A 54,758-nucleotide genomic window follows, 5' to 3' on the forward strand; every position below is an offset into this window, starting at 1 on the left:
TTTATCACGATGCGGTCATACACTACATGTTTTACGATATCATAGTTATCAATATGATGAAACTCGTACATGTGTATCTATATTTTTTTGTTTTGTTTATCCCCAAAGTAATATAGAATTTAAAATGAATATCTCAACACTACCAAAGTTTAGTATGGATGGATTCAAAGTCTCGACGTTGTATTCTTTTTTCATCTACGTGGTTAAATTTGTGAGGTCTTAGGTATACAATGAAAATCAACTTGTACTGTATCACAGAACACATCTGATGATACGATATATGTATCATAAGTCCTTGTGATCAATACATTTGATGTATTACTGTATTGTTACAGCTTTATTTCTTGACATTTATCTTTCAATGATAAAATTAAGCAAGAGAACATAAACGAATGGTCAACAGATACCTTGTACATGAATAACATATAGTGATGAAACAACGTTTATTTTAGTCGTTTCATCACCATCTCTTAGCTAACACTGTTAGTTATCCAGGTTCAATCAAGGGTGTACGGAGATTTACCTCGGGTAATATTCCATTCACCCTGAGGCAGAAGGAATTTACACCCGGTTTGCTATCCAATCAAACCTCATGTTTCAAGCTAGACAGGAAATAAATTTTAAGATCCCATTAAATGCAAGGCAATGTACTGCAAATTTCTTAGAAGGCTGATATTTCACAGTTTAACAGTTTCATATAAAAGTAAAGTTACCTCAAATAATCCTCCTGACAACTCTTTTAGGTCATGCAGATTGAGGTTTTATTTGTGTGTATCTTCATCTGAATCTCAAACATTTTCATTAGATAATAAATATATTAATGTCTGGATATGTGAAGAATGAAAAGAATCCTATTGATTTTGAGGTTAAATTGTCAGAGGTCAAGGTCATAAATTCATTAATTCTGTCTGTGTAACACTTTTTTCCCAAACTATATCTCAAAAAAACTCTGATGTTTTACAATGAAGTTTTTTTTATCACAAATCCCCGTGGTCTTATAAAAAACTCATATCGTTTCTGAGGTCAAAGGTCAAAGGCCAATATCAGAAATATATATTGCATATATAGTTTTCAGATAATAATTTTAGTCTATCAGTAAGCTTTTGCAATGAAACTTTTGGTCAGGAATTCCTTTAACCTTAAATTGAGTCATACGGACTTTAAGGCCAAAAGCTGAAAGGTATAGTTTGACCTTTTTTTCTTTTGCCATCTGCAATTTTTCCTAGTTCTTACGACCTCTTCTTTTTTCCTTAATCGGGGGAAAAAAGTTCTCTGAATTAGCTTGTTAAGTATGAGAGTGGCTGTACTAGTGTGATTACCTGAAGTATTCCGTGTCTTCCTGTAGAAATAAACACTGCGTTACAGGATGGTTAATACATGTATCAGCATGTGTGGACGTAGACTTTTGCAACTGTGATTGCCTGTGGAGTTTTGTACCTATCCTGCTAATACATGCACTTACACACCGCAATAAAGGAAATAAAGACAAATAGCGAACAAAAAATTATATTCCTTTTCCCCTGTGTTGGCATTCATTGTAAGTTATAAAATTAAAATCTTTTAATCACAGTACTTTCTGCCTAAAATGAATATACATTTACAATATATATTTTATTAGCTTTTGTTCCTGAGTTGTATTCAATTATTAATAAGTCATGCTTTATGGTCCTCTGCACTTATTGAATTATTGAGACACTCATCTGTAAAAGAAAATAAATGAGGTGTATATATGTTTGCAATCTTGTACACTGAAAAGTTACAACTTTAATTTGATATAAATGAGATTTCAAAGATGTAAAGTAACCTAGTTATCAGTAGAATATAAGTCTAAGTTACTAAATATCAGTAAGATGTCTAAATTAGGAAATGTAGAGGAAATGTAGAGAAGCTCGTCATTCGATTTGGGTCAAACGGTGCGTTCAAGTGAACTTAAATGGAATTGAATTATCACCGCAATAAAGGAAATAAAGACAACTAGCGAACAAAAAATTATACAGTGGCGCCTCGTTTATCCGGACGCCTCTGTCCCCAACGAAATCGTCCGGATAAATGAATCGTCCGGATAATTGAATCATATCTCAAAAAGCACTCTCTAAGCATGTACATTGTATATATGCACATTCTTGTTTCAAATGTGACAGCAAAGAAAAAAACTTTTAAATTATATTTTGGTTTATTGTTTTAAAAGCAGTAATTGATAAGAAAAAAATATATTAAAATGTAATTTACACAATAAAAAAAATGGATGGCAATTTTATGCTGAGACCTCCTATTTTAATTCGCCTTCTCTTTGGCCTGTGACTTCATGGGCTGAGCAAATTTTGATCTACAGTTGTTTTATTTAGCCATATATTATAATTATTGAAGCTCATATGATATGACAGAACTGTTCAGCATCATCATTAAAAATGTTCAAATATAAACTAACCCCGTATATTCCCCGTATATTCATTACACAGGGTTACTATAAAATTAACTGCAAGCTTACTCAAACAAAGTATTAAAAACACTCGTAAACACAAGCCATCTTCATGATTATCAATATTTTTTTTTTCTACAGACGCTAAGTTTGAATTTCGATCATTAAAAATACCTTGATAAACGTAATCAACTTCTGTACGTAACGCCAGTTTTATATATCTTTTCTAAAGCAATGGACGATTGTAAACGGTAGTACATTAAATAGAGATATTTCTTCACTTATGTACGTATGTTTACGGTTTTAGAAATGGAAAACAGTATTTTAAACTAACGCAATCAACATGATAAAGAGCATTACGAAGTCGCTCGGTATTTAATTATTTGTTCATTTTATTTACAACTCTCCAAAATTCTCATGAATTTACCGATGTACATACGGCTAGCAATATGATTTTGAATAGATTATTATTTAATTAATGCACAAGTGTAAGCTAAATATTAAAGATAAACGTGTGATTGAATTAGGGTAAACACACGCTAATAATAGACGCTATAATTGTTTGTAGGTCACAGGTAACCGTCTTCAAACTGACTGCATGGCCAATGTTTTTACAACAATTAACACGAATGCAAGCGAAGTGTGAAGAAGTCGTTTCTTGAAAAATTACCGTCCGGATAAACGAGTCATTTTTCAATGAACTATTACGTTTTTGTAGTAGAAATTGACCGTCCGGATACGGAACGCGAATTTCCGGATTAATGAGACAAAATAACGTGGAAAAAATCGGTTCCCAAAAAATATCGTCCGGATGGTGAAGCGTCCGGATAAATGGCGTCCGGATAAAAGCGGCGCCACTGTATTCCTTTTTCCCCTGTGTTGGCATTCATTGTAAGTTTTAGAATTGAAATCTTCTAAAATTGAAAATCTTTTAAAACTTTTAAAATTGAATTGAAAAAATACTGTAATTAAAAGATTTCAATTTTAAAACTTACAATGAAATGGAATTAAAAAGGAATTAAATGGAATTTACAAGCTGACGTATGAGTTAAACAGAATTAACCTGTTCTTGTCGAATTTATGATGAAATATACAGATACATTCCCTGCCATTCCCTATATTCCTCGTTGCATTACAAGAAGTTAAGTTGCATGCATAAGGCTCATTAAAAGAATGTTCTGTTTCACTTTTTTTCAAAACTTCACAAATTTATATATTTGTTTTACCTTCTTTGTTTTCCACAACTACGTCATACACATTTCTGTACTCGATGTTTTCCACGTTTTCCGTGAGACTGCAAGTAACATGCCATCAATAAACATGATTAAAAAAATCTGTATTTTCAGAAAAAAAGTATCTTGCTGAGTATTTGTCATGCAGTTTACCTTTTGATACGCTTTCCACTGGATCTGATTTCTGAAATAAAAGTAGAATGGTCCTTTATTTATGATATTTGCATTTTATGCTGATTTGCTATAGATGACAACATGTTTCAAACTTTACAATACCTGAACTCGTATTTGATAATTAATAAGTAACCAAAGTATTAAAATAAGTGATAAGTAAGCAAACAAGGAAGGGAAAAAGCACTAAATGATCACATAATGTTCCCAAGGTATCTGGATTCGATCATAGTTTCTTCAACGTAAATAATATATCTATATATCATCAGTGCTCTGGAAATAAAAGCAACATTTTATCAGATTTTTTTTTTTTGGGGGGGGGGATTTCAAAATTAATAAAATCAGCAAAATTTGCAAAACTAATTTCTGGATACTGATAATTTCTTAGCTTCAGGTTCATGTACATATTTTTCTTGCTTAATTATCTGTTTTTAAAACATTCGAATTTCTCGTTAATACCTATAAATATATGGTTTGAATATTTAGTTTTTTCATGGTTATAGCCGTTCTTATAATTCAACCTTTATATGCAATATTTCATAACAATCAATTTACTTTTTTGATCTGCACCAATGTCCTGATATTGATGATCATCCATCTTTGTGACGTTCTGCATGACGTAATTTTCATTTCTAGTAACATAAATTGTTGTGAAAATTGAGATCATAGGAAAAATGAAAAACAAATCAAATTAAGAATTATAAATTTATACTTACTCAGATCTTCGGAAACAGCAAATATCTAAATTCAAAAAAAAAAAAAAAAAAGAAATGGATTAGTTACAAGTAAAAAAAAAACAGGATTTCAGAATCTGAGCATATTACATGAATGCGTGCCTTTTTTATCAAATCGCCGCCGAAGGATGATAAAAATTACCAGTCCGGAACAGACGATGAACATAACAGTGGAGACCGAGGCCAATACAGGAATAAGGGTGGATAACTCTGGAATCCATTAATTTAGCATAATTTGTTCATGTGCATTTTTATATACATGTACATGTACATTATTTAATTCTCTGTTGTTGATAATTAACACAAGTTTAATGGATGATGGGTTTAGCAATGATTATTTTGAACTTAAAAACAATACAACCTGTTGAAGAAGATGTGCATACATTCTGCTGTGAATTGGAATTCCCTGTAAGATATTGAAATGTGTATTATTTACTAACGAATAAAATCCACTTTTATTTCAAAGCTTTGTTTTCTTATTACTTAATTATAAACTATTATTTTTACGATATCATTTTTAGCCTTAATTATACATTATCCTTTTATATAGCTTAAATTCCTTTACATCGACAGTATATAAATTCAATATCTCATATATTCTGCGCTTCTTAGGTGTGAATAAAACCGAATACTATGTGTATATAGCTATATTTTGTTCCATTTTAACAAGTGTTGAATTAGGAGGTGAGTTTTATTAGGCCCGACATGGACTTTAAGTTGGGTTTAAAATTGTGAATCGAATGTGATGCACTATTCGGAATCTAGGGACTTTGCAGAAATTAACACAGACGTTTTGTTATTATTAAACAATAAAATAACAAAAATAACAACATAAAAACAATCAACAAAAGATAAATGTTTTTATAAATTAAACTACCAAAATTACAATAAAGATTTAGTAGCAAAACAATAAGTGCCAATTTCTTCAGCTTTAAACTGCTTTATTACAGTCCTCCGTATTAAAATGCCAAATTTACCGAGGTACAAATGTTGGCGGTAAAACGGGAAAACACTGTATATAGCTTCTCTTTATATAAGACATGTGACTTAAATGGATTGTTTGCAATGTGTTTTAAGAAAAATTTAAGGAGGTGACAATCTTATAGATGACGCAGAATAAATTCCCAATCAGCACTGTCAACAAAGGCGTACTTATCAACAGGGGATTCAAATTATTCGTATGCGTAGTTATCAATAGGGAATTTACATTATTGGTTGAAAAAAATCGATACTTTAAATGTCTACTTTTCAAACAAAACAGCCTGTAACATATTCAATCGTAAAATTATTTTCCGTAGATTATAACTTTTGAAAATGAAATGCGGAAAAATAACCTAGACATAAAATTTTATAAATGAAATGATATTTGATATGTATTATTGTCATTATTTTTTCTTAATAGTTAGTATACAAGCAAAAAATGTGCGGATCTATATCAATCCCATTGATTTTTTCGAAGCATAAGCATTAACATGCAAAGTTGCTTTTTGTACACTTATGTGTCTATATCCTTATTATATCACATAGAAGAAACATGCATTAGTAGATTATCATATTTTTATGTAAACCATTGATATGAAAAATTGAGAAGATTCAGTGAAAAAGTTTCACAGAGAGAATTATCATGAATCTTTGGTGAGCAAATTATAAAACTAAATGGACATGTTTACTTCTTATTTTTAATTTAGTTTAGCTTCAAATATTCCTTAACATATCAATTTGCTTTTCATTAATTTATATGATAAGAAAAAATATAATTGTACCAATGGAGGACATATCAAACATTGTCATAAAAACATTAAAGCGATTCGGGTATTGATTTTATTGTAAGGTAAATTTACCTTGAGGAATAACGTGGAAAGTTGTCATAAAAGATCCATAATCATTGGCTACTCTCACAGTATAATAACCAAACTGATCTTCTTCCAGCACTGTCTTCTTCAAATGCACAGAAAATAAAGAAATGTTGATACTGGTGCTTGTTCTTATAAAATCACTGGACAGCGTAACCTCTGGTGATGTACTTGTTTGTCTGAAGCCCCACTGAAAGGATGGTGTAGGGTACGACAGAAAATTCGCCGATATTTCTAGCTTATCATGAAAGGAAGCAGGTATCCGTAGAAAGTATAAACCGTCCAAGGATCTTGGCCCACCTTGAAATGAACTTTCTTGATTAAGAACAAACGATAAGACTTCCATGTATTCAACAGTTTTATCATAGTGTTTTCTGATATTCATATCTTAAAATAAAGTAGAGACTTCATTTCCTCTAACAATTTTTTTTTTAGAATCCAGGTATTGGAAAACAGGCTTTGGGAAAATGCAATGTTCTTGAATTTGCAGAAAACATGCATATTTGACTACCTTCAGCAAAGAATTAAAATATGAGCACAGCCCACGATCCAAAAATTAAAACATGTTTTGTGATCTTCAGAAACAGATTTCTCATTATTTATTTGCATATTTTGGATCAGAGGTTGTGCTCTATACGAAATATTGAAAAAATACCTCAACTTTTGGCCATTTCTAAGGGAACTTAGAGGAATGGGGAAAATGACGCATTTATGACGTCATAATGCATTGACTAGAGAGAAAAATACGTCATGTTCAATAGATACACGGTCACCAAGGGTCCAAGTTATAAATACTGCATTTTCAACCAAAACTGAGCAGTTTCGATTTTTCAGAAATTCTCATGGCCAAAAAAGGCCCCAAGTGGCTCTTGCTCTTTCATTCTTTTCCTAAAGATTATATTTTTTTTTCAGATAATATTTTAATTCATATAATTTACATTTTATATCATAACAAATGCAGCTGTACATTTATCAGAACTAGTAATTAACATACAAGTAACATACATGTGTATCGGATCAGATGCAGCAAACCCAATAACGTTTTCTGCTGTACATATGTAAGCAGCTGTATGAAAACATCTAGCTGATTTTTCTGTGAAGTTCAGCGTGTTCGTAAAAGTACCAATGCTTAGTATCTCACTGGTGTTCTGATTCCGGATCGACATGTTTGTGAAACTAGAGCTATCGACCTCACAAATCACCGAAAGAGGAGCTGTTTCGTTGACTGTTGGACCGCCATGAAGTTTAAAAACCTTAATTTTAGGAAGATCTGTTATAAACGGAAGAATAAAACTTAAATACATTAAGTTCAGAAACAAAAGCAAAATTTTCTGTTAATTACAACTTTCTGAAAGACTTTATAATGATAATTATAATTAGTTTTTGACATGAAAATCATGTGTCATAGCTTACAGAGCACCGTTACCATCCGCGACGACTGAAGTCCAGTAGGCACAACTGAGTTATTTGCCATACATATGATGTTCTTTCCGTTGTTCTCTTTGTTGACTGTAATGTTTAATATTGCATTCACAGTGTAAGTTTGAGTAGAGGGATTGATCGTAGAGGATACGCACGTTGATTTCAAGTATGTCCCCCGGAATATCCACCAGAGTGATGAAGGTGGACGACCCCCCGAGGATGAACACGTGACTCTTATCTGATCGCCCTCCTTTGTATTTGGAATCTTTGGAATCTCCGGGAGACCCGGTCTCACTGAAATAAAATAATTAAAATACGTAGAGATGCATTATTTATACTTCACCTTAAAACTATTCCATAGTCAAGTATCAAGTAGATGTACTCTTTTATTTCCTATTACCTAAATTTTGTGGTTAATTTCCTGCTCACTTGCTGATTTTATTTTTTAAATGGACATCTTCTTGAGGTATTGATAAAATACATGTAGTACCTTAAAAATAAGCACTGTTATGTAGAGGTACAATTTAATTTCAAGTGACATGACACGTCAAATTGTCATATACATTGTAGTTGTCAGTAATGTGTCTGTCTCTATTCACTTCCAGAAGATTTTGTTTAATCTTTGAGATGTTAAATTTAATTTTAGATATCTGGTATACTCTTGTAGTTTTTTAAGCTAGTAACAAAACTCGAGTTTCTTGAGATTTACTCCATTTTTTGGTTATTGCTATTCTTCTTTAAAAAAAGTCAGAAAAAAAGACTTTGTTTGCGGAAGGAAATCCAACTTTAAGAAATAAGATTGAGAATAATTATAAGTCGAATAAGCGTGATTTGATATTTATTTGAAACTTTTTTTACGCTATTTAGCTATTCCGTTACTAAATTTCGACAAAAGCAATGTTTTTCAGATGTTTCTTGAATGTTTGTTGTACATAGTTGCATTGCAGAACAAGTCCGACTTAAAAACTACTCATGTATTCCATATTTTGTTTTTCAAGTTAAAGTTTGAGAAATTATTAGCAATTGATTTATAGTATAAAATTGCATATTTATATCTGCCTTAGCTAATGCAGTAAAGATGTCTCTCTGAGTCCTTGTTGAATATGAATGTTTTGATTGATGAGATATAGTATATAATTCTTTTCACAGTTTGAAAAACCTTTTTGACTGGACCTGGATTCTGCATATTTGAACAAAGAATCAATTAATAGTTCAACTTAACTATCTGGAGGTACATGCAGTTAGTCTATTCTCAAATATCTGCCTTTTGATTGCATCCAACAGAACATGTATTACTTTTATCAAAACTGAAAGAATGCTTGATCTTAATTGTTTATGACTAATGCAGTTTTTTTTTTAAATGGTATTCAAGGTCATGCACTTACGACCAAGGAATATTTGAACATTCCTCCTCATTGGCTGTGATAAAGCTGGATTGAATGAAGTACATGTGTAGTTCTGGAGGTCATCGTCTCTGGTAGGAATAAAGCTGTACATTGTCTCACCAATGCTAGAAGTTAACAATGCAGAACATCTATACCAAGACACATTGGCCTGAGGGTCACCACCTGATGACTGACAAGTCAGAGTTAAAGAGGAGCCTTCTGTACCATTGACTCTTAAGATGCCATCTAAACTATAGGCATCGATGTTTATACTGGAGGAAGGCACTATTATAATAAAGATACTGTAAACTTTTGAGTACTTATAAAAGTGAAATGACATATTCAATATTTCACTATTTAAACAAGAACACTTAAACAGGAAAGACATCTTCAATTTTCAACTTAAAAAAACAAAACAAAAACAACGTTCTGAAACATAGATATTTACAGTATAATTTCAGATTAATCATGTATTGTTTTTTGTCTACATCACACGAGTACTGCCCCACGTCCTCCTCTCTGGTGAGTCCTGTTATCTGGAGGTCGTATCCCCCAGTCTGTGTATTCTTCACCACAGTCAAACGTTCTCCTCTGGACAGAATGGGGTTTTTCATTTCATTTATAAAGTAGGTTTGCAGTGCAGGTGGTCCACTCCAATCCGTTCGTCCACTTACGCCTGGTTTTGATAAAGGGCATATCAATTTTATCGTTCCTCCTTCCTGTCCGTAGGTGACAGCATTATTTGACTGACTGCAGACTTAAAAATAGTTTTGAATAACAATTCAATGATCTAAAAATAAATGCACACTTGTACATTTTAAATTATGTTTCAAGAAATGCCAATGATTTTTAAACGGTGTATAAAATTCTGTTTTTTTAATTATAGTGGAGAGACTGGGGTCTTATAATAGGTCTTATAAGGTCTTGTGTAGGCTAAGGTCTTATAAAATTTTGATATTCCGGAAAAATAACATCTGCAGAGTACACAAATTGTCCAATTAATTTTTTCTTTTAATTTAAATATTTTTTAAATATAAACTTTTGTATTTTTAAATGTTCTTCATAGGTTAAATAAATGTAATTGACAAATAACTAAAGTAGGTCACCATTGTTTATCAATTTTATAAGTTTCGTTTTCAGAGTTTTTATTAGGTCAAGCCTGATCTAGAAAAAGTCTACTTTTGAAAGATGAAGCATAGCTTTTTATTTTAAAGAAAACTAAAAATCAAGTACAGGCTTACTGCGAAAATGAAAATAGCTAACAAACCCACAACTTGATTAATCCTTACAGTTAAATCATTTATTAATCCCCTCCCCTAAAAATATCGTAAATTAAAGAGCCGCCATTGCAATCATCGGAGCTCCACTTCCTTTTCGTTGATTTGATTGATTGATTGATTATATGTTGTTTAACGTCCCATTAGAGAATTTTTCACTCAGATACAGACGTCACCATACAACAGTGAAGGGCTTCAAATTTTGACCTTTACTCCGCACTCAGGGTTATTGAGCAGTGAGGGATCTTTATCGTGCCAACACCTTTCGTGACATGGGACCTCGGTTTTTAAGGTCTCATCCGAAAGATCCGCAACTTTCACTTCAAAGTGCCGAGCGCATGGCGAAAGAACAGTTGCTACCCATTTTTATCGACTTAGTTCAGTTGCGGCCGAGATTCGAGATCACGACCTTCCGATCACGAAGCGAACGCTCTACCGACTGAGCTACCGTGAACGGTTCCTTGGTTTGAATCTCGTTTATAAATTTTAAGGTAACACTTCAAGTTAAATATTTCATTCACCAGAGAATTCAATTTGTTTCATATGTGTACTTAATTATTATAAACTGGGCATAAGGATATATATACTTTTAAGAAAAGTTTAGTGGAACGGCAATTACAATGCCTGTGTTTCTCGTACTAATAATAAAATCTGTTGTCTTTGTTTTTAATGAACATTTGACATTAACTGATATGCTGATGTTTAATTTGTTTGAATTAATTGCTTTTAATCGACTACGGGATTTCTTGAAAAGCTATGGTTGCTTTTAATCTACTACGGAATTTCCTGAAAGGTCTAAATCAAAATGATATCGATGGTTTGGATGAGATTAATATATATACTTTAATGATGGTATACAATGTATAATGACAGTGTCGGTAACGTAACGCGTTTTATAGAAAATCAATACACTACCTTTAAACTTAAGACCATTGTTCCCCAACAGTGTTACTTTCATTTCAACAAATCTCCACGTGATAAAACAAATCAATATATTTTTTTTGTAAAAGATACTTAACTTTTACTCCTCTTTCCATACATGTATAAAACATCATTATACATCAAAATACATCAATCGATTACTAATTTTATACATCTACTTTCACTTTACTTTTATTTATTTCTACATAAATAAAAGTATTGATGTCAGTAATGGAATTTCATAGAATTTACATATTAATTGCGAAGTTAAAACACTTAATGAGAGAGCCCTCAAACAGAAGACATATAACACGCAATTTTTGAAAATACGTGCCACAACGCAACCTAGAGCCTTGAAGAAGAAACAAAAACATAAGAGAAATGTAAGACTTTGATTTGTGTACAGTCTTATCCATTATCCTTTTATATACTTCCGTGTCTATATTTGTAGTGTGTCTGTTGAATAAGTGCAAGAAAAATATTTTACTATTGGTGAAAATTTCAGAAACGTCAAAATGACGTTGAATTGCACAACCTTGGAAATACAACGTAAAGGTTCAATAACATATGCGAGTTAGTTACCGGTTTTTCTCCAACTTGAGTTTTTTAATCATTTTATTTGTCAATAGACACGAAGCTTGCCGAGCAAAAAGTTAAGGAAGGAGAAAAATTGGTAACTAAAGAGCATTCTTCTCCCTTACCTTTACTAAATTCTTTAAAACTTTATGCGCATGTACATTATTACTGCACGAAACTCTTAACACATGTATTATTGAGTAGCGCAATGTGACATCATAAATTCATAATCGGTATCTACTTATGTTTTAGTGAACCAAAACAAAAGGGAGTCACTGTACAGGAAAGATACAGCGATAATGGGAGAACTAAAAAAATCATTGTGTGAGAGCAGTGAAACACATCGATGATTGGAGAATGACCTTTAAGCTTCAGTTTAAAGAAAAACAATGAACCATTTGCACAAACATAGTATGTGTATGCTGTAATATATCAGTGTTTCAATACTTCATAAATCACTTCTTTCATTGCAGAGGAAAGCGAAAACAATATCATTTCACATTAGAATTCATTTTTCATATCGTAACATTTAAGAACTGATAGAACTGAATGCATATTGGAACCTTAGGTCATAAAAGAAAGAAATCCATGCGGTTTTAGTGCCCAATCATTTGTCTAGCAAATTTTTCAAAAAGTGCTAATGAAAGTGGCTAACATAACGAACAGTTGCCGATTTTATCATTCCTGCAAACAATCGAGGACATGTATATTGTTAAATTGATTTGGAAATTTTCCGTAGACAATACCTAATTAAGCCTTCAATTTCTCCAAGAAAATGCTAGATATCCAATTTTTCACATTTTTAGAAACCGTATCATTTTTCGTGACCTTTCTCTTAGAATGTTAAAAATATTAAATTACCTGTGTAACTTAGATTTTCTTGTTATCTCATAATACAATAATTTGTGTTTAAGTGAACTAAAAAAATAAAGTTTACATTTTTTCAACATCCATGTTTTCAGTTGGTAAAAGAATGCCAAAAATGGCCAAATTCAATTGATATTCCGGATTAGAAAATATTTTAAACAATTGAATTTATTAAAAGGGACTTGAAAGTTTACATCGTATATGGCAAGATTGTGGATTACACAACACCCGGATAAGACAAGTTTCACTGAATCTTTAGGGTTGTTAAAAAACTTCGCGGACACGGTGATCTACAAGAAAACTGTTGTGTACTTTGAAGAATGACATATATTTAATTATTATTTTTTACTGATAAGTATACAAAAAATCAGGTCAATTAACAAATATTTTGAAATAATACAATGCTGTTTGCGGTCATAGGATTTACGGAGCAACTACTTTTTGGATGTTAGGTGACGTGACAATGTGATTCCAAATTAACCTGTCAATCTCTTATTAATTCTAAATATCTTTTAGATCTGCATGCGTACTTGTTTGCCTTTTTCCCTTTCAAAAAATATATTAATATAGCAAGCTTTTAAGACGTTACTTAAAAAAATACGTCTTTCGTAGCTTTTGGATATCAGATCCTAAAAGTTTTGTCTACACAGTTTAACATCCATATATGGAAACAATGCAAAATCCATAGAAGCAATGTCAGGGCATAGAGCGGGGTATGGCAGGAGTAGATCCACAAAAATGGTATTCTTAAAACCGGCAGAGCGCTCGATCTGTGATCGGAAAGTCGTGTGTTCGAATCAAGGCCGCGACTGACCTAAGTCGATAAAAAATAGGCAGTCATTGTTCATTCGCCAAGCGCTCGGTACTTTGAAGTGAAAGTTGCGGGTCTTTCGGATGAGACCTTAAAAGCTTAAGCCCCGTGTCACGGCATTGGCACGATAAAGAACCCTCACTGCTCAATGGCCCTGAGTGCCGAGTAAAGTTATAAATTTGAAGCCCTTAACCGATATATGGTGATGTCTCTATGTGAGTGAAAAATTTCGAATGGGGCGTAAAACAACATACAAACAATCAGGGAAAAAAATAAATACTTTTTTATCTCTTAGATAGACTTAGCAGTGTTTATGACCAAAGGCAGAGATGAAACTCTTCAGGTAATCGCACCTTTCCAACCACTTCCACACTTTATCATTCATCATAAAAATTTGAAGATAGGTAGAATTCTAATCATACCTCACTTCATATGAATTCAAGATAATCATGTCTATCACGATAGGGCATTTAGTATTGGTTGAAACAATGAACAACTAGCAGGAAAAAGAAGAGTTCCTGCGAGAGTTCTAATTTGATATATGTCATTACATGTTCAGGATGCGGTGAGCATTATATTGGCCAACCATTCAACCTTCATGATAAACTGAGATATTCATCTGTAAAAAAAAAAAAAAAAATGAGGTGTATGTTTGCAATCTTTTACATTGAAATGTTACTTTGACATCAATTAGATAACATAGATGTAAAATGAAATATTTATCAGTCAAACAAAAGTCTTAGTAACTAAATATCAGTAGCTTGTGTTTATAAAGGGAAAGGCAGAGAAGCTTGTCACTCAATTTGGATCAATTCAGCCTTTATTTGTAGTATTTCATGTCAATCAAGAATAAATTTACTTTTTTGATCTGCACCAATGTCCTGATATTGATGATCATCCATCTTTGTGACGTTTTGCATGACGTAATCTTCATTTCTAGTAAGTAAATATTAATATAAATATATATAAATAAATTGAGTTCATAGTAAAATAAAAAATAAATCACATTAAAAATTATAAATTTATGCTTACTCAGATCTTCGGAAACAGGATATATCTAAATATCAAAAAATGAAATGAAATGGATTAGTTACGTGTGATAAAACATGGTTTCAGAATCAGGGCATTTTGCCAAAATGCTTGCCTTTTTTAATAAATCTCCTTCGAAGGATGATAAAAATTATAAGTCCGGCACAGAAGATGAACATAACAGTGGAGACAGAGGCTAATACGGGAATAAGGGCGGATAACTCTGGAATCATCAATTTGCCATAATTTAAATATGTTCATTTTTATATACATGTATATCAACATTATTCAATTCCATGTTGTTGGTAATTAACACCTAGTGTAATGAGTGATAGTTTTTGCAATGAGTCTTTATTTTGTACTTAAAAAATACAACCTGTTGAAGAAGATTTGCATACACCCAGCTGTGACTCTGGATCCCCTGTAAGATATTGAAATGTGTATTATTAACTAATGAGTAAAGTGTACTTTCATCTCAAAACTTTGTTTTCGATTACTTATTTACAAACTATTATTTTTATGATATCATATTCAGGTATAACTGTGCATTTTCCCTTTATTTGGGAAAATTAGAGGGCCCATTCATTTACATCGACATTATCTAAATTCAATTTCTAATATATCCCCATACACATTAAATACAGCATGGTTCTACAGCAAATAGCTTTTCTTTATATAACAAGTGCCCTCCTGACATATGATGGATAAATGGATTGTTTGAAATATGTTTTAAGAAAAAGTGAAGGAGGTGAGCATACCATGGATTTTTAACTATGCCCGGTGACAGATAAATGTTTTTTCTCAGAATGAAACTTCGCAATTCAGTCAACTGAATCATCACTGCCAGGAATAGAAAGGTGATTAAATGTCAAATCTCTGTCGTTCAGTCATCTATTAGTAGACTTTCAGTCACCTAATTCATGTATCAGTAAAGTGGATTGCATTGTTTCATCCTTTGTTTTGAAAATAGTTAAAAAATGCATAATCAGCAATCCTTTCCACAAAATTTTGATAAACTTCTCACATTCTAAACATAAGATCCTCGGTTTTTCCAGTAATTGAGAACCGTCACGGTAGGTCAGTCTGTAGAGCGCTCGCTCCGTGATCGGAAGGTCGTATGTTCGAATCACGGCCGCGAATGACCTAGGTAGATAAAAAAATAAGAAGCAACTGTTCCTTTGCCAAGCGCTCGGCAGTTGGAATGAAGGTTGCGAGTCTTTCGAATGCGACCTCAAAATCGAGGCCCGTGTCACGGTAGGCGTTAGCACGATAAAGAACCCTCACTGCTCAATTGCCCTGAGTGCCGAGTAAATTAAAGATCTAAATTTGAAGCTGTTCACCGGTATATGCTGACGTCTCTATATGAGTGCAATCAATCTAGTTACTGAGACAAACTGATAGAGGACGCAGAATAAATTCCCGATCGCCACTACATTGTATCAACAAAGGCGTAGATATCAACAGGGAATTTACAATATTGTCAATAAAAAATTACACTTTAAATGTCTACTTATCATTAAAAAAATCAATATGTAAGATATTCAATTGCAAAATAACTTCCCGTAGCATTATAAATTTAGAACGTGAAATGCGGAAAAATAACCTAGACATAATATTTTATAAATGAAATGATATTTGATATGTGTTTTTGTCATTATTTTTCCTTAGTATTTAGTATAAAAATTAAAGCAAAAAGCGTGCGTATCTATATCGATTCCATTGATTTTTCGAAGCAAAAGCATGCAAAGTTGCATTTCGTACACTTATGTGTCTCTATCCTTATTATCACACATAGAAGAAGACATGCATAAGTAGATTTTTCTTTATTTTATGTAAACCATAGATATGAACAATTGACAGTATTCAGTGAAAAACTCAAAAAAAGCTTGATAGAGGGAATTATCATGAATCTTTGGTGAGCAAATTATAAAATTGAAGGTACATGTTCACTACGTATTGTTATTAATTTATTTTTCCAAATTTATTTCATGTTCAGTGTCTCTTGTGCATGTTGTAGTTTTAATTTGGTTTTGTTTTGCTAAATGTTGGTGGATATGCGTGGACAAATAACTTTATACTGTAAAAGGAATCTCGCTACATCAAAACTACAAACATGCCTTAACATATCAATTTGCTTTTCATTAATTTATATGATATTAAAAAAAACAATATAATTGTACAAATGGAGAAGATATCCAGCATTGTGATAAAAAAAACAAATCTTCTTGCTTTTGAAGAGATTCAGGTATCTGATTTATTTTAAGGTTAATTTACCTTGAGGAATAATGTGGAAAGATGTCATAAAAGATCCATAATCATTGGTTGCCCTCACAGTATAATAACCAAACTGATCTTCTTCTAGCGCTGTCTTCTTCAGATGCACAGAAAATGAAGAAATATTGATACTGGTGCTTGTTCTTATAAAATCATCGGACAAAGTAACCTCTGGTGATGTACTTGTTTGTCTGAAGCCCCACTGAAAGGATGGTGTAGGGTACGACAGAAAATTCGCCGATATTTCTAACTTATCATGAAAGGAAGCAGGTATCCGTAGAAAGTATAACCCATCCAAGGATCTTGGCCCACCTTGAATTGAACTTTCATAATTAAGAACAAATGATAAAAGTTTCATGTAATAATTAGTTTCAACAGTATGTTTTCTGATAATTCAGTGGATAAATATCATATTAATTTTATAGAGAAATAAATATCGTATTGTAAATATCTTGAATTTAAATTTTTTATCAATATAGATCATGTGTACTTTTCCCCTGTTTTTCTTATGTTTGTTTTTCCGCTAAAATTCTATTCCTTTCCTGAAGATTACATTCTCTTATCAGATTACATTTTGATTTACATTTTATATTATAACAAATACAGCAGTACATTTATCAGAATTAGTTATTTCAGAATTAGTAATTAACATACAATTAACATATATCTGTATCGGATCAGAAGCAGCAAACCCAATACGGTTTTCTGCTGTACATATATATAGAGCTGTATGAAAACATCTAGCTGATTTTTCTGTGAAGTTCAGCGTGTTCGTAAATGTACCAATGCTGAGTATCTCACTGGTGTTCTGATTCCGGATCGACATGTTAGTGAAACTGGAGCTATCGACTTCGCAAATCACCGACATAGGAGCTGTTTCGTTGACTGTTGGACCGCCGTGAAGTTTAAAAACCTTAATTTTAGGAAGATCTGTATTAAAAGGAAGACTAAAACTAAAGTACATTCAAACCAGAAACAAAAGAAGAAATTTCTCATAATTAAAACTTTCTGAGACTTTATAATAATAATTATAATTAGTTTTTGACATGAAAAGCATGTGTCTTGGCTTACAGAGCACCGTTACCATCCGTGACGACTGAAGTCCAGTAGGCACAACCGAGTTATTTGCCATACATATGATGTTCTTTCCGTTGTCCTCTTTCTTGACTGTAATGTTTAATATTGCTTTCACAGCATAAGTTTGAGTAGAAGGGTCGATCGTAGAGGAAATGTACGTTGATTTTAAGTATGTTCCCCGGAATATCCACCAGAGTGATGCAGGTGGACGACCACCCGTGGATGAACACGTGACCATAATCTGATCGCCTTCCTTTGTATTTGAAATCTTGGGAATCCCCGGGATACCCGGTCTCACTGAAATATAATGTTTAAGGGGGTCTCTACAACGTCACAACGTGGCGTACTTCCGTTCGAAACTCCATTTGGGTCCAAAATGAACCTTCCCATCGCCTAGAGGAGATACCCTGTTCCCAACAAGTATACACCCCGCATGTGTGGTTATACGCGGTGAAATTGAAACTCTTCATAAAGTCACCAAAACGCTTCCATAATAAGTGGAATTATATTTAACTTAAACGTTTGATCAACATTGATTATCAGCTGTTTTGAATGGAAAACGTAAAGATTTGAAACAAAGTAGGAATTTCGTTATACGAATTTCTTTAACCCGCTTTTGGCCATTAACGTGTCATGTCATGAATCCAAAGCACAAGATAATACCTGTGCATACAAGTTAGAATTCACTTTACATGTCTTTGACTAGAAACGTGTGGGACTTAAATTCATTTAAAACAATACAGTACTAACTTCTTTCGATGTCCTAGTTTGGAATGTATTTATTAATTCTTTTTTTTCAATACCTGTGCAAGTTTTAGAAGAATTAGATATATATATATATATATATATATATATATATATATATATATATATATATATATATATATATATATATATATATATATATATATATATATATATATATATATAAACCAATACAATGCCGTGATTCGAACATACAATGTACCAAGATATTTGAGCCCACTCTCTAAACGGATCTTTGACACCTAAATTTTTGTAATGGTTAAAATTTTCTTCAATTTTTTAATTTGTATATATATATATTCAATTCCCTGTTTTCATCAATTTAACACTTTGATATTGTATTTATTTTCAAATTTTGGAGGAAATCCATCCGGTTTTTCTCATGAAAATGCTGTTTTAATTTTCTTTTATCCATTATTGCAGATTCAAATTAAAATTATGTAGATTTCATTTATAACTTTGCTGGTTTTCATTTCAAGATTTTATGACATTAAACTTTGAAAAGAAAATTAAAGAATAAGTCTTTTAAAAATAAAGAATTAAGGGGTTTCTACAAAATAAATTAAATATTTAAAATATTTTCAAAAAATAAAGTTAAATACTTTGGATCTTTATTTTATCGGATATTTAGTCTATTATTATAAACAAATGCATGAAACAAAAATCATTTATACTTCATAGGTGTAGAGATCCTCCTTAAAGTACATAGAAGTGCATTGTTTATACTTCAACTTAAACATATTAAAACTATTACTATAACATATGTTTTGTTATTAGTGTCCTTTTATGTTTTTTTAACGGACATCTTGTTGAAGTATTGATTAAACCTTAAAAATAAGCAATGTCATAGAGATGTACAATTTAATTTCTAGTGACATGACACGTAAAATTGACATATGGTTTCAGTAATGATTCTCTGTAACTATCTGTCTGTGTGTCTGTCCATCCTTTGCTTCTAGGAGATTTTAGTTCAAATTTGGGATTTTAATTTAATTTAGATATTTGACATACTCTTGTAGTTATCTAAGCTGGTAACAAAATTCGGGTTTGAAATTTACCGCATTTTTTAGTTATTGCTATTCTTCTAAAAAAAAGTCAGTAAAAAACTTCGTTTGCGGAAGGAAAAATAAGAGTGAGAATAAGTATCTGTCGATCAAGTGTGATTCATTTTTTTTAAAGCTTTTTGGTTATGTTGCTATGCCATTTGGACAAAACAGTGTTTTCCAGATGTTTCGTGAATTGTGTCTGTTGTACATAGTTGCATCGCAGATCATGTCGGAGAAAAAAAAAATACTCATATGGGTACATAACTCTAATTATTTTTAGAATCGGTAGGAGAAGAAAGTAGTGCAGAAAAAATTACAAGTTCCTTAATTTGCAGACTTGAATAAAAAAAATTGTGATAGTGTACTAAACTGAGCCTCAAACTTGTTGATAAGGAGTATGTTTCCTAACAAAATACCTTGGCAAATGTAATTTATCAAGAAGATCAGCAGAATTATTTTGTGTATTATAACGCATGTGAGAAGTCTTGAAATCCCCTACTTTCACTTTCATTTTCAGAGGTTAACGCAGACAGACGCATTTTGCCGGAAAACGAATCTGACATGCCACCTCGAGATTTTAACCAAGGAAAGACAACTTGATGTGCTTTGATTTGAGGGGTCACTCACTGCTGAACGAAAATTAGGGACATAGCTATGTGAAGAAATGTTAACATTGCCACCTATGGGAAAACAATTAGTGGACTGTACCCATATTGGTAAGTATGAAATAGTTCATTTCTGTTCAATTTTAGTATTTAAAATGAAATCCCGGTAATGTACCGTATACGGATTGTATTTTATTTCACTTCCTGTTAATTGTAAGATGAACATGGATGCTTTTGTTAGAAAATATTCTAGAAAACTGTTTGAAAATAGCTTTGTTTCCATTAATGGAGAGTGTCGGTTGTGGCATGAGACAGGCGGTAAATCTCATGGGCAAATAAGAGTTAAGTTACCAAATGGTGAATGGCACACTTATGCACCTGCTAAATTATCCTTAATCTTGAAACTAAAACAAATCCCTCCCCACTCTTTAGAATGCTCTCATTTATGTCACAATTCCCTGTGTATTAACCCTTCCCACCTCACACTTGAACCCCATGCTACTAACATGCAACGCATTAACTGCTTGGGTGAAGGTTTATGCAGACATCACTCTACTTATCCTGACTGCATGATTCAGCTGCATTTGAATGGTATGTATGTAATAACAAATTTGCAATTAAAAAAATTAAATATCAGTTTTTTTTGTTTTGTTTTGTTTTGTTTTTTGTTTTTTTATTGGGGGGGGGGGGTGCCTCCACTTCCTCCACCATCTCCTCACCTTTCTTTTTTTTTTTATTTTACTTGCACCTTTACACATTTTTTTATGCTGTGCACATTTTATTTCATACAACACTACATATAACTTTATTTCCATTTTAATCACCAGTAACTACAACCCTGTTGATCGGGATCGATGTTCACTAATCTTTTAACCCTTTTCACATGTGTACACAGAGGAGACGCTGGCAGTTTTGGTTCAAGTTGATACTTTATGTAATCACTCTTCAGAGGACCATTCTTTTTGTTTTTAACAAATTGGTTAGCATATCTATGGCGAGCCATGGCTCGTCTTTTTCTTTGGTTTATTGAGTTTTTATGTTGTTTATAGTACTCTGACTTTTCTTTTATTTTTTTCAGTGCACTGAGTGACTGGGACCTTTTACCAAGGGGAGCACCAACAGCAGTCAGTGTTTTACATATAGCCATATCTATACCATTGTTTGTCCTTAATATGGCTGACAAGGCACGGGATTTTGCATTTCGTGAGTAGGTTTTGTTTTTCGGTAAACTTAGAGACATAGTTCGGTTTACCGACTCGCATTTGTTTGTAGTTGAATTGAATTTCATTTCGTTTAATGCACAAATTGACAGCTTCATTTCAAGCAGTGACTCAAGAATTAATTTGTCTTGTGTATTACATTTTAGTGCACCAGATTTTAAACCATATGCGCGGAGTCCGACAGACTTGTACCACCAGCTTGTTGTTTTGCCACCCCCACAGAGAGTTAAGCTCCACCTACATGAATCACCACAACTTCCTGTGTAACACTTCAAAACCTTAACAGCAATTCTCGGTAAGGAGTTTGACATTTTTTTAAGGTCACCATTATACTTTTTGAAGAGAGCTTTCATGATACCACTACATCTTTCTTTAATGTCATTTGCCAGAACTTTTTGTAGCTCTGCTTTTTGAACTTTAGTGTTTACAGGAAACATTTCATCACTAAAATTTGCCTTGACACCATGTCTAAACTGACTTTGACCCCGATGAACTCTATCGGCAAGTCGATTTGTTCTCCACAAGGGAGATAAAAAGTCCTGAATTGCTTTTTCTAGACCTACAGCACTTGTTGCATCACCATCAGTTGTTACATATTTTACAAGAAGATTTTTTTTACATAGTTTTTCCCCTATTTTATAACCTAACTCTCTTTCAGAAAGAGGCTCGACAGGATTTTTATTTGCTGTACAACAGAAATGACCACCTGGGCACTGGACTTGGAAACCCTCACCCTGAAGCCATGCTCCCACCCAGCACAGTTTATTTGACATGTGGTAAGCAATAACTTGATGTTTGTCTGTAACATCTTCACATGCCAAGCCGATTACTTGTGAGGCTCCTTGGCCCATTTTGTGTCGGCTTGTTATGCTTTTGGACTGATATGAGGCATCCATTTGTATATTGATTGGGTGAGATTCATGTAGGCCAATTAATTTATTTCGTTCTTTTAATTGGTTAATTCTTTCATCCATATCACACTCTGCAAGTGCAACAATTTTTTCACCTACTTTATTGCAAGATTTGATCATTGAAGATCTGGATGGGGGTGGGATACCCGTACAAGCGAGGATCATTCGAACCTGGTCATTTCCTATAGGAGTTTGATACAAAGCAGTTTGTATTGCTCGATTAATTGCAGCTGCTTTTCGACCTGGTCCCTCAGAGGGGACTTCATGAAAAAGTTTATACATTTTAGATTGAAATTCACAATTTTTGCAGCTAAATGTCCAAGTCCACCCTAGACCCTGTTTAACTTCAGATATTAATTCAAAGTTGGGGGTGGCACACTGGGTTTGAGAATGGGAAGAATGCAAGTTGTTTATCATATTAACAGTCATGTCCCTGTCCACAATCCTCATTTCTCTACTGTCGGGGGTTGTAATTTGAGGAAAAGGATCAGGGTTGCGAGGATGGGGGCGTAATATTTTAACATTGTTTGGACTTTCATCAGACCCTGCTATGATATATGACTGGTCATCATAAGATTTTTTCGTCAAAGTTTCAAATTCATTAATTGTTAACCTAGGTAACCAAACAGAATTAAAGGACTTAGCTTCTTTTCCAGACTTGGATACTCTCCCTTTTCTGATGGTATTTCCTATTGCAAACCTGTGTTTTTTTCTTTCACCTTTCATTTTACCTATGTCAAAGTGCACCTATACCTATCAATTTGAAATTGCTTGTTATGATGACATCATAAAAATGGCTGCCTCAGACTTCTATGACATCATAGTCATTTTGGCGTACATTTTTTTTCATAAGATGCTCACTAGGAATATCATATTTAATTGCATATATTTTCCATATTAATAAACCAATTTTCATTTGTAATACCTTTTTAAAAAGGTTATAGCCTCTAGATTTTTGTAGAACTTATTTCGGGGTATTTGAAATAGAATTTCGCTTGTTATTCATTGGGTAATATAAAAAGAGTTTTAAAAAAGGGGTTTATTCGCACAGAAAATATTACGTAATTCAAATATACGCTATTGCGTAGACATGATTGTTCATTAAATCATTTGAATTAATTAATTGAAAGATATTAATATGCCAAAAATATTCATTGTTCATCTTTCATAGTCAATATTTGAAGAAAATGAAGAGGTTGAAAATGACCAAATTTATTCATACATGAGTTGCCTTACAACAAGTTTTCAAAAGTCTGTAAAAACTTGAAATATGAACCAAAATTAATGAAACTTGGCATAATGATTGCATATTGTCTAGAGTTAAGTGGTATTTGACCAAATATTGTAAAACTTAAAAATGCTTGTTCATATTGGGTACATAACTCTAATTATTTTTAGAATCGGTAGGAGAAGAAAGTAGTGCAGAAAAAATTACAAGTTCCTTAATTTGCAGACTTGAATAAAAAAAATTGTGATAGTGTACTAAACTGAGCCTCAAACTTGTTGATAAGGAGTATGTTTCCTAACAAAATACCTTGGCAAATGTAATTTATCAAGAAGATCAGCAGAATTATTTTGTGTATTATAACGCATGTGAGAAGTCTTGAAATCCCCTACTTTCACTTTCATTTTCAGAGGTTAACGCAGACAGACGCATTTTGCCGGAAAACGAATCTGACATGCCACCTCGAGATTTTAACCAAGGAAAGACAACTTGATGTGCTTTGATTTGAGGGGTCACTCACTGCTGAACGAAAATTAGGGACATAGCTATGTGAAGAAATGTTAACATTGCCACCTATGGGAAAACAATTAGTGGACTGTACCCATATTGGTAAGTATGAAATAGTTCATTTCTGTTCAATTTTAGTATTTAAAATGAAATCCCGGTAATGTACCGTATACGGATTGTATTTTATTTCACTTCCTGTTAATTGTAAGATGAACATGGATGCTTTTGTTAGAAAATATTCTAGAAAACTGTTTGAAAATAGCTTTGTTTCCATTAATGGAGAGTGTCGGTTGTGGCATGAGACAGGCGGTAAATCTCATGGGCAAATAAGAGTTAAGTTACCAAATGGTGAATGGCACACTTATGCACCTGCTAAATTATCCTTAATCTTGAAACTAAAACAAATCCCTCCCCACTCTTTAGAATGCTCTCATTTATGTCACAATTCCCTGTGTATTAACCCTTCCCACCTCACACTTGAACCCCATGCTACTAACATGCAACGCATTAACTGCTTGGGTGAAGGTTTATGCAGACATCACTCTACTTATCCTGACTGCATGATTCAGCTGCATTTGAATGGTATGTATGTAATAACAAATTTGCAATTAAAAAAATTAAATATCAGTTTTTTTTGTTTTGTTTTGTTTTGTTTTTTGTTTTTTTATTGGGGGGGGGGGGTGCCTCCACTTCCTCCACCATCTCCTCACCTTTCTTTTTTTTTTTATTTTACTTGCACCTTTACACATTTTTTTATGCTGTGCACATTTTATTTCATACAACACTACATATAACTTTATTTCCATTTTAATCACCAGTAACTACAACCCTGTTGATCGGGATCGATGTTCACTAATCTTTTAACCCTTTTCACATGTGTACACAGAGGAGACGCTGGCAGTTTTGGTTCAAGTTGATACTTTATGTAATCACTCTTCAGAGGACCATTCTTTTTGTTTTTAACAAATTGGTTAGCATATCTATGGCGAGCCATGGCTCGTCTTTTTCTTTGGTTTATTGAGTTTTTATGTTGTTTATAGTACTCTGACTTTTCTTTTATTTTTTTCAGTGCACTGAGTGACTGGGACCTTTTACCAAGGGGAGCACCAACAGCAGTCAGTGTTTTACATATAGCCATATCTATACCATTGTTTGTCCTTAATATGGCTGACAAGGCACGGGATTTTGCATTTCGTGAGTAGGTTTTGTTTTTCGGTAAACTTAGAGACATAGTTCGGTTTACCGACTCGCATTTGTTTGTAGTTGAATTGAATTTCATTTCGTTTAATGCACAAATTGACAGCTTCATTTCAAGCAGTGACTCAAGAATTAATTTGTCTTGTGTATTACATTTTAGTGCACCAGATTTTAAACCATATGCGCGGAGTCCGACAGACTTGTACCACCAGCTTGTTGTTTTGCCACCCCCACAGAGAGTTAAGCTCCACCTACATGAATCACCACAACTTCCTGTGTAACACTTCAAAACCTTAACAGCAATTCTCGGTAAGGAGTTTGACATTTTTTTAAGGTCACCATTATACTTTTTGAAGAGAGCTTTCATGATACCACTACATCTTTCTTTAATGTCATTTGCCAGAACTTTTTGTAGCTCTGCTTTTTGAACTTTAGTGTTTACAGGAAACATTTCATCACTAAAATTTGCCTTGACACCATGTCTAAACTGACTTTGACCCCGATGAACTCTATCGGCAAGTCGATTTGTTCTCCACAAGGGAGATAAAAAGTCCTGAATTGCTTTTTCTAGACCTACAGCACTTGTTGCATCACCATCAGTTGTTACATATTTTACAAGAAGATTTTTTTTACATAGTTTTTCCCCTATTTTATAACCTAACTCTCTTTCAGAAAGAGGCTCGACAGGATTTTTATTTGCTGTACAACAGAAATGACCACCTGGGCACTGGACTTGGAAACCCTCACCCTGAAGCCATGCTCCCACCCAGCACAGTTTATTTGACATGTGGTAAGCAATAACTTGATGTTTGTCTGTAACATCTTCACATGCCAAGCCGATTACTTGTGAGGCTCCTTGGCCCATTTTGTGTCGGCTTGTTATGCTTTTGGACTGATATGAGGCATCCATTTGTATATTGATTGGGTGAGATTCATGTAGGCCAATTAATTTATTTCGTTCTTTTAATTGGTTAATTCTTTCATCCATATCACACTCTGCAAGTGCAACAATTTTTTCACCTACTTTATTGCAAGATTTGATCATTGAAGATCTGGATGGGGGTGGGATACCCGTACAAGCGAGGATCATTCGAACCTGGTCATTTCCTATAGGAGTTTGATACAAAGCAGTTTGTATTGCTCGATTAATTGCAGCTGCTTTTCGACCTGGTCCCTCAGAGGGGACTTCATGAAAAAGTTTATACATTTTAGATTGAAATTCACAATTTTTGCAGCTAAATGTCCAAGTCCACCCTAGACCCTGTTTAACTTCAGATATTAATTCAAAGTTGGGGGTGGCACACTGGGTTTGAGAATGGGAAGAATGCAAGTTGTTTATCATATTAACAGTCATGTCCCTGTCCACAATCCTCATTTCTCTACTGTCGGGGGTTGTAATTTGAGGAAAAGGATCAGGGTTGCGAGGATGGGGGCGTAATATTTTAACATTGTTTGGACTTTCATCAGACCCTGCTATGATATATGACTGGTCATCATAAGATTTTTTCGTCAAAGTTTCAAATTCATTAATTGTTAACCTAGGTAACCAAACAGAATTAAAGGACTTAGCTTCTTTTCCAGACTTGGATACTCTCCCTTTTCTGATGGTATTTCCTATTGCAAACCTGTGTTTTTTTCTTTCACCTTTCATTTTACCTATGTCAAAGTGCACCTATACCTATCAATTTGAAATTGCTTGTTATGATGACATCATAAAAATGGCTGCCTCAGACTTCTATGACATCATAGTCATTTTGGCGTACATTTTTTTTCATAAGATGCTCACTAGGAATATCATATTTAATTGCATATATTTTCCATATTAATAAACCAATTTTCATTTGTAATACCTTTTTAAAAAGGTTATAGCCTCTAGATTTTTGTAGAACTTATTTCGGGGTATTTGAAATAGAATTTCGCTTGTTATTCATTGGGTAATATAAAAAGAGTTTTAAAAAAGGGGTTTATTCGCACAGAAAATATTACGTAATTCAAATATACGCTATTGCGTAGACATGATTGTTCATTAAATCATTTGAATTAATTAATTGAAAGATATTAATATGCCAAAAATATTCATTGTTCATCTTTCATAGTCAATATTTGAAGAAAATGAAGAGGTTGAAAATGACCAAATTTATTCATACATGAGTTGCCTTACAACAAGTTTTCAAAAGTCTGTAAAAACTTGAAATATGAACCAAAATTAATGAAACTTGGCATAATGATTGCATATTGTCTAGAGTTAAGTGGTATTTGACCAAATATTGTAAAACTTAAAAATGCTTGTTCATATTGGGTACATAACTCTAATTATTTTTAGAATCGGTAGGAGAAGAAAGTAGTGCAGAAAAAATTACAAGTTCCTTAATTTGCAGACTTGAATAAAAAAAATTGTGATAGTGTACTAAACTGAGCCTCAAACTTGTTGATAAGGAGTATGTTTCCTAACAAAATACCTTGGCAAATGTAATTTATCAAGAAGATCAGCAGAATTATTTTGTGTATTATAACGCATGTGAGAAGTCTTGAAATCCCCTACTTTCACTTTCATTTTCAGAGGTTAACGCAGACAGACGCATTTTGCCGGAAAACGAATCTGACATGCCACCTCGAGATTTTAACCAAGGAAAGACAACTTGATGTGCTTTGATTTGAGGGGTCACTCACTGCTGAACGAAAATTAGGGACATAGCTATGTGAAGAAATGTTAACATTGCCACCTATGGGAAAACAATTAGTGGACTGTACCCATATTGGTAAGTATGAAATAGTTCATTTCTGTTCAATTTTAGTATTTAAAATGAAATCCCGGTAATGTACCGTATACGGATTGTATTTTATTTCACTTCCTGTTAATTGTAAGATGAACATGGATGCTTTTGTTAGAAAATATTCTAGAAAACTGTTTGAAAATAGCTTTGTTTCCATTAATGGAGAGTGTCGGTTGTGGCATGAGACAGGCGGTAAATCTCATGGGCAAATAAGAGTTAAGTTACCAAATGGTGAATGGCACACTTATGCACCTGCTAAATTATCCTTAATCTTGAAACTAAAACAAATCCCTCCCCACTCTTTAGAATGCTCTCATTTATGTCACAATTCCCTGTGTATTAACCCTTCCCACCTCACACTTGAACCCCATGCTACTAACATGCAACGCATTAACTGCTTGGGTGAAGGTTTATGCAGACATCACTCTACTTATCCTGACTGCATGATTCAGCTGCATTTGAATGGTATGTATGTAATAACAAATTTGCAATTAAAAAAATTAAATATCAGTTTTTTTTGTTTTGTTTTGTTTTGTTTTTTGTTTTTTTATTGGGGGGGGGGGGTGCCTCCACTTCCTCCACCATCTCCTCACCTTTCTTTTTTTTTTTATTTTACTTGCACCTTTACACATTTTTTTATGCTGTGCACATTTTATTTCATACAACACTACATATAACTTTATTTCCATTTTAATCACCAGTAACTACAACCCTGTTGATCGGGATCGATGTTCACTAATCTTTTAACCCTTTTCACATGTGTACACAGAGGAGACGCTGGCAGTTTTGGTTCAAGTTGATACTTTATGTAATCACTCTTCAGAGGACCATTCTTTTTGTTTTTAACAAATTGGTTAGCATATCTATGGCGAGCCATGGCTCGTCTTTTTCTTTGGTTTATTGAGTTTTTATGTTGTTTATAGTACTCTGACTTTTCTTTTATTTTTTTCAGTGCACTGAGTGACTGGGACCTTTTACCAAGGGGAGCACCAACAGCAGTCAGTGTTTTACATATAGCCATATCTATACCATTGTTTGTCCTTAATATGGCTGACAAGGCACGGGATTTTGCATTTCGTGAGTAGGTTTTGTTTTTCGGTAAACTTAGAGACATAGTTCGGTTTACCGACTCGCATTTGTTTGTAGTTGAATTGAATTTCATTTCGTTTAATGCACAAATTGACAGCTTCATTTCAAGCAGTGACTCAAGAATTAATTTGTCTTGTGTATTACATTTTAGTGCACCAGATTTTAAACCATATGCGCGGAGTCCGACAGACTTGTACCACCAGCTTGTTGTTTTGCCACCCCCACAGAGAGTTAAGCTCCACCTACATGAATCACCACAACTTCCTGTGTAACACTTCAAAACCTTAACAGCAATTCTCGGTAAGGAGTTTGACATTTTTTTAAGGTCACCATTATACTTTTTGAAGAGAGCTTTCATGATACCACTACATCTTTCTTTAATGTCATTTGCCAGAACTTTTTGTAGCTCTGCTTTTTGAACTTTAGTGTTTACAGGAAACATTTCATCACTAAAATTTGCCTTGACACCATGTCTAAACTGACTTTGACCCCGATGAACTCTATCGGCAAGTCGATTTGTTCTCCACAAGGGAGATAAAAAGTCCTGAATTGCTTTTTCTAGACCTACAGCACTTGTTGCATCACCATCAGTTGTTACATATTTTACAAGAAGATTTTTTTTACATAGTTTTTCCCCTATTTTATAACCTAACTCTCTTTCAGAAAGAGGCTCGACAGGATTTTTATTTGCTGTACAACAGAAATGACCACCTGGGCACTGGACTTGGAAACCCTCACCCTGAAGCCATGCTCCCACCCAGCACAGTTTATTTGACATGTGGTAAGCAATAACTTGATGTTTGTCTGTAACATCTTCACATGCCAAGCCGATTACTTGTGAGGCTCCTTGGCCCATTTTGTGTCGGCTTGTTATGCTTTTGGACTGATATGAGGCATCCATTTGTATATTGATTGGGTGAGATTCATGTAGGCCAATTAATTTATTTCGTTCTTTTAATTGGTTAATTCTTTCATCCATATCACACTCTGCAAGTGCAACAATTTTTTCACCTACTTTATTGCAAGATTTGATCATTGAAGATCTGGATGGGGGTGGGATACCCGTACAAGCGAGGATCATTCGAACCTGGTCATTTCCTATAGGAGTTTGATACAAAGCAGTTTGTATTGCTCGATTAATTGCAGCTGCTTTTCGACCTGGTCCCTCAGAGGGGACTTCATGAAAAAGTTTATACATTTTAGATTGAAATTCACAATTTTTGCAGCTAAATGTCCAAGTCCACCCTAGACCCTGTTTAACTTCAGATATTAATTCAAAGTTGGGGGTGGCACACTGGGTTTGAGAATGGGAAGAATGCAAGTTGTTTATCATATTAACAGTCATGTCCCTGTCCACAATCCTCATTTCTCTACTGTCGGGGGTTGTAATTTGAGGAAAAGGATCAGGGTTGCGAGGATGGGGGCGTAATATTTTAACATTGTTTGGACTTTCATCAGACCCTGCTATGATATATGACTGGTCATCATAAGATTTTTTCGTCAAAGTTTCAAATTCATTAATTGTTAACCTAGGTAACCAAACAGAATTAAAGGACTTAGCTTCTTTTCCAGACTTGGATACTCTCCCTTTTCTGATGGTATTTCCTATTGCAAACCTGTGTTTTTTTCTTTCACCTTTCATTTTACCTATGTCAAAGTGCACCTATACCTATCAATTTGAAATTGCTTGTTATGATGACATCATAAAAATGGCTGCCTCAGACTTCTATGACATCATAGTCATTTTGGCGTACATTTTTTTTCATAAGATGCTCACTAGGAATATCATATTTAATTGCATATATTTTCCATATTAATAAACCAATTTTCATTTGTAATACCTTTTTAAAAAGGTTATAGCCTCTAGATTTTTGTAGAACTTATTTCGGGGTATTTGAAATAGAATTTCGCTTGTTATTCATTGGGTAATATAAAAAGAGTTTTAAAAAAGGGGTTTATTCGCACAGAAAATATTACGTAATTCAAATATACGCTATTGCGTAGACATGATTGTTCATTAAATCATTTGAATTAATTAATTGAAAGATATTAATATGCCAAAAATATTCATTGTTCATCTTTCATAGTCAATATTTGAAGAAAATGAAGAGGTTGAAAATGACCAAATTTATTCATACATGAGTTGCCTTACAACAAGTTTTCAAAAGTCTGTAAAAACTTGAAATATGAACCAAAATTAATGAAACTTGGCATAATGATTGCATATTGTCTAGAGTTAAGTGGTATTTGACCAAATATTGTAAAACTTAAAAATGCTTGTTCATATTGGGTACATAACTCTAATTATTTTTAGAATCGGTAGGAGAAGAAAGTAGTGCAGAAAAAATTACAAGTTCCTTAATTTGCAGACTTGAATAAAAAAAATTGTGATAGTGTACTAAACTGAGCCTCAAACTTGTTGATAAGGAGTATGTTTCCTAACAAAATACCTTGGCAAATGTAATTTATCAAGAAGATCAGCAGAATTATTTTGTGTATTATAACGCATGTGAGAAGTCTTGAAATCCCCTTCTTTCACTTTCATTTTCAGAGGTTAACGCAGACAGACGCATTTTGCCGGAAAACGAATCTGACATGCCACCTCGAGATTTTAACCAAGGAAAGACAACTTGATGTGCTTTGATTTGAGGGGTCACTCACTGCTGAACGAAAATTAGGGACATAGCTATGTGAAGAAATGTTAACATTGCCACCTATGGGAAAACAATTAGTGGACTGTACCCATATTGGTAAGTATGAAATAGTTCATTTCTGTTCAATTTTAGTATTTAAAATGAAATCCCGGTAATGTACCGTATACGGATTGTATTTTATTTCACTTCCTGTTAATTGTAAGATGAACATGGATGCTTTTGTTAGAAAATATTCTAGAAAACTGTTTGAAAATAGCTTTGTTTCCATTAATGGAGAGTGTCGGTTGTGGCATGAGACAGGCGGTAAATCTCATGGGCAAATAAGAGTTAAGTTACCAAATGGTGAATGGCACACTTATGCACCTGCTAAATTATCCTTAATCTTGAAACTAAAACAAATCCCTCCCCACTCTTTAGAATGCTCTCATTTATGTCACAATTCCCTGTGTATTAACCCTTCCCACCTCACACTTGAACCCCATGCTACTAACATGCAACGCATTAACTGCTTGGGTGAAGGTTTATGCAGACATCACTCTACTTATCCTGACTGCATGATTCAGCTGCATTTGAATGGTATGTATGTAATAACAAATTTGCAATTAAAAAAATTAAATATCAGTTTTTTTTGTTTTGTTTTTTGTTTTTTTATTGGGGGGGGGGGGGGGTGCCTCCACTTCCTCCACCATCTCCTCACCTTTCTTTTTTTTTATTTTACTTGCACCTTTACACATTTTTTTATGCTGTGCACATTTTATTTCATACAACACTACATATAACTTTATTTCCATTTTAATCACCAGTAACTACAACCCTGTTGATCGGGATCGATGTTCACTAATCTTTTAACCCTTTTCACATGTGTACACAGAGGAGACGCTGGCAGTTTTGGTTCAAGTTGATACTTTATGTAATCACTCTTCAGAGGACCATTCTTTTTGTTTTTAACAAATTGGTTAGCATATCTATGGCGAGCCATGGCTCGTCTTTTTCTTTGGTTTATTGAGTTTTTATGTTGTTTATAGTACTCTGACTTTTCTTTTATTTTTTTCAGTGCACTGAGTGACTGGGACCTTTTACCAAGGGGAGCACCAACAGCAGTCAGTGTTTTACATATAGCCATATCTATACCATTGTTTGTCCTTAATATGGCTGACAAGGCACGGGATTTTGCATTTCGTGAGTAGGTTTTGTTTTTCGGTAAACTTAGAGACATAGTTCGGTTTACCGACTCGCATTTGTTTGTAGTTGAATTGAATTTCATTTCGTTTAATGCACAAATTGACAGCTTCATTTCAAGCAGTGACTCAAGAATTAATTTGTCTTGTGTATTACATTTTAGTGCACCAGATTTTAAACCATATGCGCGGAGTCCGACAGACTTGTACCACCAGCTTGTTGTTTTGCCACCCCCACAGAGAGTTAAGCTCCACCTACATGAATCACCACAACTTCCTGTGTAACACTTCAAAACCTTAACAGCAATTCTCGGTAAGGAGTTTGACATTTTTTTAAGGTCACCATTATACTTTTTGAAGAGAGCTTTTATGATACCACTACATCTTTCTTTAATGTCATTTGCCAGAACTTTTTGTAGCTCTGCTTTTTGAACTTTAGTGTTTACAGGAAACATTTCATCACTAAAATTTGCCTTGACACCATGTCTAAACTGACTTTGACCCCGATGAACTCTATCGGCAAGTCGATTTGTTCTCCACAAGGGAGATAAAAAGTCCTGAATTGCTTTTTCTAGACCTACAGCACTTGTTGCATCACCATCAGTTGTTACATATTTTACAAGAAGATTTTTTTTACATAGTTTTTCCCCTATTTTATAACCTAACTCTCTTTCAGAAAGAGGCTCGACAGGATTTTTATTTGCTGTACAACAGAAATGACCACCTGGGCACTGGACTTGGAAACCCTCACCCTGAAGCCATGCTCCCACCCAGCACAGTTTATTTGACATGTGGTAAGCAATAACTTGATGTTTGTCTGTGACATCTTCACATGCCAAGCCGATTACTTGTGAGGCTCCTTGGCCCATTTTGTGTCGGCTTGTTATGCTTTTGGACTGATATGAGGCATCCATTTGTATATTGATTGGGTGAGATTCATGTAGGCCAATTAATTTATTTCGTTCTTTTAATTGGTTAATTCTTTCATCCATATCACACTCTGCAAGTGCAACAATTTTTTCACCTACTTTATTGCAAGATTTGATCATTGAAGATCTGGATGGGGGTGGGATACCCGTACAAGCGAGGATCATTCGAACCTGGTCATTTCCTATAGGAGTTTGATACAAAGCAGTTTGTATTGCTCGATTAATTGCAGCTGCTTTTCGACCTGGTCCCTCAGAGGGGACTTCATGAAAAAGTTTATACATTTTAGATTGAAATTCACAATTTTTGCAGCTAAATGTCCAAGTCCACCCTAGACCCTGTTTAACTTCAGATATTAATTCAAAGTTGGGGGTGGCACACTGGGTTTGAGAATGGGAAGAATGCAAGTTGTTTATCATATTAACAGTCATGTCCCTGTCCACAATCCTCATTTCTCTACTGTCGGGGGTTGTAATTTGAGGAAAAGGATCAGGGTTGCGAGGATGGGGGCGTAATATTTTAACATTGTTTGGACTTTCATCAGACCCTGCTATGATATATGACTGGTCATCATAAGATTTTTTCGTCAAAGTTTCAAATTCATTAATTGTTAACCTAGGTAACCAAACAGAATTAAAGGACTTAGCTTCTTTTCCAGACTTGGATACTCTCCCTTTTCTGATGGTATTTCCTATTGCAAACCTGTGTTTTTTTCTTTCACCTTTCATTTTACCTATGTCAAAGTGCACCTATACCTATCAATTTGAAATTGCTTGTTATGATGACATCATAAAAATGGCTGCCTCAGACTTCTATGACATCATAGTCATTTTGGCGTACATTTTTTTTCATAAGATGCTCACTAGGAATATCATATTTAATTGCATATATTTTCCATATTAATAAACCAATTTTCATTTGTAATACCTTTTTAAAAAGGTTATAGCCTCTAGATTTTTGTAGAACTTATTTCGGGGTATTTGAAATAGAATTTCGCTTGTTATTCATTGGGTAATATAAAAAGAGTTTTAAAAAAGGGGTTTATTCGCACAGAAAATATTACGTAATTCAAATATACGCTATTGCGTAGACATGATTGTTCATTAAATCATTTGAATTAATTAATTGAAAGATATTAATATGCCAAAAATATTCATTGTTCATCTTTCATAGTCAATATTTGAAGAAAATGAAGAGGTTGAAAATGACCAAATTTATTCATACATGAGTTGCCTTACAACAAGTTTTCAAAAGTCTGTAAAAACTTGAAATATGAACCAAAATTAATGAAACTTGGCATAATGATTGCATATTGTCTAGAGTTAAGTGGTATTTGACCAAATATTGTAAAACTTAAAAATGCTTGTTCATATTGGGTACATAACTCTAATTATTTTTAGAATCGGTAGGAGAAGAAAGTAGTGCAGAAAAAATTACAAGTTCCTTAATTTGCAGACTTGAATAAAAAAAATTGTGATAGTGTACTAAACTGAGCCTCAAACTTGTTGATAAGGAGTATGTTTCCTAACAAAATACCTTGGCAAATGTAATTTATCAAGAAGATCAGCAGAATTATTTTGTGTATTATAACGCATGTGAGAAGTCTTGAAATCCCCTTCTTTCACTTTCATTTTCAGAGGTTAACGCAGACAGACGCATTTTGCCGGAAAACGAATCTGACATGCCACCTCGAGATTTTAACCAAGGAAAGACAACTTGATGTGCTTTGATTTGAGGGGTCACTCACTGCTGAACGAAAATTAGGGACATAGCTATGTGAAGAAATGTTAACATTGCCACCTATGGGAAAACAATTAGTGGACTGTACCCATATTGGTAAGTATGAAATAGTTCATTTCTGTTCAATTTTAGTATTTAAAATGAAATCCCGGTAATGTACCGTATACGGATTGTATTTTATTTCACTTCCTGTTAATTGTAAGATGAACATGGATGCTTTTGTTAGAAAATATTCTAGAAAACTGTTTGAAAATAGCTTTGTTTCCATTAATGGAGAGTGTCGGTTGTGGCATGAGACAGGCGGTAAATCTCATGGGCAAATAAGAGTTAAGTTACCAAATGGTGAATGGCACACTTATGCACCTGCTAAATTATCCTTAATCTTGAAACTAAAACAAATCCCTCCCCACTCTTTAGAATGCTCTCATTTATGTCACAATTCCCTGTGTATTAACCCTTCCCACCTCACACTTGAACCCCATGCTACTAACATGCAACGCATTAACTGCTTGGGTGAAGGTTTATGCAGACATCACTCTACTTATCCTGACTGCATGATTCAGCTGCATTTGAATGGTATGTATGTAATAACAAATTTGCAATTAAAAAAATTAAATATCAGTTTTTTTTGTTTTGTTTTGTTTTGTTTTTTGTTTTTTTATTGGGGGGGGGGGTGCCTCCACTTCCTCCACCATCTCCTCACCTTTCTTTTTTTTTATTTTACTTGCACCTTTACACATTTTTTTATGCTGTGCACATTTTATTTCATACAACACTACATATAACTTTATTTCCATTTTAATCACCAGTAACTACAACCCTGTTGATCGGGATCGATGTTCACTAATCTTTTAACCCTTTTCACATGTGTACACAGAGGAGACGCTGGCAGTTTTGGTTCAAGTTGATACTTTATGTAATCACTCTTCAGAGGACCATTCTTTTTGTTTTTAACAAATTGGTTAGCATATCTATGGCGAGCCATGGCTCGTCTTTTTCTTTGGTTTATTGAGTTTTTATGTTGTTTATAGTACTCTGACTTTTCTTTTATTTTTTTCAGTGCACTGAGTGACTGGGACCTTTTACCAAGGGGAGCACCAACAGCAGTCAGTGTTTTACATATAGCCATATCTATACCATTGTTTGTCCTTAATATGGCTGACAAGGCACGGGATTTTGCATTTCGTGAGTAGGTTTTGTTTTTCGGTAAACTTAGAGACATAGTTCGGTTTACCGACTCGCATTTGTTTGTAGTTGAATTGAATTTCATTTCGTTTAATGCACAAATTGACAGCTTCATTTCAAGCAGTGACTCAAGAATTAATTTGTCTTGTGTATTACATTTTAGTGCACCAGATTTTAAACCATATGCGCGGAGTCCGACAGACTTGTACCACCAGCTTGTTGTTTTGCCACCCCCACAGAGAGTTAAGCTCCACCTACATGAATCACCACAACTTCCTGTGTAACACTTCAAAACCTTAACAGCAATTCTCGGTAAGGAGTTTGACATTTTTTTAAGGTCACCATTATACTTTTTGAAGAGAGCTTTTATGATACCACTACATCTTTCTTTAATGTCATTTGCCAGAACTTTTTGTAGCTCTGCTTTTTGAACTTTAGTGTTTACAGGAAACATTTCATCACTAAAATTTGCCTTGACACCATGTCTAAACTGACTTTGACCCCGATGAACTCTATCGGCAAGTCGATTTGTTCTCCACAAGGGAGATAAAAAGTCCTGAATTGCTTTTTCTAGACCTACAGCACTTGTTGCATCACCATCAGTTGTTACATATTTTACAAGAAGATTTTTTTTACATAGTTTTTCCCCTATTTTATAACCTAACTCTCTTTCAGAAAGAGGCTCGACAGGATTTTTATTTGCTGTACAACAGAAATGACCACCTGGGCACTGGACTTGGAAACCCTCACCCTGAAGCCATGCTCCCACCCAGCACAGTTTATTTGACATGTGGTAAGCAATAACTTGATGTTTGTCTGTGACATCTTCACATGCCAAGCCAATTACTTGTGAGGCTCCTTGGCCCATTTTGTGTCGGCTTGTTATGCTTTTGGACTGATATGAGGCATCCATTTGTATATTGATTGGGTGAGATTCATGTAGGCCAATTAATTTATTTCGTTCTTTTAATTGGTTAATTCTTTCATCCATATCACACTCTGCAAGTGCAACAATTTTTTCACCTACTTTATTGCAAGATTTGATCATTGAAGATCTGGATGGGGGTGGGATACCCGTACAAGCGAGGATCATTCGAACCTGGTCATTTCCTATAGGAGTTTGATACAAAGCAGTTTGTATTGCTCGATTAATTGCAGCTGCTTTTCGACCTGGTCCCTCAGAGGGGACTTCATGAAAAAGTTTATACATTTTAGATTGAAATTCACAATTTTTGCAGCTAAATGTCCAAGTCCACCCTAGACCCTGTTTAACTTCAGATATTAATTCAAAGTTGGGGGTGGCACACTGGGTTTGAGAATGGGAAGAATGCAAGTTGTTTATCATATTAACAGTCATGCCCCTGTCCACAATCCTCATTTCTCTACTGTCGGGGGTTGTAATTTGAGGAAAAGGATCAGGGTTGCGAGGATGGGGGCGTAATATTTTAACATTGTTTGGACTTTCATCAGACCCTGCTATGATATATGACTGGTCATCATAAGATTTTTTCGTCAAAGTTTCAAATTCATTAATTGTTAACCTAGGTAACCAAACAGAATTAAAGGACTTAGCTTCTTTTCCAGACTTGGATACTCTCCCTTTTCTGATGGTATTTCCTATTGCAAACCTGTGTTTTTTTCTTTCACCTTTCATTTTACCTATGTCAAAGTGCACCTATACCTATCAATTTGAAATTGCTTGTTATGATGACATCATAAAAATGGCTGCCTCAGACTTCTATGACATCATAGTCATTTTGGCGTACATTTTTTTTCATAAGATGCTCACTAGGAATATCATATTTAATTGCATATATTTTCCATATTAATAAACCAATTTTCATTTGTAATACCTTTTTAAAAAGGTTATAGCCTCTAGATTTTTGTAGAACTTATTTCGGGGTATTTGAAATAGAATTTCGCTTGTTATTCATTGGGTAATATAAAAAGAGTTTTAAAAAAGGGGTTTATTCGCACAGAAAATATTACGTAATTCAAATATACGCTATTGCGTAGACATGATTGTTCATTAAATCATTTGAATTAATTAATTGAAAGATATTAATATGCCAAAAATATTCATTGTTCATCTTTCATAGTCAATATTTGAAGAAAATGAAGAGGTTGAAAATGACCAAATTTATTCATACATGAGTTGCCTTACAACAAGTTTTCAAAAGTCTGTAAAAACTTGAAATATGAACCAAAATTAATGAAACTTGGCATAATGATTGCATATTGTCTGGAGTTAAGTGGTATTTGACCAAATATTGTAAAACTTAAAAATGCTTGTTCATATTGGGTACATAACTCTAATTATTTTTAGAATCGGTAGGAGAAGAAAGTAGTGCAGAAAAAATTACAAGTTCCTTAATTTGCAGACTTGAATAAAAAAAATTGTGATAGTGTACTAAACTGAGCCTCAAACTTGTTGATAAGGAGTATGTTTCCTGACAAAATACCTTGGCAAATGTAATTTATCAAGAAGATCAGCAGAATTATTTTGTGTATTATAACGCATGTGAGAAGTCTTGAAATCCCCTACTTTCACTTTCATTTTCAGAGGTTAACGCAGACAGACGCATTTTGCCGGAAAACGAATCTGACATGCCACCTCGAGATTTTAACCAAGGAAAGACAACTTTATGTGCTTTGATTTGAGGGGTCACTCACTGCTGAACGAAAATTAGGGACATAGCTATGTGAAGAAATGTTAACATTGCCACCTATGGGAAAACAATTAGTGGACTGTACCCATATATTCCATATTTTGTTTTTTTTTCAGGTAAAACTTGGAGAAATTGATTCATGGTATAAAATTGCATATATAATTTTTGCCTTTTCCTGATGCAATAAAGTGAAATATGAAGATAAAGAACAGTACTCAATTTCGAAAGTCCAATGAAACGATACAAATTTGAAGCAGAGCAAATGCGGACCTCAAAATTTAAAGGTGGGATCAGGTGCCATGGCGGTGTATAAGATGTTTTTCTGAGTCCTTGTTATGTTTTCCCCCAAAAATTTGGGAAAGCTGGTGAATATATATGAATATACATAGTTTAAGATGAACGCTTTGATTGTTGAGATATTATAGTAAATAATTGTTTCACAGTTTGAAAAACCTTTTTTCAACTGGACCTGGATTCAGTTTAAAAATGATATTCAAGACCATGTACTTACGACCAAGGAATAATTGAACATTTCTCCGCATCGGTTGTGATAAAGCTGGATAGAATGAAGTACATGTGTAGTTCTGGAGGTCATCGTCTCTTGTAGGAATAAAGCTGTGCATTGCCTCATTAATTCCAGTAGATAATAATGGAGAGCCTCTATACCAAGACACATTGGCAGGAGGATCACCACCTGATGACTGATATGACAGTGTTAAAGAAGAGCCTTCTGTACCATTGACTCTTAAGATGCCATCTACATCATAGGCATCGATGTTTATGCTGGAGGGAGGCACTATTATAATGAAAATATTGTAAACTTTAAAGGATTTATAAAAGTGAAATGACATCTTCAATATTTCACTACTTAAACAAGTACACTTAACCAGGAAAGACCTATTCAATTTTCAACTAACACTACAAGAAAAAAAACAACGTTCTGAAAACATAGATATTTACAGTATAATTTCAGATAAATCATGTATTGTTTTGGTGGAATGGTGTTTACATCACACGAGTACTGCCCCACGTCCTCCTCTCTGGTGAGTCCTGTTATCTGGAGATCGTATCCCCCTGTCTGTGTATTCCTCACCACTGTCAAACGTTCTCCTCTGGACAGCTTAGGGTTTTTCTGCTCATTTATAAAGTAAGGATACATCGAAGGAGGTCCATCCCAAGACGTTCGTCCATTTAAGTCTGGTGGTGATAAAGGGCATATCAATTTTATCGTCCCTCCTTCCAGTCCGTAGGTGACGGCATTATTTGATTGACTGCAGACTTAAAAATAGTTTTGAATAACATGCAGTTCAATGTTCTAAAAATAAATTCAAGATTATATATTCTGAATTATATTACAAAATATACACGTACCAATGATATCTAAACGTCTGATAAAATTTGATTTTAGAGGAGAAGTAGGGTAAGGTCTTGAGAAATAAAAACCCGGTGAAATATCCTCATGGGGTACATTTTTTTATATTTAAGTTAATTCTTCTTTTAAGCAAAGTATCAAAGTTATAGAAATTTAAAGAAAATTAGTTTTTCGATTTTTCAAAATAAGGACACTTACGATAATTTTAATAGTGAACCCACCACAGAATACGGTTTCATAAAAACTACTTGACTGTATGTATCTGAAAAAATGTAAAAAGCTTTCTATTAACTCAATACAATTATCAATCTCTTTGCCTGTGTTCTTCTTTTATGTCTTCATAAAAGTATTGATGGCAGTAATGGAATTTCATAGAATACACACATTAAATGCAAAGTAAAAAGAAAACACTTATAAGAGAGTCTGAAAACAAAAATACATATAAAAAAAATTATATAAATGATGCGGCCTTTGGATATATTGTACGTACCAAAACGCAACCTACAGACTTGAAGAAGAAACGAAAATAAACAAGAAATGAAAGACCTTGATCTGTGTGAAGTCTTATCCATTATCCTTTGGTACTTCCTTGTTTATATTTTGTAGTGTGTGTGTTGTATTAGAAAATATTTAATATGCGAGAAAATTGCTTTGACGACGCGCACCGCTATTGGTGTCAATATCGGTAACGTCAAAATGATGTAAATTGCGCAACGAATAACGATTTTTGACTTTATCTTTCGGTTACAAAATAACTATAACCCTTACATTATAATTATAACCTTAATATGTTTAGCTCATTGGAGCTGAAAGCACAAGTGCATGATTGCCTTCCATCTGGCGTCATTCTGTAAACTTTTCACATTTCGACTTTTTGTCAAGAATCACTATGTCGTTTTCAATCAAACTTGCCATAGAACAACCTGAGGCGAATTTGACAAGTTTGTTTAATTGAAGGGTCAAGACTTCTTCTAGTGAATAATCTTAATTGGCATTCTTTAAAAAAACGATTTCCGATTTTCTCAAGAACCACTCGGCCAGAAAAGATGAAAGCTTCATTATAGGTATATATGTAGAGTGGATTCAAGTTCGTTTAAATCATGACCTCTGGGGTAGGGTGGGGTGGGGGGCCACAGGGGGGAATCAAAGATTGTATAGGAATAAATAAGAAACAAACACTTGAAAATTTTCTAAAGAGCAGTATTTCCCTTTCTAAACAAAAGTTATATTGATTCTAATAATTCCAATATTTAAAGTCTCAGATCTTCTGCAAAAATGAGAATAATCTAAATACTGTTTAATCTGTCATCTTATTTTTATAGTTGCAATGGCAAAAAAAAAAAAAAAAAAAAAAAAAAAAAAAAAAAAAAAAATTAGCAGAGTTTAAATTATCATTATCATTTAGCATGCCTGAAAAGTGATTATTGTTAATTACCGCCATGTAAGCTGAAATAAAGTACTGTAAAGTATGTTGAGTATAGAAGATAATTAAGGATAGAGGGAACGTAGGCCTTCTCAAGAAGAATTAACAAATGTATAATCATGTAGTAAGAAGAGTAATCGTCTATTCATGTTATGAAAACAACATGCTTTAGCATGTGAGTGTTGAATAAAAGATATTTGAAATGCGCGAAAAATGCTTTGAATTAGCGCGCTTTTGATGTCAATATCGGTTAAATTGCGCAATAAAAAAAATAAAGATTTGTTGCTTAATCTTTCGTTTTCCTAGAAAAGACCCTTTTTGGAAGACATTGTTTCACTTTTATGATAAATGTGTATATCATACCCTTCACAAATTTCTTGTCAGTTACTTTATTTTGGAAATTCTGTTTAATATATAAAATACTAATACCATCGTTTACTTTTAATTGTAGGTAATGATCACAAATTCGAAATATACAAACGTTCAACCTTGGGTGAGGTTTGCAGAATAGAATGCCAGTTCGTTGAAAATAATCAATTTAAGATACACGTGTAGTCATACAGTAATCCAATTATAGTTTAGAGATTTATTTTTTTTTATTTGAAAAATACTCATGTACTACCCATGAAAACTACTCACAAATTACTGTTTACGCTTTTTTCATAAACCGCTTCGCGATTCATTAAGCATCAACTGTCCCAACCCAGTTTTTACCTTATCAATTGGGTAGCTATTTAACTCTTCCTTAATTCCCTAACTTTTTACATATACATGCACCTTAATATTTCTTTCTACTCCATATATACTCGCCTATAACAGGTCCAGCACAATACCCTGATAAAGGTATATAGCTTGATAAAGCTATATAGCTTTATCAAGGTATTACAAATACCTTGATCAAGGTATTTTATGTAAATTTTGGAAATGACCAATGACAAGGTAAGTAAATTTATGAGTTCCATTTTTATTTTAAAAAAGCCTGGACTTTGATTTATCTTGGGGAATGGTTGTAAATAGAGTTTAAAAAGTCGTAAGTTTTGCTGTCATTGATTTTGGTAAAATATTGTGATTTCAAATTTTCCAAAAGTTCCTTGGAATTTTTAAGTATCCTCATCCGATTTACACCACTTCTCGAATATATTGTTGCACAGTATTCCTGAAGTTTCTCCGTCACTGCTGATAATATTTTAGTGAGTAGTAAAGAAAGAGGCTTGATAGAACATTTACTGGAACCCGCTATATATCTTTGTTTGTAGAATAATTATTGATTTCTTAAATTATAATTGCATTCATCATTCCTACTGTACCCAAAATGGACATGGGAAAGTCGTGGTTTTACTTTTATACAAGACATGTCCTAATAATCCAACTTACCAACAGATTTGAGTTTTTTTTCACTCTATATCGTAATTTGTTTAAAGTGAAGTCATCACACATAGTTCTAGTTAGAGAACAAAAAAGCTTACAAATCTACATACTAATGTTTTAAGTGAAAATTAGAGTTTCTAACATTCTGATCTAAATGTGTGAATTGTTTTCTGAATATCAGGCCATCCTTAAAAAATTGTTGTTTTTTTTTGCGGTAACGCTACTCATCATTTTAGATGTGAGTAGGTAGGTAGGTTTTTTTTTTTTTTTTTTTGGGTAGACAAATGTCGGGATTGATTAAATTTAGGTGTTGTAATTTGAACACCAGCATCTGATGCACCCAGATTTCTTAAACTTATAAGAATCACGTATTCTTACTGAATCATTTGGTCAATTGCTGGCACACTGCAAGTTGCCAAGAAAATTTTGTCGGTTTTATTGATGGTTTAAGTGCTTAATATGACCTGTCTCTGCAATCATCAGGAATCCATCTTAACCTCATGTCTCATTTGTTTTAATTTTGATCTAAAGATCAAATCACGAATTTTAAAATAAAATTTTATAATTTCTGCAACCATAGCTGTATTTACATTCTTCTTCATTCATCCTTCTGCATCTAATATTTCATGGCCTCTACTCTCTTTCTCTCTCTACATGTTTCTCCGATTCAGTATTTTACATACTTTTAAAAACTGTTTTAATGTGAATTGATATAAAATATGTAAGAAAAAATTCATATTTAAAAATATATTTATATTTAAATGTGCTGCATATCAAAGAATTTTTTTTAAAAAAGGGTTTGAACATTTAAGTTTAATACATTTATGATTGATTTTTTAAATTCATTTAGTAGAGTGGATTTTCTTTAGCTTCCTTTTGATTTTTTTTCCTCAAATTAACACAAATAAGAGAAAGTGATGCTTTATAATGACAACAAATCTTTGTGTTTCGGACAATTAAAAATACTAAACAGTAAGAGATTTTTTTTGTTTTACCTTTCAACATCATTTTCATCTTGATCCATTAGTTAAATGACAAAATTACATATCCAGTACTGAGTACATAACATCTGTGGTTATTTACCGAATGTATTGCATTAATTACGTTTATAGGCATATAGCTGGAAAATACAACCCCATGTTGATTCCAACTTAGAGTTTGCGAACTGTCGCAGTGAAAAATTACATCGAGTGGAAATTAAACACTTGACACCTCAATCACAGGCGCTTGTTTCATACAGTACGCTACTGTATGAAACAAACGCCTGTGACCTCAATGACGATTTTGACGTGTTTAGTGATAAAAAATGTATGACGACTAAAATCTAAAATCTCAATCTCTTTCTCTTGAAAACCTGGCAAAGTTTTAAGCCTAAGGCGTCTTTTTCGACCCATATTCCCTCTAGCTTCATAGTAAAAACGCGTGTCAATGACAATAATCATAGATCATTAGATGTGTTTCCCGCGGACTTGTCGTCGCCATTTTTAAACACAGGTGTGTCGTGATCATCAAAATGCTTTTAATAGTTGCAGATTGAGGAAATCAAGCGTCTCTATAATTCTTCAGAAAAAAAAATGGTCGGATAAAAACGGAAAGTAGATACGCTTGTAAAAAAAAATACATACTTTCAATAGGTTAAAAAAAATTTGAGTCGGGTGGATTTTGTTGAGTCGGTGGCGTTACCACAAAAAATTATTTTTTTAAGGATGGCCTCAGGTGTAAGATTAAAGCAATTAATAGGGTTGATTTTTCTTTTTTGGATTATCTACAGTGTAACAATTAATAATGAAAATCGTTGAAGCACAGATTGCATATTATTGTATGCTGTTTTGTAATTTATTCAATAGTAAAGATTGTATATAATAGTAGTATATAATAGAATTCAATAGTTTTCAAAAGTACAGATTTTACAAGATATACAAAGATAATTAATAATTGGAATTTGATGTATTCTTCAATCCGCGCGCGTATAAAACGTGGCCTCACAATCACGTTTTAAATCGTCTAATACATTTTAGATGTAATTTTATGGGAAAAAAAATTCAAATACTAAATAAGTAAATTACTATTTGTATGTCTTACTCCTATGGAGACCAGAACAACCCTAATCTAATAATCCTCTGATTTGTTACTATAACACTGGAAAAAAAATGAAAGCAGCATAGCTCAATACAGAAATTATTAACATATACTAACAAATTTTCTGAGTTATATTTCTTCAGTTTGCCAGTGGACACTTGTTATCAGGTTTTTTTTTATAGCTATAGAAAACAAAAGTTTACTACAAGAATACTGTATCTTTAAACAGTGAAAAATCGTTAATTATAAAGGGAAATATGTTAAGTTATAGTAGATATTAGGGATGGCAATTTCTAACCGGTTAACCGATTAGTCGGTCGGAACGATGGCAATCGGTTAGAAAATCTGTAATCGGTTAGTCGGAAAAAAAATTAAAATATAAGTAAAATAGAGAGCATTCTTCTTAAAATTCATTTTTTAAAAAGAAATTCTTGCTTAAACGTTAATAATTTAGCGTTTTCACATACTTATTTAAGCTGATTTGGAGGTAATTGTGGCTCTCAGGATTAAAATTGTGGGGTAATTGGTCAGTCTGAGATATGTTAATTACTGTTAAAACATCATGTCGTTACCCCGACTGTCCTGTAATTCTTTAATGATAATAATCACCGTAGAGCACTTTGAATTGGTGTGTGTATATTTGGCAGTTATCTATCAAATTAAATTATTAAACAAACATTGTAAATTAAGTGATACAGTTAAGACTTAGTTTCGATTATGGTGACAATGAAGAAAAAACTTGTGTGACATTCGTTTGGAAAATTATCCAAGATTTTTCGGGCATGTTTCAAGGTTTTCTGAATTTTTTCTTGTCTATTGAAATAAAAAAATATATGCATGTAGTTTTCTGGTCAAGAATAAAGATAAATAGAACGTTTTTGACCTCTAACATCTTTTTATTAAGACTTCTTGCGCGTAGGAATAAAGCTACTTGAAAAAAAAGTCCAGAAAATGTGTAGTTTGATACGATTAACCGGTTAATCGGTCGGAACGTCTTACGGTTAACCGATTAGCAATTTTGTATTCGATTGCCATCTCTAGTAGATATACATTCCTTAATCAATCGAATTACACAGTAGTGGATTTCAATGGCTCATATCTTGCATTGAGATACTTGGTTATTTCTTCTGTTAAGATCTTCCATTTTAAACCCTTTTCTTCTGTATTAACTTTGTCGGGATGATAATGGAGGATTGCCTTCAGTAGAGCTTTCTTCATGCTTTCCGAATTTTCTTCCACTTTCATCGTATTTCCAGTAGGGTATTTTTCGTAAATATATCTTAAAAACTGGACATTAGTCATTCCGGAGTTTTTCTTTTCCATTTCTAAAAGTTCATCTTTCATTTCTTCCTTTACTTTTTGTCTCTCCTTGTCTTTTACCTCTTGTTCATGGCTGATTGTTTCTTCTTGGTACTTCTTCATTGTTTCAACGCATTCATTGTACCAGTCTACAAGATAAAGATTTAGTCGAATAAAATAATTTGACAACTTATATTACTTTCCCCACCCCTCTCTCTCTCTCACTCTCATGAAATAATTACTTAACTAACCTTATAAGATGTACACTTTAACAGAATACTAGAGTATAATTTTTAAATATAATCCAGGCAGGGGTTCAGGCGTGGGTGGATCCTCTCCCATCCCTCAAATATTATAATGTAGGTAAACATGTTGATTCCTTTGGCTTACATTAAATTAATGTAATTAGATTAAATTTAAAATTAAATAATAGGATCAAAATCACAGACTTTTTATGCTTTTTACAAGAATATTCAAAGGAGATTATGATGGCTTCACTCCCTCCAAATCTCATCCAGGTGGTACTGCCATTGACCCCTGAGAGAACTTGGGGGTCGCAATACCCCTCGTTATAAAGCGCCCAGACCACTCAATCCTGGATATGCACTCGAATCAAATGTGGTATATTATTACTGACCCAGACTTAGATTTTTATTCCAAAATTAGCATCTTGTGTATAATTTGAATATTCCATATCACATAAAGGTATAATGGATTAAAACCAACATATATATTTATCTTTTATTCAAGTTGCTCAGAGGAACGCTTTAGGGTTATGTCTTCCTTATATTAATATATAAGTTTAACTACGTCTTCATACCATTATAATAACATGCATACTTCTTATACCTTTTTCCCCTGTTTTTAATGAATATTTGACGCTTTTAAAAGATGATTGTACCAAAACAATTTATTTTGGGGGATATTGAACTAGACGATATTTTTATTAATCCAACTTGCTTTATGAGATATTTCTAAGCTATATTAAAAAGGAGCACAGAACTGAAGGATGCAACTTAGGTATAAAATTACCACAATGGACAAAAACTCTTGGTTTCATTGCTGCAGCCAACTGCAGTGCACGTCTGAAGTACTCTTTTGCTTGTGGCTTAAATTTGAGAACCTTTGCATACACCCTTCCGATTCTACTTAGAGCGATGGCTTCTTGTTCAACATCCAATTCCTTTGCAAGTAAAATTGACTGTCTGTACCAGTCAATGATATCCCACACTAAATTAATGTCCAGTGTCTCAAAATCTTCTGTCACTCTTCTCAATAACCCATCTCCTGTAAACATACAAAGGACTTTTATATAAAAGCTAACCGAAAAGTTTTCAAACAAGCAATAGAAAATTCCATTTTAAAAGCTGAAGAAAGAAAAATTAATACACTTTACAACAGTACTGCAAGTTGAGGATAAGACATTACTATTTTTATTGTAGCAATTTCGTTCAGAATCATACCTGTATTGCGAGCTTTTAAAGATTCCGTCATGCTTAAATACATGTGAACATCGTTTTCAAGCACATCAAGTTCTTTTTGAACTTCTTTCAAAGACTGTCCATGTTTGCGAGCCTCATGAAGCGGAAAGTGGCACTGTGCCATATGTTGTTGGCAAATCAACTCGTTTCCTTTTTGCCATGCGTTTATCCCTTCGTGAAAGTGATGTTGAATAATCTCGAGATATATAGTTGCAAGGATATTGGAAATGGACATTAAATCTGCAATTTGTGATAGGTGTCTTATTCTGGTCTCAAAGGAGCTTTCGTTTAAGTACTCATCGAAATCTCTGAAACACTCCTCATACTTAGAAGTGATATCTTCCATCCACATTGAAGTCTTAGAACTCCTACCCTTAACATAAGCATACTGATAATACTTTAAGGCTTCTTTAAATTGATGAAGGACGGAATCGGTTTTTTCGTTTCTCATGATGCCAATTTTTCCTAATCGCCACTCACAGATTGCCAGATTTTTTGCTGCTGAACACTTCTCATCCTCATTTGCACTCACTGAGTAACTTCTGTAATGAACGAGAAAACAGGAATTTAAAGAAACCCATTCTGTTGTTGCTTAACACACATACACCCTCACACACAAAAGACATCAATTCCTTGGTTGTTCTTTTACTGTGGTAAGTGTGAAATAGACCACTCGGTAACTAAACGAAAATCAAATACAGTATCGACTTTAGGCTTCGATTGATTTTTAAACAAGAGACCAATGCGCAAAACGCTCATCTGAGTCAATATAGTCCTAATGTTCTTAACAGCACATTTTTTCTATCATATGTTCCTTTATAAAACTTTGATCCATATTGTGATCTCTTCCTACATCAAAGGTCGAAATTGGAACAAACTTGTATCTACCCTACCTGAGGATGCTTTCTTATCAATATGACTAAACATGGCTTCGCTGTTCTTAAGAAAAAAAATTCAAATATGTTTTATATATATATATATATATATATATATATATATATATATATATATATATATATATATATATATATATATATATATATATATATATATATATATATATATATTTCTATGTAAATCCTTGATCCTCCTACATTTTAGATTGTTTTAAAATAAAAATTAATTTTTAATTTCTTTGTTTGCGGTTTGTTTGTTTGTTTGTTTGTTTTGTTTTTTTTTTTAATTTTGTTTAATTAAGGTCAACCGACTTCCTACTGTTTCCTATTATTATAATTATTCCCTTTTCATAGTCACGCGATTTCTCAGACACTAATTGCGATTTCAATGATTTTATCAGGAGTGATGCATCATTATAATATCTCCAGACCGTCTTTTTTATATTTGAAAAAATTACTTCCGGTCGCATTCTTTGCCTAATTATCATTTTTCAAATTGTCATTTTGTCCACGCATTTTCTTAAAAAACGGCTCAAGGTAGCATCATGTTTTTTTTTCCAGAGGTGATGAAACATCCCTTTGAGTTGTGTATAACGACTTTTGTTGTTTAATCATCCGTCATTTCCGGTCAACACCAAAAATTATATTTAATTTACGGATTTTTTGAAAAATTGAACAGTTTTGAATAAATGTATATAAAACGTAAGTTCAAATGTATATCTGACAAAAAAAAACATCCATTGAAAATACTTCCGGTTCAAGCCGGAAGTAGTCGAAAAATGAAGTTTTTCCTCTAAGATCATGAGATATAGTATAAAATGATTTGTAATTGAGTTTAAAAAAAAATAATATTGCCTTGACTTGTGACTTTCGACGTCAACCGAAAGTGACGTCTGAACGCCGGAAAAGTCCGAATTGAAAAAAAAAAGTTTTTGAAAAAATGTTTTTGGTCCTTTTTATAGAATTTTGCCTAAATTTTATCATTTTTAGAATAAAAAATCTTAATATATAATTACTTTTGACGTCCATCGTCCGTTGGAAGACCTACTCGTTGTTTTGCAACGAGCTCTACTCTAGCTTATTATTATTTTTATTTTTGGAAGGGGGGATTTCATAAATGCTTAGTTAAGTTGGTTTTTTTTTTTGCCTGTGTCTTTACTTTCAAAATCGATACTACGTACCTGTTATATACGATGTGTACATGTATTGTTTGTTTTTATTCAGCATATTAAACAGAATCTTGCGACTCGGGTACATACATATATGTATTTGCATTAAACTGTATTTCTAAACATACCTATAGTACAAATTTCTTGCTGTTTTCAGTCTCTCAGCTTGAATAGTTGGATTAAGGCCTTGAATACTTGCTGACATGTATGCTTTATTTCCTTCTTCTCGAAATGATATAGATGGGGAATCTGAAGAAGACATTCTGAAAAAAAATCTATGAATGTACATGCATATACTGTGGAATAAATCAAATTCATGGGGACCAATTTTCGTGGATTGCTTAAATTTAAAGGTTCGTGGGGACGTAATTTCATGTATTCTCATACCTACAGAAGGAAATATGACTTTGTAACCCTAGTTTATTAATTCATGGAGGATGTAAATTCGTGGATGAGAGGTACCCACGAAAACTGAGCCACCACGGAATCTAATGACTCCACAGTACATGACGTTCGAAGGCTTTGACGATCGCCTGTGTATCAAAAGCATTAAGACATATTATTTTCTAGACTTTATCCCTCTAAATAGCATTTGCACGTCCTTCCAACTGCGATAGAAACAACGTTTATAATGTTTTTGTCAACAAAAAACTTTTTGTGTTTTTTCTTTAAAACAATAGACGGAAGAGTTAAGCTGCCAGCTGAAAATATTTTTTGCTATGTCTTACGTTCGAGATACTTAGTCGTACGAACGACATAATAAGTCGTAATTACGAGACTAATAAGTCGTTGTGTATTCCTTTTGACAAGACCTTCCAATGGATACCAACAACTTTGACCCTTTGATCTTGACCTGGGGGTTTGACCTAATTTTGAAAACCTTTAATCTTGGCCATCACTTTTGAACTGTTGGTGCAAGGGCTTTCGTACAATGTACTTCACATATGTTATGTTGTGACAAGACCTTCCTTTGGATACCAACAACTTTGACCCTTTGACCTTGACCTACTTTTGAAAATCTTTAATCTTGGCCACAACTTTTGAACAGTTGGTGCTAGGGCTTTCATACTTCACATATGTAATCCTTGTAAGAAAGCCTTTCTTTGGGCACCATTAAGTTTGACCATTTGACCTACGTTTGACTTACTTTTGAAAATCTTTAACCTTTTCCATATCTATTCAATGGTTGCTGCTAGGGCTTTCATATTTCACAGGTATATTCTTCTAGACAAGGCCTTACTTTTGGTACCAAAATATTTGATTTGCATTTGAGAAAGCTTAACCTTTGCTATAAGTTGCCATACGGGGGCATCAGTGTTTCAGAAACACATCTTGTTTGCGTTATTAAAAATGTCAGTGAATAAAAACTTTTTATCCCCCTTAACTTTTTGAATTAAGTTTTTATCAGTCACCGAATCAATGCGTTACATTATTTTGGCAAATCTGATGTAAATCGCTGTTACAAGTCGTCCAAATTTTGTTGACTTATCCTCTCTGATTTAAATAAATCGCCTACATGAAGTCATCATGTATAAAATATTGCATTAATGTTTGCGATATGCTGCAATAATGTTTTTGATATTTAATTTTGGCGGTAAAATTTATATGCTCTAAATTAATGCGAATTCGGGATTTGACTTTGATAGATTAAAGTGTATAAATCATCAAAAACATGTCGAAAAAGTGTCATTCATCAGAGATTGGTGTCATATATAAGTTTTCCAACTTTAAACCATTTAATATCATTATATATATCAACAACGTTCTAACGCAACAATATGAGTCGGTTATACGTTTCCGTAATCTCGTAATAGCAACTTGAACTTAGTTTCTCATTATAACGACTTATTTATCCGTGACCTTGTATCTACTTAGTAGATCCGACACTTAGGATATACAGTGTTTTGGTTTTTAGTGCTTTATATATATATATCTGTTTTGATATGTTTTAGCAAATCAACAATCATTCAACTGTAATGTATGTACATGTAGCACAACCACGAGATAAATGATTGTGTAAATACGCGTTTTCCAAGTAGCACAATTATCTGCGAGCTATGTTTATCAAAAGTGCTCACACTACTAATATGATTCTAATTTCCACCGTCTAATGTGTGTTGCTCGTAAGTAAAATTAAATTCAAATATTTTTTTAAATATCAGATATTTAAGAAAGCCCATTGAGCTCATTTTCGTAGGTAACAAAAATATATTTTTCGCGTTATAACGCGAAACTTTCGCGAATAAACGCGTAACTTTCGCGTTATAACGCGAAATTATACATATATAGTCATGTTACTCAGGAAATTGTGTTCTTGACTGACAGATAAAAAACATGAACGCAGAGGGGGACTTCTGTGAATTTATAAATGACATTTCTTCAGAAGCTGTAAAAGAGAATTGATGCGAGAAATGGATAGATTAGTGTTGATTTTGCATTTAATCTCAAAACCCTACTAATTAATTAAATGAATATTTCTTTAAAGATTTTCTTGTTTTTCACTTGTTGAATACAAGAAATTCTGTAGACTAATTTTTTTTTTCTCAGGAAGATCTCCACTCGTTGCTTTCTTTGAATAAATTGTCAATGTTTTCGTAAGTAATGGTATGACCAAATGGTGCAACCTTAAAATACAGTGTTGTACTTCTTCGGAGATGAAATATTTGTCATCCAATTTTCACATTAGGTTACTCATGTGATGTGACAAAATTGTTCCGTGAAATACAAATTTACCTCATTGTTGTCAACTTTCTGAGATCTTTTATTTCAAATTCTATATAGAATGTTCAATCTAATTAAAATTAGACTTGTATTTTCGCTCCTCTACTATACGCTTCAACACTTGTATTGAACAGCATTGAGAAAGACAAAATGTGACGGCAAAAAAGATTTAGAAAGAGGAAAGACACATTCAATGGCGAGAAAACATAAAATTTCAGCTCGTGATAATCCAAGTTCAAAATAGTCTTTCGTTTTTCACTGTAATGAATAAACTAGATCATTAAAAAGTAAAACAAACTGTAGACTTATGCAAATGTCTCTGTTTTACAGGGAAAGTTTCGCGTTATAACGCGAAAGTTTCGCGTTTATTCGCGAAAGTAACGCGTTATAACGCGAAAGTTTCGCGTTAATTCGCGAAAGTTACGCGTTTATTCGCGAAAGTTTCGCGTTATAACGCGAAAGTTACGTGTTTATTCGCGAAAATGAGCTCAATGGGCTTTCGTAGATATTAACAAGCACCGTAAAATATTATTAAAATTTCTTGGAGTGGAACTTTCGACTTAAAAGAATGTTTATATTTGTTGACATTTTCGCCATGACTTAGTGAAAGTGCCTCAATCAGGTTGGCAAAGCTACTTATCAAAATTAGCAAGTATACATCCTTGTCTACCGTATAAGACATAACATAGGTATATGAGATATTGCTAATAAAATTAAGTTTCGTTTTTGTTTCCAAAGCTTTATCTATTTTTCATTTTTAAAAAATTTGGGGAAAAAGATATTGAATCATGATTACTTTTTGCAAAATGTATTAGTTTACCAACCTTTCAGGGGTTTTTTGTTAAATCCACTATACTTGTCAGAACCAGTTTGTTTCGTTATTGTACATGTGGTATAAACATGTAATTTTCGGTTTCGTTTTCCAAATTTACAATGGTTTATCCATATGCTGCTAAAAATAATGTTTGTCGTGTGTTTCAGAGGCCTTCCGATTGTGAAAGCATTTGTATAGTGATGCGCATTCAAATCAGGTATAAAACTAAACATATCGAGCATTCTTTTGAACGTACGTCGGTTGTAACATAATGATTTTTCAGAAACGAGAAAGTGATATTTTGACAATATTTTTTTAAAACAAGCCTAATAGATATACCAGCTCTTGTTAAGAAGCACTTGGGTTTTGCTGAAGCTGGGATTTTTGAAGTAGACA

At 33.3% G+C, this 54,758-nt stretch overlaps 2 protein-coding genes across 2 annotated transcripts; both read right to left on the reverse strand.

Moving 5' to 3' along the window:
* Positions 1 to 7,811: 7,811 nt before the first annotated feature.
* On the reverse strand, positions 7,812 to 40,899 carry LOC133195055 (synaptogenesis protein syg-2-like). Its single transcript, XM_061330938.1, has 3 exons — positions 40,701 to 40,899; positions 40,252 to 40,536; positions 7,812 to 8,125 (listed from the first exon to the last, which is right to left on the reverse strand). Exons 1-3 carry the CDS (start codon positions 40,897 to 40,899, stop codon positions 7,812 to 7,814), a joined length of 798 nt encoding a protein of 265 aa, XP_061186922.1.
* A 6,151-nt stretch (positions 40,900 to 47,050) lies between these two features.
* LOC133195056 (uncharacterized) lies at positions 47,051 to 54,403 on the reverse strand. The gene is made up of 5 exons (XM_061330939.1): positions 54,373 to 54,403; positions 50,956 to 51,090; positions 48,745 to 49,304; positions 48,314 to 48,568; positions 47,051 to 47,430 (listed from the first exon to the last, which is right to left on the reverse strand). Exons 2-5 carry the CDS (start codon positions 51,087 to 51,089, stop codon positions 47,051 to 47,053), a joined length of 1,329 nt encoding a protein of 442 aa, XP_061186923.1. The 5' UTR covers position 51,090; positions 54,373 to 54,403.
* Between the last annotated feature and the right edge of the window lie 355 nt (positions 54,404 to 54,758).

The sequence above is a fragment of the Saccostrea echinata genome, unplaced genomic scaffold (genome assembly GCF_033153115.1).
Source record: "Saccostrea echinata isolate AGI-Se365-2 ecotype Australia unplaced genomic scaffold, CSIRO_AGI_Sech_v1 ptg000029l, whole genome shotgun sequence".
NCBI classification, from domain to species: Eukaryota; Metazoa; Mollusca; class Bivalvia; order Ostreida; family Ostreidae; genus Saccostrea; species Saccostrea echinata.

Excerpts from the sequence above, each read along its gene's own strand:
- LOC133195055 (XM_061330938.1), bottom strand. The coding sequence starts at position 40,899 with ATGTATCCTTACTTTATAAATGAGCAGAAAAACCCTAAGCTGTCCAGA. Across the intron at positions 40,537-40,700 it reads GATTTATCTGAAATTATACT|TGCCTCCCTCCAGCATAAAC; the intron begins GTAAATATCTAT and ends TCATTATAATAG. Across the intron at positions 8,126-40,251 it reads TGTTCAATTATTCCTTGGTC|TGAGACCGGGTCTCCCGGAG; the intron begins GTAAGTACATGG and ends ATTTTATTTCAG.
- LOC133195056 (XM_061330939.1), bottom strand. The coding sequence starts at position 51,089 with ATGTCTTCTTCAGATTCCCCATCTATATCATTTCGAGAAGAAGGAAAT. Across the intron at positions 49,305-50,955 it reads GCAAGAAATTTGTACTATAG|AAGTTACTCAGTGAGTGCAA; the intron begins GTATGTTTAGAA and ends CGTTCATTACAG. Across the intron at positions 48,569-48,744 it reads TTTAAAAGCTCGCAATACAG|GAGATGGGTTATTGAGAAGA; the intron begins GTATGATTCTGA and ends GTATGTTTACAG.